Raw genomic sequence first — 72,089 nt, 5'->3', positions numbered from 1 at the left:
AAAGCTGGAAGCAACCAAGGTGTTCATCAACGGATGAATGGGTAAATAAACTGTGGTATATTCACACAATGGAATACTACGCATTGATAAAGAACGGTGACGAATCTGTGAAACATTTCATAACATGGAGGAATTTGGAAGGCATTATGCTGAGCGAAATCAGTCAGAGGCAAAAGGACAAATATTGTATAAGACCACTATTATAAGATCTTGAGAAATAGTATAAACTGAGGAGAACACATACTTTTGTGGTTATGAGGAGGGGAGGGAGGGAGGGTGGGAAAAGGTTTTTTACTGATTAATCAGTAGATAAGAACTGCTTTAGGTGAAGGGAAGGACAACACTCAATACATGGAAGGTCAGCCCAATTGGGCCGGACCTAAAGCAAAGAAGTTTCCAGGATAAAATGAATGCTTCAAAGGTCAGCGGAGCAAGGGCGGGGGTTTGGGAACCATGGTTTAAGGGGACTTCTAAGTCAATTGGCAAAATAATTCTGTTATGAAAACATTCTGCATCCCACTTTGAAATGTGGCGTCTGGGGTCTTAAATGCTAACAAGCGGCCATCTAAGATGCATCAATTGGTCTCAACCCACCTGGAGCAAAGGAAAATGAAGAACACCAAGGTCACATGACAACTAAGAGCCCAAGAGACAGAAAGGGCCACATGAACCAGAGATCTAAATTATCCTGAGACCAGAAGAACTAGTTGGTGGCCGGCCACAATCGATGACTGCCCTGACAGGGAGCACAATAGAGAACCCCTGAGGGAGCAGGAGATCAGTGGGATGCAGACCCCAAATTCTCATAAAAATACCATACTTAATGGTCTGACTCTGAGTAGAGGAATCCCGGCGGGCATGGTCCCCACACCTTCTGTTGGCACAGGACAGGAACCATTCCCGAAGACAACTCATCAGACATGAAAGGGACTGGACAGTGGGTAGGAGAGAGATGCTGAAGAAGAGTGAGCTAATTATATCAGGTGGACACTTGAGACTGTGTTGGCATCTCCTGTCTGGAGAGGGGATGGGAGGATAGAGAGAGTTGGAAGCTGGCAAAATTGTCACGAAAGGAGAGACTGGAAGGGCTGACTCATTAGGGGGAGAGCAAGTGGGAATAAGGAGTAAGATGTATATAAACTTATATGTGACAGACTGACTTGATTTGTAAACGTTCACTTGAAGCTCAATAAAAGTTAATAAAAAAAAAAAAAGAGGAAGTCACCAAATCAATATCATTTACAATAGCCCCCAAGCAGGCAAAATATTTAGGAATAAATCTAACCAGAGATGTAAAAGACCTGTACAAAGAAAACTGCAAGACAGTACTACAAGAAACTTAGAGACCTACATAAGTGGAAAAACATAACTTGCTCATGGATAAGTAGACTCAACATTGTAAAAATATTTATTCTACCCAAAGCGATCTATAGATACAGCACAATTCTGATCCAAATTCCAATGACATTTTTTTTATACTTTTTATTGTGCTTTAAGTGAAAGTTTACAAATCAGGTCAGTCTCTCACACAAAAACCCATACACACCTTTCTACACACTCCCAATTACTCTCTGCCTATTTTTTAATGAGACAGCCCGCTCTCTCCCTCCACTCTCTCTTTTTGTGTCCATTTCGCCAGCTTCTAACCACCTCCACCCTCTCATCTCCCCTCCAGCCAGGAGATGACAACATAGTCTCAAGAGTCCACCTGATCTAAGAAGCTAACTCCTCACCAGCATTCCTCTGCAACCCACTGTCCAGTCCGATTTATGTCTGAAGAGTTGGCTTCAGGAATGGTTCCTGTCCTGGGCCAACAGAAGGTCTGAGGGCCATGACCACCACGGTCCTTCTAGTCTCAGTCAGACCATTAAATCTGGTCTTTTTACAAGAATTTGAGGTCTGCATCCCACTGCTCTCCTGCTCCCTCAGGGGTTCTCAGTTGTGTTCCCTGTCAGGGCAGTCATCGGTTGCAGCCGGGCACCGTCTAGTTCTTCTGGTCTCAGGATGATGTAGTTGTTGGTTCATGTGGCCCTTTCTGACTCTTGGGCTCGTAATTGCCTTGTGTCCTTGTGTGTTCTTCATTCTCCTTTGATCCAGGTGGGTTGAGACCAATTGATGCATCTTAGATGGCTGCTTGCTAGCGTTTAAGACCCCAGGCACCACTCTTCTAAATGGGATGCAGAATATTTTCTTAATAGATTTTATTATGCCAATTGACTTAGATGTCCCCTGAAACCATGGTCCACAGGCTCCTGCCCCTGCTACGCTGGCCTTCGAAGCATTCGGTTTATTCAGGAAACTGCTTTGCTTTTGGTTTAGTCCAGTTGTGCTGACCTCCCCTGTATTGTGTGCTGTCTTTCCCTTTACCTAAGGTAGTTCTTATCTAATATCTAATTAGTGAATACTCCTCTCCCACCCTCCCTCCCTCCCCCCTCTTGTAACCACAAAAGAATGTTTTCTTCTCAGTTTAAACTATTTCTCAAGTTTTTATAATAGTGGTCTTATACAATATTTGTCCTTTTGCAACTGACTAATTTCATTCAGCATAATGCCTTCCAGGTTCCTCCATGTTATGAAATGTTTCACAGATTCCTCACTGCTCTTTATTGATGCGTAGTATTCCATTGTGTGACTATACCATAATTTATTTATCCATTCATGCATTGATGAGCACCTTGGTTGCTTCCATTTTTTTGCTATTGTAAACAGTGCTGCAATAAACATGGGTGTGCATATATCTGTTCCTGTAAAGGCTCTTACTTCTCTAGGATATATTCCAAGGAGTGGGATTGCTGGATCACATGGTAATTCTATCTCAAGCTTTTTAAGGAAGTGCCAAATCGATTTCCAAAGTGGTTGTACCATTTGATATTCCCACCAGCAGTGTAGAAGTGTTCCAATCTCTCCACAGCCTCTCCAACATTTATTATTTTGTGTTTTTTGGATTAATGCCAGCCTTGTTGGAGTGAGATGAAATCTCACTGTAGTTTTGATCTGCATTTCTCTAATTGCTAATGATCGTGAACATTTCCTCATGTATCTGTTAGCTTCCTGAATGTCTTCTTTACTGAAGTGTGTATTCATATTCTGCCCATTTTTTAATTGGGTTATTTGTCTTCATGCAGTTGAGTATTTGCAGTACCATGTAGATTTTAGAGGTCAGGTGCTGATCAGAAATGTCATAGCTAAAAACTTTTTCCCAGTCTGTAGTAGTCTTTTTAGTCTTTTGGTGAAGTCTTTCAATGACCATAGGTGTTTGCTTTTTAGGAGCTCCCAGTTATCTAGTTTTTCTTCTACATTCTTTATATGTTTTGTATACTGTTTATACCATGTATTAGGGCTCCTAACGTTGTCCCTATTTTTTCTTCCATGATCTCTATCGTTTTAGATTTGATATTTAGGTCTTTGATCCATTTTGAGTCAGTTTTTGTGCATGGGGTGAGGTATGGGTCTTGTTTCATTTTTTTGCACATGGATATCCAGTTATGCCAGCACCATTTGTTAAAAAGACTGTCTTTTCCCCATTTAACTATTTTGGGGCCTTTGTCAAATATCAACTGCTCATATGTGGATGGATTTATGTCTGGATTCTCAATTCTGTTCCATTGGCCCATGTATCTGTTGTTGGACCAGTACCAGGCTGTTTTGACTACTGTGGCAGTATAATAGCTTCTAAAATCAGGTAAAGTAAGGCCTCCCACTTTGTTCTTCTTTTTCAGTAATGTTTTATTTATCTGGGGCCTCTTTCCCTTCCATATGAAGTTGGTGATTTGTCTCTCCATCTCATTAAAGAATGTCGTTGGGATTTGGATCGGAATTGCATTAAATGTATAGACCGCTTTTGGTAGAATAGACATTTTTACTATGTTAAGTCGTCCTATCCACGAGCAAGGCATGTCTCTTTTGGTTTCCTGCAGAAGTGTACTGCAGTTTTCTTTGTATAAGTCTTTTACAACTCTGGTAAGATTTATTCCTAAGTATTTTATCTTCTTGGGAGCTACTGTAAATGGCATTGACTTGGTGATTTCCTCTCTGATGTTCTTTTTGTTGGTGTAGAGGAATCCAACTGATTTTTGTATGTTTATCTTGTATCCCGATACTCTGCTGAAATCTTCTATTAGTTTCAGTAGTTTTCTGGTGGATTCCTTAGGGTTTTCTGTGTATAAGATCATGTCATCTGCAAATAGAGATACTTTCAATTCTTCCTAGCCAATCTGGATGCCCTTTATTTCTTTAACTAGCCTAATTGCTCTGGCTAGGACTTCCAGCACAATGTCGAATAAGAGCGGTGAAAAAGGGCATCCTTGTCTGGTTCCCGATCTCAGTGGGAATGTTTTCAGGCTCTCTCCATTTAGGGTGATGTTGGATGTTGGCTTTGTATAAATGCCTTTTATTATGTTGAGAAATTTTCCTTCTATTCCTATTTTGCTGGGAGTTTTTATCATGAATGAGTGTTGAACTTTGTCAAATGCCTTTTCTGCATCAATTGATAAAATCATGTGGTTCTTGTCTTTTGTTTTATTTATGTGGTGGATTACATTAATCGTTTCTCTAATGTTGAACCATCCCTGCATACCTGGTATGAATCCCACTTGGTCATGGTGAATTATTTTTTTGATATGTTGTTGAATTCTATTGGCTAGAATTTTGTTGAGGATTTTTGCATCTACAGTCATGAGGGATACAGGTCTATAATTTTCTTTTCTTGTGGTGTCTTCACCTGGTTTTGGTTACAGGGATACGCTGGCTTCATAGAATGAGCTCTGAAATACCTTTAGTTGGAGTGGAGTTAACTCTTCTCTGAAAGTTTGGTAGAACTCTGCAGTGAAGCCATCGGGACCAGGGCTTTTTTTTTGTTGGGAGTTTTTTGATTACCTTTTCAATCTCTTCTTTTGTTATGGGTCTATTTAGTTGTTCTACCTCTGTTTGTGTTAGTTTAGGTAGGTAGTGTGTTTCTAGGAATTCATCCATTTCTTCTAGGTTTTCAAACTTATTTGAGTATAGTTTTTCATAGTAATCCAATATCATTCTTTTAATTTCAGTTGGGTCTTTTGTAATATTGCCCATCTCATTTCTTATTTGGGTTATTTGCATGCTCTCCTGTTTTTCTTTTGTCAGTTTGGCCAGTGGTTTATCAATTTTGTTGATTTTTTCAAAAAACCAGCTTTCAGTCTTGTTAATTCTTTCAATTGTTTTTCTATTTCATTCAGTTCAGCTCTAATTTTTATTATTTGTATTCTTCTGGTGCCTGTGGGTTTCTTTTGTTGCTCTCTTTCTATTTGTTCAAGTTGTAGGGATAATTCTTTGATTTTGGCCCTTTCTTCTTTTTGGATGTGTGCATTTATTGATATAAATTGGCCTCTGAGCACTGCTTTTGCTGTGTCCCAAAGGTTGTGATAGGAAGTGTTTTCATTCTCATTGGATTCTCTGAATTTCTTTATTCCATCCTTAATGTCTTCTATGATCCAGTCTTTTTCAGCAGGGTATTGTTCAGTTTCCAAGTGTTTGATTTCTTTTCCATGCTTTTCCTGTTATTGATTTCCACTTTTATGGCCTTATGGTCAGAGAAGATGCTTTGTAATATTTCGATATTTTGGATTCAGCTAAGGCTTGCTTTGTGACCTATTATGTGGTCTATTCTAGAGAATGTTGCATGTGCACTAGGAAGTACACTTGGTTGCTGTTGGGTAGAGTGTTCTGTATATGTCTACGAGGCCACGTTGGTTGATTGTGGCATTTAGATCTTCCGTGTCTATATTGGGCTTCTTTCTGAATGTCCTGTCCTTCACTGAAAGTGGTGTGTTGAAGTCTCCTGCTATTACTCTGGAGCTGTCTATCTCACTTTTCAATGCTGACAGAGTTTGTTTTATGTATCTTGCAGCCCTGTCATTGGGTGCAGAAATATTCAATATGGTAATATCTTCTTGGTGTATTCTCCCTTTAATCATTATATAGTGTCCTTCCTTATCCTTTCTGATGGATTTAACTTTAAAGTCTATTTTGTCAGAAATTACTATTGCCACTCCTGCTCTTTTTTGACTGTTGTTTGCTTGATATGTTTTTTTCTATCCTTTGAGTTTTAGTTTGTTTGTGTCTCTAAGTCTAAGGTGTGTCTCTTGTATGCTGCATATAGACGGATCTTCTTTTTTAATCCATTCTGCCACTCTCTGTCTCTTTATTGGTGCATTTAGTCCATTTACATTTGGGGTAATTATGGATAGGTATTTTTTTTTATGAGTTTATTTATTTATTTTTGATGAGTTTAGTGCTGTCGTTTTGATGTGTTTTTTGTGTGCGTTGTTGACAGTTTCTTTTTCCCACTTGATTTTATGTGCTGAGTAGATTTTCTTTATATATTGTCCTTTCCTCATATTTGTTGTTGTCGATTTTTTTTCTGCTGAGTCTGTATTTTTCCCTTGTATTTTATTTTGATGAGTAGGATAGTTTGTCTCCTTTGTGGTTACCTTATTATTTACCACTAGTTTTCTAAATTTAAAACTAACTTTTATTTCTTTGTATCACCGTACCTTCCTCTCCATATGGAAGGTGTATGATTACATTTTTTCTTCCCTCTTTATTATTTTAATGTTGCCTTCTTTTATATAATAACATTGCTGTTACCCTGTTTTGGGCTTTTTTTTTTTTTTTTTATAATCTTGCTTTGTTTTTTTTGGATTTCCCTGCCTGGTTTGACGTCTGGCTGTTTTGCACAGTGTTCTAGTCTTGGGATGATACATGATATTATTGATTTTCTAACCAAAGAACTCCTTTAGTATTTCTTGTAGTTTTGGTTTGTTTTTTACGAATTCTCTCAACTTGTGTTTATCTGGAAATGTCTTAATTTCACCTTCATATTTAAGAGAGAGTTTGATGCATATATGATTCTTGAAAGACATTTTTTTTTCCTTCAATTTTTTTAATTATGTCATCCCATTGCCTTCTTGCCTGCATGGTTTCTGCTCAGTAGTCCAATCTTATTCTTCTTGGCTCTCCTTTGTAGGTGACTTTTCATTTATCCCTTGCTGCTCTTATAATTCTGTCTTTGTCTTTGGTTTTGGCAAGCTTGATTATAATATATCTTGGTGACTTTCTTTTAAGATCTACCTTATGTGGAGTTCGATGAGCATCTTGGATAGATATCATCTCACGTTTCACAATATCACGGCAGTTTTCTGCCAACAAATCCTCAACAATTTTCTCTGTATTTTCTGTTATCCCTCCCTGCTCTGGTACTCCAATCACTCGTAGGTTATTTCTCTTGATAGAGTCCCACATGATTCTTAAGATTTCTTCATTTTTTTTTTTAATTCTTTTATCTGATTTTTCTTCAAATATATTAGTGCCAAGTGATTTATCTTCAATTCAGAAATTCTAGCTTGTACTTGCTCAGTTCTGCTCTTCTGAATTTCTATTGAGTTATCTAATTCTGTAATTTTATTGTTAATCTTCTGAATTTCTGATTGTTGTCTGTCTATGGATTTTTCCAGCTTATTAAACTTTTCATTATGCTCCTGAATAATCTTTCTAATTTCTTCAATTGCTTTATCTGTGTGTTCCTTGGCTTGTTCTATGTATTGCCTCATTTCCTCCCTGATGTCTTGAAGAGTTCTGTATATTAAACTTTTGTATTCCTCATCTGGTAATTCCAGGAATGCACTTTCACCTAAAAGATCCCTGGATTCTTTGTTTTGAGAGCCTGTTGAGGTGATCATGGTCTGTTTCTTTACGTGACCTGATATCGACTGTTGTCTCCAAGCCATCTATAAGTTATTGTATTAGTTTATGCTTGCTTACTGTGTTGTAGCTGCTTGCTTTGTTTTGTTTTTGGTATACCCCTATGGGTTGCTTGAGTGAGCTAGCTCAATTATTTTCACCTTTGGAGCTCTGCTGTCCTGTCCCCAGCTGGCTAGAGCTGTTATCAGGTATATCAATCTGGGTGTCCTTTTGGTTTTCTTGCATGAATTCAGCTCAGGTTTCCAGGTAGGTGACTGTCAAGTGTGTGGTACAGTCTCTGTCCTACAGACTTAGAGGGGCAGGGGTGACTGGCATATGTACCGGCATCTGACTATAGCAGGGGGTCACACTCTGAACAAGGCAGGAGCCTGAGAACCGACACCCAACTGTCTCTGAGGAAAATGCATCTCTGTTCCCTAGATCATGCTGGTGGGTGGGTTCTGCAGAGGGACCATGGGCACCCAAAGTTTTTGGTTATAAGGACTGGGAGGTACCAGTTACCTTTCGACCCCTGTTGTGGGTGGCTGGGTGACCTGAGTGGAGCTACCAGTCCTTAGGTCCCTATGTGGGTAAGTGAGGACCTTGTTTAATAGGCAAAGCAATGGCAAAGGTCAAACACCCACCTCTCCACCGCACATCTGAAATGGTGCGGCCCAACAAGGGCCTATGCTCCCGAAATAGGCCCACACAGGTCCACGCAGAAGGGAAAGGTGCTCAAGGTCCATGGATGGTTTATGCCTGGACAGGAGCCACTTCTGTCCTGAGCTCCCCCAGTTAATAGAGCTAGCAAATTATCTTTTCCCCCAGATGGCTCTAGGTGCTCACCAGAATCTATCTCAGGCCCAGGGATCCAGCCGCTGAAGCCTGCTTGGGGGTGGGGGGGCGCAGTAAAATATACGCAAGTACTTAGCTTTTGCCGAGAGCACCATTCCCTCAGGTTCCAGAGGTGTGTATAAGCTATTTGGCTGGCTGATTCTCCCTGAGGAAACTGTGGTGAACGTTAGTACCAGCCCACCAGTGCCACCACCACTGCTCCGGGAATGGTGCCTTAGGGCTCCCGACGATTTGGTCTGGTAACTCATCCCGGCTTCTGAAGAGTCTCTTCCTCCCCTTGACCCTCAGTTCATTGTCTAATCTTGCCTTTGATGCTCAGGGCTCCCAGCTTGTCACAAATGTACTAGTTTTACTTGTTTTTTTGGGTCTTTGTTGTAAAGAAGGCTCACCGGAAGCATCTGTCTATTCCACCATCTTTGCTCCACCTCCCCAATGACATTTTTTAATGAGTTGGAGAAGTAAATCACCAACTTCATATGGATGTGGAAGAGGCCCTAGATAAATGAAGCATTACTGAAAAGAATAACAAAGTGGGAGGTCTCACATTATCTGATTTTAAAGCCTGTTATACCATCATGGCAGTCAAAACAGCCTCATACACATAGACCAATGGAACAGAATTGAGAATCCAGATATAAATTCATCCACCTATGAGCAGTTGATATTTGACAAAGGCCCAAAGTCTGTTAACTGGGGAGAAAAACAGTCTCTTTAACAAATGGTGCTGGCATAACTGGATATCCATCTGCAAAAAAATGAAAAAAGACCCATACCTCACACTATGCACAAAAGCTAACTGAAAATGGATCAAAGACCTAAATATAAAATCTGAAAGGATAAAGAACATGGAAGAAAAATAGGGACAACACTAGGAGCTATAATACATAGCATGAACAGAATACAAAACAATCCTAACAATTCATAAACACCAGAAGAGAAACTAGATAACTAGACCAAACCAAAAACCAAACCCAGGGCTGTTGAGTTGATTCCGACTCATAGCAACCCTATAGGACAGAGTAGAACTGCCCCATAGAGTTTCCAAGGTGCACCTGGCGGATTTGAACTGCTGACCCTTTGGTTAGCAGCCGTAGCACTTAACCACTACACCACCAGGGTTTCTATATAACTATAAGCTCCTGAAAATCAGCTACACTCATCAAAAGACTTCACCAAAAGAGTAAAAAGACAAACCAAAGGCTGGGAAAAAATTTTGGCAACAACATATCTGCTCAAGGTATAAACTCTAAAATCTACAAGGTACTGCAAAACTTCAACAACAAGAAGACAAATAACCCAATTAAAAAATGAGCAAAGAATATGAACAGTCACTTCACCAAAGAAGACATTCAGGTGACTATCAGATACATGAGGAAATCCTCAAAGTCATTATCCATTAAAAAGAGAAATGCAAATCAAAACTACAAAACTACAATGAGATACCATCTTACACTAACAAGGCTAGCGTTAATCCAAAAACACAAAATAATAAATATTGGAGAGGTTGTGGAAAGACAGGAACAGTTATACACTGCTGATGGGAATGTAAAATGGTATAACCACTTTGGAAATCAATTTGGCTTTTCCTTAAAAAGCTAGAAATAATACTACCACAGGATCCAGCAGCCCCAGTCCTTGGTATACATCCTAGAGGAGTAAGAGATATATGCACATCCATGTTCATTGCAGCACTGTTCACAACAAAAAGATAGAAATAACCTAAATGCCCATCGGTGGATAAGTGGATAAACAAATTATGGTATATTCACCCAGTGGAATACTTAAACCCAAACACAACGATAAAAACACAGATGAATCTGTAAAACATCTCATAACATGGATGAATCTGGAAGGCATTATGCTGAGTGAAATTAGTCAGTGGCAAAATGACAAATATCACATGAGTCCACTATTATAAAAACTTAAGAAAAGGTTTAAACACAGAAGAAAACATTCTTTTGATGGTTATGGGGAGGGGAGAGGTACCCGGTAACTAGATAGTAGGCAAAAGTTACCTTAGGTGAAGAGAAGGACAACACACCATAGAGGCGAAGCCAGCACAACTGGACTAAATCAAAAACTTAGAAGTTTCCTGAATACAACCAAACACTTCAAGGGACAAAGTGCAGGGGCTGGGGTTTGGGGACCATGGTTTCAGGGGACATCTAGATCAACTGGCATAATAAAATCTATTAAGAAAATTTTCTGCATCCCACTTTGGTGAGTGGCATCTGGAGTCTTAAAAGCTAGCAAGGGGCCATCTAAGATGCACCAATAGATCCCAACCCACCTGGAACAAAGAAGAATGAAGAACACCAAAGACACAAGGAAATCTTAGCCCAAGAGATAGAAAGGGCCACATAAACCAAAGACTTCATCAGCCTGAGACCGGAAGAACTAGATGGTGTCTGGATACCACCAATGACCGCCCTGACAGAGGATAAAACAGAGAGACCCTGATGGAGCAGGAGAAAATTAGGGTGCAGAACTCAAATTCTAGTAAAAAGACCAGACTTAATGTTCTGACTGAGACTGGAGGAACCCCAGAAGACATGGCTCCTGGGCTCTCTGTTAACCAAGAACTAAAATCATCCCCAAAGGACAAAGATTAGACTGGACTGTAAGACATAAAATGATACTAGTGATGAGTGTGCCTCTCTGTCCAAGTAGATACAGGAGATTAAATGGGCAGCTCCTGTCTGGAGGTGAGATGAGAAGTAGGAAAGGTACAGGAGCTGGTTGAATGGACATGGGAAATCCAGGGTGGAAAGAGGGAGCGTGCTGTCACGTTACAGAGAGAGCAACTAGGGTTATATAACAATGTGTGCATAAATTTTTGTATGAGAATCTAACTTGAGCTAAAATCTTTCACTTAAAACACATATCCACACACAAAAATTATCGCAGTAAAATGTACATAACAACAACAACAAAAAAAGATTACAGTCTAGGAAACCCTATGGGGCAGTTTACTCCATCACATGGGGTTGCTATGAGTGGAAATCTACACAAAAGCACCTAACAGAAACCACAGCAAATTATACTGCAATAAAGTTGTTTGAAAATAAACCATTGTAACATCGACTTTTCTGTAATATTTTAATTTTGCTTCTCAGAACTTTTGCCCAAATTTCCATATAATCTATATATACAAAATTTTAAAAGCAATAGGCAATGGGTTTGGTTTTGGGTTTTATATAACATGTACATGTTTATAATTTGTTTAATACATTTCTATGATATTTAGTTAATTTTTTTCTGATATTTCACCATATTGAAGCATAATCTTGTGCAGATTTCCATTTATATATTTCAATAACTTGTATTACTTCTGCAGAATAGATCTCTAGAAGCGGATTTTCTACAATAATGAAGATGTACATGTTTTCAACTGTTTTTGTACCTAAGGCAGTAGGTTTAGAATGACTGTGTTCCTCAGTTCATGGCACATTTTCATTATTGGTCCAGGCAATGCCCCTTATCCTCCCCCGCCTTTTTTTTTAGTCCCACTTTATCATTATTCCTTTATCCAGTTATTTCTGTCACTGCTGGGTAAGCATTCCATTTAATTTAAATTGATTGTGTTTGTTTTCCTTACAAAATGAACATTACTGTTCTCTGCACATGAATTTATACTTTATATAAATGGCACCCTGCCAGATACCTCAACTTCCAATTTTCAATTTAAGGCCTGCAGTGTTTCAAGCGGACAATCTTCTGATTAAAAAAAAGGAAGTATTGCTGTAAAGGAGACTTAAGGCCCATAGAAGAGAAATTTCTCAGTAACAATTCTTTCTAGATAATTCTATTACTCCTTATATGGAAAAAAAAATACATTTAAAACCTTCAATATTAAAAACAATGAATCTCTATCTCTAGAAATTTCACATTCAAATATAAGAAAAGAGCATCACTTTTAAATACTGTATTTTACTCTTCTCCAGCAGCTATCTTCTAGATTAGCCACCTTTTTTTTTTTTCCTATTGTTTTCTCACCTACAAGAGTAAAGAAAAGAGTAAAGAATATTTTTATTAAATTCAGGTTGTTTTTTGGAGGTTACATCCTCCACTTTAACTCATTCCTTAAATTAATGACTATGCTAACTGTATTCTTTTAGGTAAAGAGGGGTAAAAAAACAGCAGATAGTGGCAAAACAAAAACATTGTTTACACCACACTCACAACTTAGCAATACACTGTGCTACCAGGGCTCAATAAAGATATAGTATGTTCTAATCTGACTGCTAGACCTTTGGTTCCTAGCCCTATCATGCTCCATATTTGCAATAATCAGTCTCTGAATGCAAATGAGCTACTTTGGGAGACAGACTTTAATCAGTGTCCCTTAGATGCCGTGGAGTTTAGCTCATTTCAAAAATATAGGCCCGGATTGCCTTTGGGGCTACTATGTCACGGATCTTGTTAAGTACAAATCCCTGGTGGCCTCTTCCCTAAGGAGATAAAAGACAATTTGTTGATCTGAGCATCGCCTGTGCTGCAGAGATAAGGTCTCAAAGTATTATAGAGCCCACCACCTCTGACTATCGAAGTCATGGAGTGATGCTCACTAAGAACTAGAAGCAGATTTTCCATTAGAGGTGGGTAGAAAATATTTATTTCATTAATATATTAAAAAAAAGTTTTGTCGAGTCCATTTTGACTCATAGTGACCCTATAGGAGAGAGTAGAACTGCCCCATAGGGTTTCCAAGGACTGCATGGTGAATTTCAACTGGTGACCTTTCGGTTAGAAGCCGTAGCTCTTAACCGCTATGCCACCAGCATTTCCCATTAATATATACTGGGCTTTAAAAATCCAAAACCTATATTTTCAAATGAGCCATTCAATCTAATTTTTGAAAAACACTGGGAGTTCCATATAATCAAATAATATAATGCTTAACTAAAGTTTTTTTTAACTAAAGTTTGTTTCCAGGTTTTATAGCTCTTTTGGGATCATACACTGTCAAATATGATACAGGAATGCTAGAATCTCAAAAATCAAGGGTTGATAGTCAGTGAAAAAGGCTTCAGATTGGTAAAGAACATACTAGGAATTTTTGGCTATATATATAGCAAAAATCAAAACTTGAGATAGATAGCCAAAAAACACTATATCCTCACCATTATGGGCTGAATTATGCCCCCCAACGATATGTGTTGTATATCCTAAACTCTATGCCTGTGATTGTAATCAAATTTGGGAATGAATTGCCTTTGTTAACAAAAAATGAAACAGGATTAGTGAAGGGTATGCCTTGAGTCAACCACCTACAAAATCACGAACAGGAGGTTAAGCAAGCTGAGATGGGGGAAGATAGATTCCAAGCTACTGGGAGATCTCCAAAGGACCAGGAAACAGAAGATGAAGAGAAAAGGTCCTTCCCCCAGAGCTGATAGAGAAAGAAAGTCTTCCCCTAGAGCCAACACCCTGAATTTGGACCTCTAGCCTTCTAAACTGTAAGAAAATAATAGATTTCTGTTTGTTACAGCCATCCACTTATAGTATTTCTGTTATGGCAGCACTAAATAACTTAGGCGATCACCTAGATTGAAGTTTCTCAAATGTCTATAGCCTAACCACACCCATGTTCTACAGACTTAAATATTAGCTTCCTTAAACAGTTGCTTAAATGTTTCCTAGGCATCCAAAACATGTTTATCATTTTGATCAACCCCACCTTCAACCAGTTTTTCTAATATTCAAAATATACCATGGCCATTCGTCCAATTACAAAAGCCAAAAACCCAAGTCTTTCTTATTCCACCCCCATCTCTCATTCCTTCATAGTCTTTCGTATAATTCACTGCATGAATTATGTTAAAAAGGGCATCTTGTTTTTATGCCCATCTGTCTGTCAAATTTACCTCCTCTGTCTTCAGCTCACCCACTTTGAACCAAGACAACACTTTTGTTCACCGACAATCTTATAGCAATGTCTTGCCCCATTTCTTTAATCTTACAATTCATTCTCTTCATAACAGCCAAAAGAATATAGTAAAGCCTGTGAAAGTCAGAACCTGTATAAGGCAGAAACCTCCCAGATAAGAAAAACTCAACAGTAAAGTGGGGTAGAATTCTTAAAAGAGAACGACACTAAGCACCCTGCCAAAGGCAGAACTTTTGAGTCCCCAAAAAATAAGGCAATTCCCTTTAGTTCTGGCTTTGGCAGGTTTCACTGTATTTTTAAAACTTAAAACTGATCACTTTACTCCTCTAAATTAAAACTTTACAAGGGCTTGTAATTCACATAGAGTAAAATCTTTTATTTATTTGTGAAATATCTGTTGTTATTGTTAGATGTCATTGGGGTAGCCCCATCTTGGAAGGAAATGGTACCTGATCAGTTGGCATTTCAACCACTGTGATCCCTCTGGTTTTTACTGACTGTTTTTTAGAAGTAGATCACTAGGCCTTTCTTCCTAGAAAATCTTAGTTTGGAAGATCCCTTGAAATTTGATCAGCATCACACCACACAAGCCTCCATTGACAGAAGGGTGGTGGCTGTGCATGAGATCATTGGCTAGGGATCATATGGAAGGGAAGAATTCTACCACTAAACCACCAATGCCTCGCTGCATCATCTGATCCTACTTTAGTTTTTTAGTTCAGTTACCTCAAATATGTAACCATCTCCACAATGTGAAAAAAAAAAAAAAATTCTACCACAGAAAATTCTTAAGAATGCACCCCTACTTTTTTTTTTCTAATTTCTTATATAGCTGGTTCCATCTCATTCTTGATTTCAGTTCAAAAGTCACCCTCTCAGAAACTCTTCGTATCACACATAAGTTGCCACAGATTCTCACAGTATATCTTCTTGTTTAATTAACTTATTGCACTATCATAGTCTTCCATTGTCCTGTTTATATATTTCCTTGCCAGCTTTATGTCTGTTGGTCAACATTGGAATGAAAGGTCTGTGAGGTGGGGAACAAGTGATTTATCCACATCTTGAACATTGCCTGTCACAGAGTAGACACTCAACAAATATTTGATAAATACTTGAAGGTGTTTCAAAGAAAGGAAGTGAAAGAATGGTGTCAGGTTTAAGAAACAAACAGTTATCAGGTACTTAAAGTATGAAGTTTTTTTTTTTTTTTTTTTTGGTCTTATTTCTTTGATCCCTTCACATGGCTTTTTCTGTCTTTCCCGCTTCAGAATTAATTTATGTCTAATTTTTTTTTTTTTTTTTAATCCTGTAGGTTGAGTCCTGCCTCACTACTACAGCTTCCATCCATCCTCCCTCATTAACATCACAGAGGCAGGATTTACAAGATACAGGAAAATCACACAATACTGGGAATCATGGCCTAGCCCAACTGATAACACATATTTTCTGGGGGACACAACTCAATCCATGACAAAGGTAATGAAATTAAAAAATGAGAAAAAAAATTAACACCTATGTATGACAGAATTAGCAAGATCAACATAAATCTAATAGAAGTTATAAAAGGATAGACTACAGAGAATGGGTCTGGGTAGTGGCTAGGATTGTCTATTCTTAACAAACAACAGGAAAACTTAGATTAAAAATCACAAAGAGCCATTAAATTACTTGGGACAAAAAATTTCTTCAACTTTTTTTATATGCAGTTGGGAGACTTAAGATATCGATCATGATTTCAAATGTTTGCAAGTGTCTTAGTCATCTAGTGCTGATATAACAGAAATACCACAAGTGGAGGGCTTTAACGAAGAGAAATTTATTCTCTCACTATCTAGTCTAGTACACTACAAGTCCAAATTCAGGGAATCAGCTCCAGGAGAAGGCTTTCTCTCTCTGTTGGCTCTGGAGGAAGGTCCTTGTTGTCAGTCTTTCCTTGGTCTGGGGGCATCTCAGCACAAGAACCTCAGGTCCAAAGGAAGCACTATACTCCCAGTGCTGCTTTCTTCATGATATGAGGTTCCCATTTTGTCTCTGTTCAATCTTCTTTTATATTTCAAAAGAGGCTGGCTTAAGACACTATCTAATGTTGTAGACCTCATCAGTATAACTGCCGCTAGTCCTTATTATTACATCATAGTGATAGGATTTAAAACACTTAGGGAAATCACACCAAATGATAAAATGGTAGACAACCACACAAAGGAATCACAACCTAGCCAAACTGACATATTTGGGGGGGGCACAATTCAACCCATGACAGCAAGTAAGTAAAATATTCAAGTTTTAATAATATTGTGAGGAAGTACACTTCTTCAAAAATGGTACATGATGTTGGATCATTTCTTTAATTTACCATACATATACTTTCTCTGTCCCAAATGATTGAGAAAAAGTATAGGCTAAAAATAAGATTATAGTTCATGGAAGAGTAAAGTCGAAAGAATACATACATTTTTTATCATAACTTGAGGCTTGGGTTCAATAACTGATTTAGAATAATACAGAATTCAAGAAAATCTCACCCAAGGAATTATCTTTGCCATCTAGAAAATAATTCCTTAAAGTTTTAACCCCTTTTGTGTTTATTCTCCAAACAGATGAATTTCAAACTCTTATATGGCTCCTGAAAATCTCACTGGGGTGATGGAGTTCATTCTCACGGGAGTCTCAGACCGTCCAGAGCTCCAGGTCCCCCTTTTCTTTGTCTTCCTGGTGATCTATGGGATGACCGTGGTAGGGAACCTGGGCATCATCACCCTCACCAGTGTGGACTCTCGACTTCAAACCCGCATGTATTTTTTCCTCCGACATTTGGCTATCATTAATTTCGGCAATTCTACCGTCATTGCCCCTAAAATGCTAATAAATTTCTTAGTAAAGAAGAAAAATACCTTTTATTATGAATGTGCCACCCAAATGGGTGGGTTCTTGTTTTTCATTGTAGCTGAGGTTTTCATGCTAGCTGTGATGGCCTATGACCGCTACGTCGCCATTTGTAACCCACTGCTCTATATGGTGGTGGTATCTCGACAGGTCTGCCTTTTGCTGGTATCCATTGCATACAGCTATGGCTTTTCCACAGCTATTGTGATTGCTTCTTCTGTATTCTCTATGTCTTATTGTTCTTCCAATATCATCAACCATTTCTACTGCGACACTGTTCCACTGTTAGCATTGTCCTGCTCTGATACTTACTTTCCAGACACAGTAGCCTTTATTTCTGCAGCTACAAATTTGATTTTCTCTGTAACTACAGTTACAGTATCCTATTTCAACATTATCTTGTCAATTCTCAGGATACATTCATCAGAAGGAAGGAAAAAAGCCTTCTGCACCTGTGCATCACATGTGATGGCGGTCACAATGTTCTATGGAACACTGCTATTCATGTATCTGCAGCCTAAAACTCACCATTCATTAGATTCTGATAAAATGGCTTCATTGTTCTATACCCTGGTGATCCCTATGCTGAATCCTATGATCTACAGCTTGAGGAATAAGGATGTGATAGCTGCCTTCAAGAGATTCCTGTCAAACCCATGTTATTCCTTTAAACCAATGTAATTTTAGTCTCTCTTAGTAAATGATAAGATGGTTAGTGTAGGCTGTATGTTATTAGTGTAATGGGAGTTTTCATATAAGTTGAATCATATAGCAGGTACTAGTTTGTGTCTGGTTTCTTTCAGTCATAATTTTGCATGTGTGTGTGTATGTGCATTTCATTAATGCTGTAACATGTATCAGAATTTTGCTCCTTTTTAATTGTAATGGGTATACTACAGGTCATCTATTTACTTACTATTTGGTCAGCAGTTGGATCACTTCCAATTTTTAGCAGTTACAAATATTGCTGCTCTGAACCTTTGAGTAGCACTCTCATGTGATTATATAATTTTTCATTTCTCTTGGATAGATACCCAGAAGCTGAATTGCTGGGACAATTGGTAAGTCTATACTAATCCTTTTATGAATATGCCTGAAAATTTTCCAAAATTTTTTCCCAGCTTATATGAGAGTTCCAGTGTCTTCACATACTTGCCATTCAGGCGCTGTCATTTGTTTTCATAAGATCCATTTGAGTGTGTGTGAACTAATACCTGTTCTGGTTTGAATTTGTATTTTCTCAGTGGCTAATGATTTTGTTCATCATTTTAGGTGTTTTGTTAGTTATTTGCATATCTCCTTTGGTAAAATATCTACTCAAATATTTTACTCTTTTTTAAATTGGGCTACTTGCCTTCTTGTTACCAAGTTATAAATCTTCTTTATATATTCTGGATACCATGCTTTTATCAGATACGTGACTTGCAAATTCTTTCTCCCACTCTGTGACTTCCCATTTTCTAAGTGGTATCTTTTAAAAACCAAAGTATTACTGATGATGTTCATTTTTTTTAATATGAGGCATTTCTGATATTATATCAATAGAACCTTTGCCTAAACTGAGTCAGAAAAATTTTCTCTTATGAGTGTTGATATGTCCTGGGGTTGGCAACCAATTTTACAAAACAATATGTATATTAATTGTTTAATGAGAAGCTAATTTACTCTGCAAACATTCATATAAAGCACAATTAAATTTTTTTTTCCTGTGTTTACTTCTAGAAGTTTTGTAGCTTAAATACTTAATGTTTATGTCTATGATATTTTTTATTGTATTTGTCTGTAAAGTGAAGGCCAGGGTCTAAGTCTTTTTTTTTCACATACAAATATACAGTTGTCACAGGGCCAGCTGATGCAAAAGACTAAAAATTCCCCATAGAATTTCCTTGGTGTCTTTGTCAAAAAGAAATTGCCCCTAAATATAAAGTTTTATTTCTTGTGTCTAAATTCAGTTCCACTGACCTGTATATCTATTTTTATGCCAATGACATGCTGACTCACTCATTCTAATTTTATAGTAAGTTGTAAAACAGGGAAAAGTAAATTCTCTCACTTTGGTGAGATTTGCCAAGTTCTTCACAGAATCATTGTGGAAGTACTGCCTTTCTCCCCTCTAGGATGTAATCAAATTTACCCTTGAAAGGGCTTTGATCCTGCAACCAGCATGGACTATTTTCCTTTCCAGCCTTGCCTCTTAACCATCCTCATGATTGTTTAGTGGGAAAAAATCCTCATAAATTGCTTTCACAAAAACTTTTGTCTTTGGGGTTCCTGGCTGGAAAGCCCAACTTAAACAGTGTTATAATTTCTACATGCTATATTTGTTTTCATATTTTTCCTGAATGTTGTGTCTTGTGATAAAAATTTATCTTAAAGCATTAAATATTTGATTTTACACCTATTAGAAAGGCTAAAATTAAAAAAAAAAAAAACTGACAATATCAATTACTGGCGAGGAAACAATCATTCACTGCTGGCAGGAATACACGTTGGTGCAGCATGTTTGGAAGACAAATTGGCAGATTAAAATCTGAACATAATCTTACCATACGGTCCAGCAATCACCCTCCTAGGTATTTACTCAACTAATTTGAAAGCTATGTCCACAAAAGAACCTGTATGCTAATATTTATAGTAGCTTTATTCATACTTGTGAAAACACTAGAAGCAATCTAGATGTCCTTCAACAGGTGAATGAATAATCAACTGTGGCACATCCATAAATGGAATACTGTTGAGTGATTAAAAAAAAAAAACAGAGCTATCAAACCATTCAAAGACATGGATAGGTCTTAAATGTATATTGATAAGTGAAAGAAACCACACTGAAAAGGGTACATACTCTGTGATTCCAATCACATGACATTCTGGAAATGCCAAAATTATGAAGATAATAAATTAATCAGTGTTGCCATGGGTAGTGAAAGGGAAAGGTCAAATATGTGAAGCCAAATGGATGTTTTAGGGCAGTGAATCTATCCTGCATGATACTTTCATGATGGATACATGATGCTATGCATTTGGCAAAACCCACAGAATTTTACAGCATAAAGAGTAAACTTCAACGAATGCAAACTTTAAAATAAGTCATTTAGGAGGTCAGAGGATCCCAAAATGGAATGCAGAATATGACAAGACAATCTCACTGGATTATAAATGTGTGGGCCAATCTTACTGAATTGGGTGGGTGAAAAGTTGCTGACCAATGTAATCTCAGAAATGAGAGGAGTGTGTTAAGACTAAATGCAAAAGTAATTGCATATAATCTTGTATTCTAGTTTATAAAGTTGTTTCTTATGAGGATCCAGGTTAACAATCCTGAAACCAGTATACCTATATGATGAAATTTAATGATTAAGTGGATGGCAGATGGTAAGGGCCAGGTTTCTCACTGTTAGAGTTCTACCTTCAGTGTTTTTGTTGTCAGGTGCCACTGAGTCAGCTCCAACTCATAGTAACCCTATGTATAACAGAATGAAACACTGCCCAGTCATGTTCCATCCTCATGATTGTTGTTATGCCACTATGTCAATCCATCTGGCTGAGGGTCTTCTTTTTTCCTGGCCCTCTACTTTACCAAGCATGACATCGTTCTCCAGGGACTGATCCCTCCTGATAACATGTCCAAAGTATGTGAGACGTAATCTTGCCATTCTTGCTTCTAAGGAGCATTTTTGTTGTACTTCTTCCATGACAGTTATGTTCATTCTTTTGGCAGTCCATGGTATTCTTTACCAACACCACAACTCAAAGGCATCAGTTCTTCTTCAGTCTTCTTTATTCATCGTCCAGCTTTCATAAGCATATGAGGTGATTGAAAAGACTATGACTTGGGTCAGGTGCACCTTATTCTTCAAGGTGACATCTTTGTTTTTCAACACTTTAAAGAGGTCTTTTGCAGCAGATTTGCTCAATGCAATGTGTCTTTTGATTTCTTGACTGCTGTTTCCATGGGTGTTGATTGTGGATCCAAGAAAAATGAAACGTTGACAAGTTCAATCTTTTCTCCATTTATCATGATGCTTATTGGTCCAGTTGTGAGGGTTTTTGTTCTCTTTATTTTAATGTGTAATTCATACTGAAGGCTGCAGTCTTTGATCTTCATCAGTAACTGCTTCAAGTCCTCTTCACATTCAGCAAGCAAGGTTGTGTCATCTGCATAATGAAGATTTTTAAAGAGTTTTCCTCCAATCCTGATATCCTGTTCTTCATATAGTCCAGCTTCTCATATTATTTTCTTACCATAGAGATTGAATACTTATGGTGAAAGACACAACACTGACACACACCTTTCCTTACTTTAAACCATGCAGTATCCCCTTGCTTTGTTGGAATGACTGCCCCTCAATCTATGTACAGTTTCCTCATGAGCACAGTTAAATGTTCTCGAGTTCACATTCTTTGCAATATTATCCATAATTTGTTATGATTCACACAGCCAAATGCCCTTGCATAGTCAATAAAACACAGGTAAACATCTTTCTGGTATTCTCTGCTTTCAGCCAGGATTCATCTGACATCTGCATTTATATCCCTGGTTCCATTCCCTCTTCTGAATCTGGCTTGAGTTTCTGGCAGTTCCCTGTATATATACTGCCACAGCCACTTTTGAATGATCTTCAGCAACATTTTACTTGTGTGTAATATTAATGATATTGTTCAGTAATTTCCACATTTGGTTGGATCAAATTTCTTGGGATTAGGCATAAATATGGATCGCTTCCAGTTGGATGGCCAGGTATCTGTCTTCTAAATTTCTTGGCATAAACGAGTGAACACTTTTAGGGCTGCTGCTTTTTGTTAAAACATCCCAGTTGATATTCCATCAATTCCGAGAGTCTTGTTTTTTGCCAATGCCTTTAGTGCAGCTTGAACTTCTTCCTTCAGGACCATTGGTTCCTGACCATATGCTGCCTTCTGAAATGGTTGAATGTTGACCAATTATTTTTGGTATAGTGACTCTGTTTATTCCTTACATTTTCTTTTGATGCTTTCCGTGTTGTTTAATATTTTCCCACTAGAATCCTTCCATATTAAAATTCTAGGTTTGAATTTTCTTCAGTTTTTTTCAACTTGAGAAATGCCGAGTGTATGCTCCCCTTTCGGTTTTCTATTTCCAGGTCCTTGCACATGTCATAATACTTTACTTTGTCTTGTCTAGCTGCACTTTGAAATCTTCTGTTCAACTCTTTTACTTCATCATTTTTTCCTTTCCTTTTATCTACTTGACATTCAAGAGCAAGTTTCAGAGTCTCTTCTGATATCCATTTTGGTCTTTTCTGCCTTTCCTAGCTTTTTAATTACCTCTTGCTTTCTTCATGTGTGATGCACTTGATCTCATTCCACAACTCATCCGGTCTTTGGTCATTAGTGTTCAACAGGTACTGTGGGGTCTTCTGAGTTGCTCTGATGCTGGAAGCTATGCCACCAGTATTCAAAAACCAGGAAGGTCATCTATGGCGGACAGGTTTCAGCTCAGCTTCCATACTAACAGAGACTAGCAAGAAGGATCTGGCAGTCTACTTCTGAAAAGAATTAGCCAGTGAAAACTTTATGAATAGCAGCAGATCATTATTTGATATATTGCCAGAAGATGAGCCCCTCAGGTTGGAAGGTATTCAAAAGACAACTGGGGAAGAGTTGACTCCTCAAAGTAGAGTCAACTTTAATGACAAGGATGGAGTCAAGCTTTAAGGACCTTCACTTGTTGATGTGACAGGACTCAAAATGAGAAGAAACAGCAGCAAATGCCCGTTAACATTCAGAACATGGAATGTAGGAAGTATGAATCTAGAAAATTGGGAAATCATCAAGATGAAATGGAACACATAAACATCAATATCCTAGGCATTACTGAGCTAAAATGGACTGATATTGGCCATTTTGAGTTGAAAAAACATATGGTCTACTATGCTGGGAACAAAAACTTGAAGAGGAATGGCATTGCATTCATCAACAAAAAGGACATTTCAAGATCTATCCTGAAATATGACACTGTCAAAAGCAAAAGCAAGCATGAAGGATAGGATAATATCCATATGCCTGCAAGGCAGTCAAGTTAATATGGCTATTATTCAAATTTGTGCACCAACCATTAAGGCCGAAGATGAAGAAAATGAAGATTTTTACCAGCTTCTGGAGTCTGAAATTGATCAAACATGCAATCAGGAGGAATTGATAATTACTGGTTATTGGAATGTGAAAGGTGGAGACAATACATAAGGATTGGTATTTTAAAAATATGGCCTTGGTGATAGAAATGATGTTGGAGATCAAATGATAGAATTTTTCAAGACCAAGGACTTTTTCATTGCAAATACTTTTTGTCAACAACATAAACAGCAACTATACGCATGGACCTCTCCAGATAGAATATACAGAAATCGAATCATCTACATCTGGGGAAAGAGATGATGGAAAAGCTCAATGTCATCAGTCAGAACAAGGCCAGGGACCAAATGTGGAACAGACCATGAATGGCTCATATGCAAGTTCAAGTTAAAACTGAAGAAAATTTGAACAAGTCCTTAGAGAGCCAAAGTATGACCTTGAGCATATCCCTGTCTGCAAGATACCAATTAATTTGAATCATGGTTGCTTTGACTCTCTTGTAGACATAGCTTTCCTTGTATCAGGGTGGCAAGCTGTCTTTAATATGCTTATTCTAGCTTAATATTTACATGTTATGTGATGTGTATAAATAATATTCTTTTACTCCTCACAACAACCCTTTACCGTATGTACTCGCTCATTTTATAGATGGAGAGACTGAGAAACTGAATATATAACTCATCAAGGTCTAGGATTAAAATAGCTAGAAAGTGCTAGAAACAAATTTGATTCCGCTATTAATCAAGGTCTTTCCACTATATTCTTCTTTCTTTAATTCACAATAAAGATTTGAAATGTGAGTTTTTTTAAATACATATTGCTCATTCCAAATGAGATTTTTTCACACCAATGCATCTTGTCCTACTTATGCTATTTCCTCAAGTTTCTCTTTGATCTGTGAAGCAAAATGAAAAGTTTACAGAAGAGAGTATAGGACATTAGTATAACATTTCACAATTTGCAAATTAAGTGTAGTTTACAGTCTGTAATTCTCACCCTAACTGTGCATGAAGGGCTTCTTTTAATTTTCTATTCCAGCAAACAAGGTAAGGAAGATTGAATAATATGACAAAGGTTACTTAATTACTAACACATGACACTATCAGAACTCAAACTTTAAACCCCTAAACCAAACTCGTTGCCATCGAGTCTATCCCAAATGCTGGCAACCCCATGTGTTACAGAGTAGAACTTCTCCATTGGCTTTTCTTGGCTGTAATCTCTACAAAAGCAGATTGTCAGAGCTTTTTTTCCATGGCATCAATAGGTGTGTTTAACCTGCCAACCTTTAGGTTAGTAGCTGAACGCAAACAATTTGCGCCACTCTGGGATCTGAACTTAGACTTCATTTTTCTATTTCTTACACTATACCATTCTACCTCCTTTAACAAAAGATCTCCATTATTGTAATAACATAATATACGTTAATATACTTGTATGTGCAGTTAATCACAATGTATGGACAGAATGTGCCATAAGATTATAACACAGCATGAAAGAAAAGCATATCTACTAAATGCATGCCTTCATACTAGAAGTTCTGTTGGGAAAAAAGGCAAGCATCATATAACTTTACCCAAAGGATAATAAATTCCTTGTAAATATAAACATATTTAATGATTTTAACAGAAATTTCATTATCTATCTGTAGGGAGAATAAACAGAGTTTTACGTTTTCTCTTAATAGATAAAATAAAATAAAATAAAAACCTTGGTATTGATCCTAAGTGTAAAAAAAGATAACTACACTTTGTGTCAGAAAAACAGTGAAGAAGATTTCATGGAGGATGGGAGAACTTGCTAGGAGATGGTTATAGGAAGTGGTAATTGAGTTTGTGTTCATGAAGATTTGGCTAGTTTAGAGTGGGGTTTCTTAAAATGTGCCTGTAAGTCATAAAAAAAAAAAAAAAACAGTGCCATGGAGTGAGTTATTACTAGATCGCAAATTAAATTTAGCAATTTTTAATCAGCATTTTTTAGCACCTTGGTATTTCTGGTCTTAAATGTTCAAGTTTCCTTCAGTTACATGTTGGACACGAAACACACAAAAAAAAAATTCATCTTTTTCAGGGTTCCATGAGGAAATTTGACACATTTACTTGGGATAAAATAAAATTAAATTTATATTCTTTGAAAATTGTTACTTACCATGTAGTAATTGTTCAATAGACATGTTAATTAAAATAAGAAATCATAATCTACAACCTTTTTTGAGACAAGTTGTAGTACAGACGAGAGTTTAGTGAATTTTTAACTCATATTTAATGTATACACTTTTTATTCGTGGTTACTTTCAAGAGTTATAAAGAAATGTCTAAGTTTTCTTCAGAAAGATTTTCTAAATTTTTATACATAAATAAATGATAGAAGAGTCTGTCCATATGTGTTTCGATAGTAAGAATCCTTAATTCTATATCTGCTATATCATACTAAATAAAATGGTTGTGATTTTTAAATAAATACTAGAGAAGTAACCGAAGCAACAATAACTGAAACAAATCTATTGGAAACAGTTCTATTTCAAACTAGAAATATATTTATAAAAACATGAATATACATATTGCTTTCAATCCCATAATTTACACCTTGGAAAATGTGCATTTCATCATTATATCAAGCAAAATGTAGAAAAAATATAACTATACAACAGCAGATTAAAGAGGATATATTGAGAGCAAAATGGTAAGAAATGCTGTACTCCTGAGTCAAAAAACCATGAATGTGTATATCAGTTTTACTGAAGACTAGATGTCTGACCTTGCTTCATCTTCTTACCCTGTTTGAGATTTTGCTTCTTCAACATAGTAATAATTTTATCTTAATGATGAGGTATTAGTGAGTATGAAATAAGGTAAATAAATGTCTAAAAAGCATTTGTCATTGTATCTTCCATGCAGTTATCCATTTTTAGAATTTATATTAACCTAATTTTGAAGAAAAATGTGACATCAGTACTGGAGGAAGACTCATTAACAACCTGTGTTATGCAGATGGCACAATCTTGCTTGTGAAAACCAAGAGAATGTGAAGCACTTGCTGATGAAGATCAAAGATCACAGTCTTCAGTATAGATTACACCTCAACATAAAGAAAACAAAAATTTTCACAACTAGACCAATAAGCAACATCATGATAAATGGAGAAAAGATTAAACTTGTCAAGGTTTTCATTTCTCTTGAATCCACAATCAAAATCCACGGAAGGAGCAGCCAAGAAATCAAAAGCATTGCAATGGGAAAATCTGCTGCAAAAGACATCTTTAAAATACTAAAAAGCAGATGTCACCTTGAAGACTAAGGTGTGCTTGACCCAAGCCACGGTGTTCTCAATGGCCTCATATGCATGTGAAAGCTGGGAACTGAATAAGGAAGGCCAAGGAAGAGCAGACACCTTTGAACTTTGGTGTTGGCGAAGAATATTGAATATACCATGGACTACCAAAGGAACAAACAAATCTGTCTCAGAAGAAGTACAATAAGAATGCTCCACAGAAACAAGGATGGGGAGACCAAGTCTCACATACTCTGGACATTTTATCAGGAGGGATCAGTTCTTGGAGATGGACATCATGCTTGGTAAAGTAGAGGGCCAGTGAAAAAGAGAGAGCCCCTCAATAAGATGGATTGACACAGTGGCTGTTACAATGGGCTCAAGTATAACAACAATTGTGAGAATGACACAGGACCAGGCAGTGTTTCTTTCTTTTGTATATAGGGATGCTATGAGTTGGAACTGACTCAAGAGGACCTAACAACAACAACAGCTTCACATTCCTTCCTTTCCTTCTCATTGTATTTGTTTCCTACATGTTCATTATTTCTGCCACCCTGAGGAGGTGCTCTATTGAGGACAAATGCAAGGCCTTCTCCAAGTATGGTTCTCATATGCTGGCAGTCACCATTTTCTATGGAACACTGATCTTTATCTACACACAGCCCAGCTCAAATCATTCCCTTGACATAAACAATATGGTCTCTGTCTTCTACACAGTAATCATTACCATGTTGAACCCCTTGATCTACAGCCTCTGGAACAAAGAGATGAAAGAAGTCCTGAAGAAATTCATAATGAATAGAAAATAAGTCTTCATGAAAATGAGAAAATGTCCTGCATAAGCCAAAAACAAAGGGCAACAAAAACAACAAAAATATTCCTTCATTATCTATCTATCTATATTTACAATTAATGCAACTAGTAGATCATTAAATAACTGTTTATGATATAATAAAATGTATTTCTGGATTTTTTGTGATTTTAACTTATAATGAAATTTCACACATTGAAAGAAGGGACTTAAGAATTACAGTAATTCTCTCAATAACCTCTGAGTAATTGGAGTACCACAACTGGGAGGGGTAACAGAGAGAATTGTTGAAGATTTGTTGGCAGAAAACATCCTTGATATTGTGAAAGATGAGAAAATATCTACCCAATATGCTCATCAAATTCCACATAATGTAGATCTTAAAAGAAAGTCACTAAAACATATTATAATCAAACGTGCCAAAACCAAAGATCAAGAGAGAATTTTAAAAGCAGCTAGAGATAAATGAAAAGTCACCTACAAAGGAGAATCAATAAGCTTGGACTACTCAGCAGAAACCATGCAAACAAGAAGGCAGTGGGATGACTTATATAAAGCATTGAAGGAAAAAAAAATTGCTGGCAAAGAATCATATACCCAGTAAAATTGTCTCTTAAAAATGAAGGTGAAATTAGGATATTTTCAGATAAACAGAAGTTTAGGGAATTTGTAGAAAACACACCAAAACTAGAAGAAATACTAAAAAGAGTTCTCTGGTTAGAAAATCAGAGTATTGGACATCAACCCAGGACTAGAACACTGGACAGAGGAATCAGAAGTCAACCTTGATATGGAAATCACAAAAGTAAATCAAGATAACAAAACACTCAAAACAAGGAACCAGCAATGATATGTAAAAGAATACAACCTTAAAACAAAAAAGAGGGCCTAAGAAATGTAGTCATAGGTCTTCATATGTAGAGGAAGACAAGGCCATATAAGGAAATAAAAGTTAGTTTTAAACTTAGAAAAATAGGGATAAATATTAAGTTAACCACAAAGGAGACTAACAATCCTACTCATGAAAATAAAATTACAAGAAAAAAATAGAGACTCAGCAGAAACAAAATGAACTGCAATGCATAAGAGGAAAGGACAATATATAAACTAATGGCACAAAAAATTAAGTGGGAAAAAGAAACTGTCAACAATACACACAAAAAGACATCAAAATGACAGCACTAAACTCATAAAAAAAATTTTTTTTTAAACTCATAATTACCCCAAATGTAAATGGACTAAATGCACCAATAAAGAGACAGAGAGTGGCTGAATGGATTAAAAAAAACATGATCCGTCTATATGCTGCCTACAAGAGATACCCCTTAGAGACACAAACAAAAACTCAAAGGATGGAAAAACAAAAACATACATCAAGCAGACAACAATCAAAAAAGAGCAGGAGTGGCAATATTAATTTCTGAAAAACAGACTTTAAAGTTAAATCCACCACAAAGCAAAAGGAAGGACACTATATAATCATTAAAGGGACAATATACTAGGAGGATGTAACCATATTAAATATTTATGCACCCAACAATGGGGCTGCAAGGTACTTACGACAAACTCTAACAGCATTGAAAAGTGAAATAGACAGCTCCACAATAATAGTAGGACACTTCAACACATCACTTTCAGGGAAGGAGAGAACATCCAGCAAGAAGCTCAATAAAGACACGGAAGATCTAAATGCCACAGTAAACCAACTTGACCTCACAGACATACACAGAACACTATACCCAATAGCAGGCAAGTATACTTTCTTTTCTAGTGAACATGGAACATTCTCTAGAATAGACCACATATGAGGTCATAAATCAAGCCTTAGCAGAATCCAAAATATCAAAATATTACAAAGCATCTTCCCTGACCATAAGGCCATAAATATAGAAATCAATAACAGAAAAAGCAGGGAAAAGAAATCAAACTCTTGGAAACTGAACAACTCCCTGCTCAAAAAAGACCGGGTTATAGATGACATAAAGGATGGAATAAAGAAATTCATAGAATCCAATGAGAATGAAAACACTTACTATCAGAACCTTTGGGACACAGCAAAAGCAGTGCTCATGGGTCAATTTATACCAATAAATGGACACAGACAAAAAGAAGAAAGGGTCAAAATCAAAGAATTACCCCTACAACTTGAACAAATAGAAAGGGAGCAACAAAAGAAACTCTCAGGCAACCGGAGAAAACACTAAAAATTAGAGCAGAATTAAATGAAATAATCAGAAAAAAAAAAATTGAAAGAGTTAATGAGACCAAAAGCTGGTTCTTTGAAAAAATTAACAAAATTGATAAACCATTATTCAAAATAACAAAAGGAAAACAGGAAAGGAAGCAAATAACGTGAATAAGAAATGATATGGGTGATATTACGACAGACCCAAATGAAATTAAAAGAATCATATTAGATTACTATGAAAATTGTACTCTAACAAATTTGAAAATCTAGAAGAAATGGATGAAATTCTAAAAACACGCTACTTACCAAAACTAACGCAAGCAGAGTTAGAACAACTAAATAAGCCCAAAACAAAAGAAGAGATTGAAAAGGTGATCAAAAAACTCCCAACAAAAAAGAACCCTGGTCTGGACAGCTTTACTGCAGAGTTCTACCAAACTTTCTAACACCACTACTACTAAAGGTATTTCAGAGCATAGAAAAGGACGGAATACTCCCAAACTCATTCTATGAAGCCACCATAACCCTGATACGAAAACCAGGCAAAGACACCACAAAAAAAGAAAATCACAGACCAATATCACTCGTGAATTTAGACACAAAAATCCTCAACAAAATTCTAGCCAATAGAATTCAACAACATATCAAAAAAAATAATTCACCATGACTGAGTTTTATACCAGGTATGCAGGGATGGCTCAACATTACAAGAACGATTAATGTAATCCATCATATAAATCAAACAAAGGACAAGAACCACATCAATTGATGCAGAAAAGGCATTTGAAAAAGCCCAACACCCATTCATGATGAAAACTCTCAGCAAAATAGGAATAGAAGGAAAATTCCTCAACATAATAAAGGACATTTATACAAAGCCAACAGCCAACATCATCCTAAATGGAGAGAGCCCGAAAGCATTCCCCTTGAGATTGGAAACCAGACAAGGATGCCCTTTATCACCACTCTTATTCAACATTGTGCTGGAGGTCCTAGTCAGAGTAATTAGGCTAGATAAAGAAATAAAGGGCATCCAGATTGGCAAGGAAGAAGTGAAAGTATCTCTATTTGCAGATGACATGATCTTATAGAGAGAAAGCCCTAAAGAAACCTGAAGATAACTACTGAAACTAATAGAAGAGTTCAGCAGAGTATCAGGATACAAGATAAACATACAAAAATCAGTTGGGTTCCTCTACACCAACAAAAAGAACATCAAAGAGGAAATGAGCAAGTCAATACCATTTACAATAGCCCCCAAGAAGATAAAATACTTAGGAATAAATCCTATTAGAGACATAAAAGACTTATACAAAGAAAATTACGTGACGCTACTGAAAGAAATGAAAAGAGACCTACGTAAGTGGAAAAACATACCTTGCTCATGGATAGGAAGACTTAACATTATAAAAATGTCTATTCTACCAAAAGCGATCTATACATTTAATGCAATTCCAATCCGAATTCCAACGACATTCTTTAATGAGATGGAGAAACAAATCACCAGCTTCATATGGAAGTGAAAGAGGCTCCGGATAAAGAAAGCATTACTGAAAAAGAACAAAGTGGGAGGCCTCACTCTACCTGACTTTAGAACCTATTATACAGCCACAGTAGTCAAAACAACCTGGTACTGGTACAACAATGAAAACACAGACCAACAGAACAGAAGTGAGAATCCAGACATAAATGTATCCACGTATGAGTAGCTGATATTTGACAAAGGCCCAAATTCAATTAAATAGGGAAAAGACAATCTCTTTACAAATGGTGCTGGCAGAACTGGATATCCACCTGCAAAAAAATGAAACAAGAGCCATACCTCACACCATGCACAAAAACTAACTCAAAATGGATCAAAGACCTAAATATAAAATCTAAAACAATAAAGATCACAGAAGCAAAAATAGGGACAATACTAGAAGCCCTAAAACACGGCATAAGCATTATACGAAACATTACTAACATTGCAGAAGAGAAACTAGATAACTGGGAGCTTCTAAAAATCAAACACCTATGCTCATCCAAAGACTTTGCCAAAATAACCCAAATAAAAAATGGGGAAAGGATATGAACAGACACTTCACTAAAGAAGACATTCAGGTAACTAACAGATACATGAGGAAATGCTCACGATCTTTAGCCATTAGAGAAATGCAAATCAAAACTACAATGAGATTCCATCTCACTCCAACAAGGCTAGCATTAATCCAAAAAACACAAAATAATAAATGTTGGAGAAGTTGTGGAGAGACTGGAACACTTATACACTGCTGGTGGAAATACAAAATGGTACACAACCACTTTGGAAATTGATTTGGCCCTTCCTTAAAAAGCTAGAAATAGAAGTACCATATGACCCAGCAATCCCTCTCCTTGGAATACATCCTAGAGAAATAAGAGCCTTTACACAAATAGATATATGCACGCTTATGTTCATTGCAGCATTGTTTACAATAGCAAAAGGATGGAAGCAACCAAGGTGCCCATCAATGGATGAATGGATAAATAAATTACGGTACATTCACACAATGGAATACTGTGCATCGATAAAGAACAATGATGAATTCGTGAAACATTTCATAACATGGAAGAATCTGGAAGGCATTATGCAGAGTGAAATTAGTCAGTTGCAAAGGACAAATATTGTATGAGACCACTATTATAAGAAGTCAAAAAATAGTTTAAACAGAGAAGAAAATATTCTTTGAGGGTTACTACAGTGGGGAGGGAGGAAGGGAGAGGAGTTTTCACTAGACAGTAGATAAGAACTATTTTAGGTGAAGGGAAAGATAACACACAATATAGGAGAGGTCAGCACACCTGGACTAAACCAAAAGTAAAGAAGTTTCCTGAATAAAGTGAATGCTTCAGAGGCCAGCTTAGCAGGGGAGGGAGGGGGTTTGGGGACCATGGTTTCAGGGTACATCTAAGTCAACTGGCATAATAAAATCTATTAAGAAAACATTCTGCAACCCACTTTGGAGGGTGGTGTCTGAGTTCTTAAACACTAGCAAGTGGCCATCTTAGATGCATCAACTAGTCTCAACCCATCTGGAGCAAAGGAGAATGAATAACAGCAACGGCACAAAGTAATTGTGAGCCCAAGAGACAGAAAGTGCCACATAAACCAGAGAACTACATCAGCCTGAGACCAGAACTAGGTGGTTCACGGCTATAACCGATGACTGCCCTGACTGGGAACATGATAGAGAAGCCCTCGGGGAGCAGGAGAGCAGTGGGATGCAGACCCCAAATTCTTGTAAAAAGACCAGACTTAATGGTCTGACTGAGACTAGTGGGGCCCCAGAGGTCATGGTCCCCAGACCTTCAGTTAGTCCAAGACAGGAACCATTCCCAAAGCCAAAACTTCAGATAGGAATTAGACTGTACTAAAAAAGATTTTTTTTTATGGGATAGAAAATGATACTGGTGAAGAGTGAGCATCTGATACTGGTGAAGAGTGAGCATCTTGGATCAAGTAGATGCATGAGACCATGTGGGCAGCTCCTGTCTGGAGAAGAGATGAGAGGGCAGAGGGGGTGAGAAGCTGGCCAAATGGACACAAAAACAGAGAGTGGAGGGAAGGAGTGTGCTGTCTCTTTAGAGGGAGAGCAACTGGGAGTATATCGCAAGGTGTATGTAAATTTTTATATGAGAGACTGACTTGGTTTGCAAACTTTCAGGTAAAGCACACTAAAAAAGAAAAAAAAAAAAGAATTACGGCAATTCCCTCATCTCTCAAATGGCCTGATAATTACATAACTAGGAACTCGCAGACCTCGGCATAAAAAAAAAAAAGTTCAGAAGTTTAGAGCCCTTACACCCCTGGTTTTGGATTTTAAAAAGGTGGTGACACTATATCCCACAAAAAGGATATATATTTCCTGATTTATGTTAGATGTATAGTACCTTCTGTTTGTAGTCGTTAGGCGCTGTCTGGTCAGTTCCGACTCATAGTGACCCCATGCACAACAGAAGGAAACACTGCCTGGTCCTGCTCCATTTTAGTGGTTCTCTGTTTTCTCCTGTAGCATGTAGGTTCTATTCATCAAAAACTTAATATTAATGTTATTGAATTCATAATTGCTTGTCTTGTCAGCCTGACACATTCATTGTGCTGCAGCTATTCTTTTCAAGAGAATAGATTCCTTTCGGATCTCAAATCCAGAATGCAAATGCGGGGTCAAACTCTTGCTCAATGGAAATACCTCAGGAAGTGTATTCCATCTATGGGTACTCAACAGTATAAAGGAGAAAACAATATCAGCACAAAGTCTGATGTCACAACAACCAAGACAGAAAGTGAGTATAAAAGCATTTGTTTAACAGGAAAAAATCTTTAAAAGCATGTTATTAAAAATATATATACAAAAAGTGAAAATGCGGAACATGTAGAAAGCTATCTAATCAAACTAATAATTTGTGAATTTCAAACAAATATTAAAATAGAAAAAATATATATTGGTAGGATTTATGCTCAAACTTCATTAACGGTTCTTCTGCAAATGGGTTGTGTCCTTCCTGAGTATAAATTCATTCATGAGAAAAACTTTTCCGACTCATTGACCAAATGAGTCTGACTTTGAATATCTCAATGAAATGTCTCCAAAAAGTAGAATGGGAGGGCACAAAGTTACTCTTCTTTTTTTTTTTTTAGATGCAAATACTGGAGAATTCAGGCAGTTCTCATGATATACCACAGCGTGAGGCCAGGTAGATGACCCTGCAAATCTTTTCGGGTTGGTTCCTCTGCCATGCCCACGTGTTGTTGGTGTTAGTTTCCAAGTCAGCCCTGACTCATGTCTACCCCTCGTGTGTGGAGTAGAGCTGCTGTCACAGGGTTTTGAAGCCTGTGCCCTTTCAGAAGCAGAGCTCCAGGACTATCTTCCAGGGCACCTCTGGGTGGGTCTGAACCACCAGCCTTTCAGCTAGTAGTTGAGTGCTTCACCACTTAATTCTTCAAAAAGCCTTGGCTCCTTTTATTGAAAAATAGTATTTAGAAACTAAGATCTGGATGTTAGATGTGTTTATTGGTATTGAAATGCCAACATTTCTAACCCTTTTCAGCCAACATAACCAAGAATTATTGTATGTATACTAAGATATGTAAATACACAATTCTGTATTTCTGTGTCTATTTTTCTATGTCATGAATTTGAGTGCACATCGTTATCTCCAACTTTAACCCAGCATCACAGTGTTTAGTTTTCTCCATTGCTTATCTTCAACATCTTTTTCTGACAGTGAAAAGCCCAGCTCTCTTTCCAACAATCTAATTACTGATCTGGTTAACCTGAGGGTAAATAGTTTGAGAATTGCCAGTCTATAGTAACCTCCACGTAATTCAAATACAGCTCAAAATACCATCTTGGGACTGTGAAACCCAAAATATTCTATAATACCACCTAGTTTAGTAATTCTCTGACTTTAACTTCCTAAGGAGCATCCAGAAATTCTGCTTTGCCAATGTACTCTTTCTTACCAATACTGTCATTGACATATGACTGAGCCTCCCCCATCCTTAAAAAAGAAAAAATAAGACCTACTAACATTTCAAACGGGGGCAATTTTACCGACTACAGTGTCACGCATGAGAACGCAAGGTGCGTCAGGGCATGAGCAGCATTGCCAGTCAATCCTAAATCCGACACTCACAAAGGAAATGCTGACATATGGCAAAATTTGAGACCTAGACAGCTTATGTTTGTTGGATAAATGATTATTCTAATAATTTTAAGAGAGTACATTTTATCTTTAATAATTTTCCTAGGGGAAAATTAGATTGTGACAGTTATTATGTGTGCGAGATTTCTTAAGTTATTGAGATGACATTGAATTCACTGGCAGAGTTGGGATATCAGGGATTCCATATCTATTACCATTATTATAAATTAGTTTTTCAGTATGAAGAAATCTCTAAACTGAATAATGTATTTACCTTGTTCGGATAGGCTTAGTCCCAAAGTTCTCACCTAACAATCCCATGTCAAATTCAGGAGGGACTGTGATATTATTAATAGCGTCCCTGTGGAATCTTCTCAGAGGAGATGGCATGCAAAGAATACCTTGCCACAAATATAACAATAAGTATCTCTGTTTGATTGCTTACTTTTTGTTTGCTTGTTACAGAAGTTAAATCTATTTTTTAAAAAACCCAAATCTATATTACTTTCACTCATATACCATACTGTTACAAGACTTTTGACAATTTTAGCATTTTGATGAAAAGAATACTTCATATTTTGAAGACTTTACCTATAAAACAGAGGTAATAATGATAACTACTTAAAAGTTAAAAAGACGTGGTGGTGCAATGGTTAGGTGCTAGGCTGCTAACTGAAAAGTTGGCAATTCAACTCACCCAGAGTCTCTGCAGGAGAAAGACCTGGCAATCTTATTCCATAAAGATTACAGCCTAGAAAACCTTATGGGGCGGTTTTACTCAGTGTCTCGAGGTTGCTATGAGTTGGAATCAACTCAACAATATCTAACAACACACAAACATTATTAATAGAAAATAAAGATTGATAATTTATGTAAAACGATTAGCATACTGCTTGTATATTTTGATAAACTTATTAAATGATTGTCATTACTACTGCAATAAAAATCTTAATAATGATAATAATGTGGTATGGTTTCGGATGGTAAAATTAAACATCGAGCTTCATCTATACAAAGTAATTCTTAAAATCACAAAGAATGATATTTGCAATATCAATATAAAATATCAAATCTACTAGACAACACTGACCGTTGATTAAGCTTTATTATTTCTTAATCCAACAAAATTGCAAAACACAGGAGAGTATCCAGTTCAACAAAATGACCAGAGTCTACAGATAAATTTATATATCACATCTTTTCAAAAAATTGTAATATGTATTTAATTTGTGCAAGATAGTGTTCTAGGTCCTAAGAATACAATGATGAATCCAACAAATTTTTCTCCTCTTATAGAATTTCTATTCTAGTGGAAAGATTCGTAATAAATAAACAAGCATATAACAATACTATTAGATGGTGAGAAGCCCTTGTGACTATGGTGGAGAAGTGTTCCAGGAAGAGGAAATAGTAGATGCACAGACATTGAGGTTACAACACAATTGCCATGTTCTAGAAAATGCCAGAATGCCAATGTGGCTAGAGGGTAATAGTCCAGGCAGAGAATTGCAGTGGGAAAAGAGGACACTTTTAAATGATAAAACAACTATCATTCTAGAGTCGTAATCCACAATAGGGTCACTATGAGTTGGAATCAACTTGATAGCACACAACAACCAGTTGAATAAGCCTAGGCAAGTCATCAGAACTTTATGTTAGTTCCCCTGGCCATCGATTACCATCAATATGTTGACATATTTCTAACGGGGAACAACATATTGATCAGCAATGTTGTTTTCTGCACCAAGTAAGAGGAGTGTGAAATCAGTAAAATCCTTCCTTAATACTTTTCCACTGAAATGTCTTCAACTAGTAGACCGATATCAGTAAGAACAGAAGAAACTAACAAAAGAAGCCCTTGACTAGTCAAACGGCTTTCCACAAATTGACTAGGCATCCAAAGGACTATCTTCTAAACCCCTCAATTTAGGGAAAAGAAATATGAGGCATCCTAGAGAAAAGCTTTCTTTGACTAGTTAAGTTAGCATTGTGACAAAGCTTTTAGTTGATACTTGGCATCATAACTTGTTTCCTTTATTTTAGGATAAAATTCCAGATGAATAGCCCTACTTACAGAATGGGCAACTATAGTAGATGCTTTAGGAAACAGAGAGGTCACATAGACCTTTGGAATCTTATTTCTCAGAAATTCAGAAAAGCATAATTAAGTATGGAAACCCATGTTGTTGTTGTTTTTTGCATGTCATTGAGTCAATTCCAACTCCTAGCAGTGGTGTATGGCAGAGTAGAACTGTTCCATGAGGTTTCTTCAACAGTAATCTTTACAGAAGGAGATTTCCAGGTCTTTTCTCTCAGGGGGTGGCTGGTGGATTTGAACTGCAGACCTTTCAGTTAGCAGTCAAGTGCTTAACCATTGAGCCACCAGAGCTTCTTATGTGGAAACTCATAGACCCACTAAAAACAAGAAAGAATATAATTATATAGTATATTTTAGTATGAATCCACTTGTTGACAAATGTTAAAACATTGATATATTAATCTAATCTGATATTCCAAGGGGAAAACTCCTTAATTTACTACATTAAATTTGTTTATATGAGCAGCCAAGCTCTGTTCATTGGGCATGATCTTTATTGCATGATTGTTCATGCCATTATGCACTATAACTCTTGTGTGTGAGGAGATATGAGAGCTAGGAAACTGGTATAGCAGGACAGCCGTAGTCATAAATTGCATATAGACACTTACAGTGGTTGTTACAAATCTGAACGAGAAGCCCGTGAACTTACATTAAACAAAGTTACAGGTGAAATATATGCAAGATTCACTGTATGAAGTTTCTGAAGTCCTGTCTAAAAGACGGTGGTGTTGGCTTTCTGTGCCTTCCTACAGAAAGTCTTCTATCACTATTATATCTTTATTTAATTGCTTAACCTGCTACTATATTTTAAGAAACAAGAATTGCTAAATCAAATATAATTTCTAAAATACTTAAATTTAAATTCTTTGGTTCTTAATTGCACATAGAGTCAAACGACCAGTTCAGGAACAGTACCCATGCCCCTAAGTTGGCTTTCTTGCTTGTTTTTTTTCCCTCTCTTAAGTATCCTACTGGAGTTATTGATTTAGTATATCAGTTCTAGACTACAAGTCATGGCATTTTACAACACAGCATAAGTAGAGAGAGGGCATTTGACCAAATGGACCAAATGCATTTGCCAGTCCAAAAAAAAAAAAAAGTCACTGTATATGCATAGAATAATTATATAATATCAGAAACTTATAGTTCACATATATGTAATTCCCATCCTGATTACCATTCACAAAATAGAACCAGCCTGTGACCTCTAGGCATTGGCTACTTTTTCCTGTTTCAGTGAAAGTGTCACATTTATACACCAAGAAAGCAGAAATGTAAGATTCTGTATTCCTCAGAATTATATTCCAGGTTAGTGTTATGGTTAGAAATTATTTAACAGAAATATAAAGGGGAGATTTTAAATTCATAGCCAGTATATAAAAAAGTTAAGTGCACCTTTGTTTCTCCACACACTCAATTGACAATCTATTCCACAAGATAGTTCCTACCTGCCTTTCAAAGCCAAATTCAAAACCTAACACTGATATTCAACAACAACAAATGTATTTTTGAAGCAAACTAATAATAACATCTGAAGAGTTAGGGGAACCTTAGGGCAATAGCATCATACTAAAGGCAGAAAAAAAATAAAATTTGGATAAAACTGTCCATCAGAAGTTCTTCAAAAACAGAATCACGTCATCAAATCTACAGCCTTCCTTGGAATCTCAGTGGAGTTTGACTGTAATTTTTCTGATAATTTTACTTGCGTCATGCTCTCAGGATAAACCTTTTGGGACTGAAACACTGACAAAACCATGCAGTCTGTTGCCACCCAGACCCATTCTAAGGAGAAATAGAAGCGTTCTCTACCCAGGTAGGTTAAAAGGCTATATTTCAAAATGGCAGACTTTGAGTCATTGGTGGGTTGAAAAAGAAAAAAAAAAAAAAAAAAAGCTATATAAAAATGAAGTAGTGCAATATCATAGAGTGAAATTAAAACGTTAGAGTATATTTTCTTAAATAAAGATAAGCAATGATATTTCCTCTAATTTCAGTTCTGTGTATATTTATGTGTTATGATATAGAAATAGTTCTTATTAGATTGAAGGAAATAAAAATCCCAGTTTATAATCTATGAGGAGGTTTGGAAAAATTAGCTCTTGATTGACCAGATTACTATCTAGGTCAAAACTCTCCATTCTACCTTTACAATTGCTAGAGATTTTACCCATTACTAGTTTTTTAGTAGAGGGTGTATTACACTGTGGTCACAAATATATTACTAGTGATATTTCTCAAACAAAGGATATGTTTTAAGAATAAGGGGAATAAATATTAAAGCATTATTACAAAAATTCATCTTTAATTCCCCATTAACTACCATCTGAAGAGAATACATTAAGAAATGAATTTAAAAAAGCATGGCTCTGAACCATAAAATGTCCGCAGTCTACTAGCAGAAGAGGTATGGAAACGTATATCGCTATAAATGTGAGAAGAAGTATAAACTAAGTATGTCTAAAGTGGTTCTAGAACACAAACATGAAAGATGTCTCTACATGGGAAAAAACAAACAGTTCTTTATAGAAGAGGTGATTTTTCAATAGGGTAAATTGGAGTTTTCTCTTCAATTGTCCAATTTTGTTGAGGAGAACACAACTAGGACTGACATAGGCAAAAACTGATAAACATCAAAGGAAGTATTGCAATTAATGGATGGAGTCCAATCATATTGACTGAACCAGTAGATGTCCATTGAGGTTTGGAGAGACTGGACTGGAATTGAGATTATAAAATATATTCAGGCACTAGATTGTCAAAAGTCACATATGCTTTTAAATGTAATTCATACTTTCAATATACCATAAAGTAGTTTGTGTGTACAAAATTTTAAAGACATTTGTGTTTTAGAAGTGGAGAAAAATAATTAAAAGGAAGAGATAAGAAAAATAGATAAAGTTGGAAAAACTTTCTTCCATTGCAGTCTGGTCTATTGTTTGTTCTTTCACTGCTCTATCTTCAGCTTCTGAGTAGTGCTTGGAAATTACTAGGTCTCGAAATACACTATTAACTGAATAAACTACAAGAACAGCCTAAGGAGGTAGCAGTTAAGTATACCAAGAGAAATTGTAAGGGTAGAACATGCACAGTCTTGGTCATAAATCAGAGTGGGTGATGATCCTAGAAGCTATTTATAGGTAAGTGTCTTATGCATTTATGCTAGTAAAAATGGTGATGTCTTATGGCGGTCTAGACTGGAGTGTTTAAACTGTTCTGTAACTATGAGTAGATCATAAATTCAATGTATATGGTCCTGACCAGCATTATTTGGATTAAATAGGATAAAACAGATTACAGTAGAACACTACAGAACATGCAAGATGAGTACATGCCAGGTATTGACAGTATTGTTTTGGATATGTTTATTAGTTTCATATCATAACAAGTAGTATTTTTTTTTTTTCCTGTGGTTTTTGGCCAAATAATTTTGAGTCTGAAAGCAAGTAGTCTAAAGAAGAGTGTTGGTCTGAGTAGCCCTATAAACAATTTTTTTTTTAATCTTCATTTTTCTATTTCCTTATTCTTCTCTTTTTCCTGAAAGTTGATTTTCATTTGTTTCACATGCAAATTAGGTGGTTGCGAGTCATGGGCTTCTCTGTCCTTATTTTCCTCAATTTGCATGTTGTTATCGTTACACATTGGATACCCATCTGTATCAGGGTTTCAGGAGGGAATATAACAATGTATTTAGGATACAATTAAGGTGAATTAGTATTATTTGAAAGTTATAATTTACCACATAGTAGTTGAATGAAAAAAAAAAAAAATCCCTGGCAGGTAATTTCCTTGTTAAATTGAACAAGAATTGTAAGTACATAAGAGCTAATAGTAAATACTGACTAAAACCAAAAACCAAACCCTTTGCTATCAAGTCAATTCTGACTCATAACGACACTACAGGACAGAGTTGAACTGCCCCATAGGGCTTCTAAGGCCGTAATCTTTATATAAGCAGACCGCCACATCTTTCTCCCACAGAGTAGCTGCAGGGTTCGAACTGCTGACCTTTTGGTTAGCAGCTAAGTGCTTAACTATTGTGCGACCAAACCAAAAACTCGTCGCCATCGAGTCACCACTCATAGCGACCCTATAGACAGAGTAGAACTGCTCCATAGGGTTTCCAAGGAGCGGCTTGTGGATTCGGACTTCCCACCTTTTGGTTAGGAACCAAGTTCTTAACCACTGTTCCACCAGGGTTCCACTGTGTCTCCAGGGCTCCTTAAAATCTGAATAAATGTGAGGAAATACATAATCTTATTTCATTTGCAGAATAGGTATCGTTAGTGTAATTTCCAAATTATATAAAGAAATTTATTGAAGTTTTACTAACCAATATTTGTTCTCATTTTTCATGTGTAATGTTGAGAGAGATGTAGAGAGAAAGAAGACAAAAACAGAACCAGAGAAGGAGGAAGGAGAGGTAAAGATACAGCATTTGACATTTGTGTGTTAATAGCAAAAACTTTAGTTCTATATTAGTTACACTTTCCTAAAATAAATTTTACCTGGATAATCAATAATTAAATTATAAAAATCAATTAAAAAGAATTAGAAAACAAAGAAAGAGATCCAATTTAAAATACAGTAAGAAAATGAAAATCAGTACACCAAATATAATTCAAATATATGTTTCTTTAGTAAATGGAAAAAAGTTAAAAGTGACAGGTTGATTCAAAGCTCTGAGAAAGCAGATACAAATTTTATGTTAAATTGTAATATACTTAAAAATTATTTTAGGATTTATTTTCCGCATCGTATCAAGCAAAACCTGGAAATAATCTGTGTGTCCAACAACAAAATAAATAGGGTATACTGAGAGCATAATGGTGGTATATTTGGACCCTTAGTCAGAAAGACATATATTTGAAACCCGCCTGTATTTTAGACCAGACTCCTAATATGATATTCCGTACATAAGCAGCAAACTCTGTAAAAAATATTAAGGTACAAAAACACCATTTATAGAAATGGTAAAATAGATTTTTTTTTTCTCTTATTCCTCATCTAGATGCCCTGAAGAAACACATGGCTCAGATAAATTGCACCCAGGTGACAGAGTTTATTCTTGTGGGCCTCACAGATCACCAGGAGTTGAAGATGCCCCTCTTTATGGTATTCTTATCCATCTACCTTTTCACAGTAGTAGGCAACCTGGGATTGATCCTAGTCATTAGAGCAGATGCAAGACTCAACACACCAATGTACTTCTTTCTTAGCCATCTGGCTTTTGTCGATTTCTGTTACTCTTCTGTCATCACACCCAAAATGCTTGCAAATTTCTTGTACCAACAAAATGTCATCTCCTTCAATGCATGTGCTGCTCAATTAGGCTGCTTCCTTACACTCATGGTATCAGAATGCTTGCTACTGGCCTCCATGGCCTATGATCGATACGTGGCTATTTGTAACCCTCTCCTGTATATGATCACAATGTCCCCAGGAACCTGCCTTCAGCTTGTAGCTGTCCCCTATAGCTATAGCTTCCTGTTGGCCCTGTGTCATACCATCCTCACCTTTCGTCTCTCCTATTGCCATTCCAATATCATCAATCATTTCTACTGTGATGACATGCCTCTCCTCAGGCTGACTTGCTCAGACACTCACACCAAACAACTATGGATTTTGGTCTGTGCTGGTATCACATTAATTTTCTCTGTATTGATCATTTGTGTCTCCTACATGTTCATCATTTCTGCCATCCTGAAGATGCACTCAGCTGAGGGCAGGCACAAAGCCTTCTCCACATGCAGTTCCCACATGTTGGCAGTAACCATATTCTATGGGACTCTGATCTTTATGTACCTACAACCAAGCTCAAAACATTCTCTTGATACAGACAAGATGGCCTCTGTCTTCTATACAGTAATCATTCCAATGTTGAACCCCTTGATCTATAGCCTCCGAAACAAGGGTGTGAAAGATGCCCTAAAGAATGTCATCATTAATAGAAACCAGGCACTTGTATTCACGAGATTAAGAAAATAACTTAATAAAAGTGGGCTTTCCTTCATTACTTGCTTTTTTTTTTTTTTCCACCATTAAGAAAACTAGTAGATTGCTTTGGTCTTGTTGATCAATAAAGATCTGTTCACTGCATAATGATATCATTCTCTACTTTCCTTGTGAGTTTGACTTAGAGTTATATTTCCTATGTAGAAGGTATAAGAATTAACATCAAATCTATCATTTCTCAAAAGTAAAAATATGTAAAAAAAATAATTTACTGGTCTTCTCTGATGGCCACACAAGGAGGTGCTGGCCCAGATAAACATGCAGACAACTTCAACATCCAGTTCAGGATTCTAAGAGTGCTGCAATAATATATTCAACATTAAAATCCAAGACACAAGTATAAACCAATGATTTCAATTCAGAGTGACATTTCCCCCAGGGAATATTTGGCAATGTCTTGAAACAAGCTTGATTGTACAATAGTTTGATGCTATTGTTATCTAGAGGGTTGAGGCATGGGATGTTACTACATATCCTACAATGTACAGGAAAGCCCTCACACAAATAATGACCTAGTCCAAAACGACAATAGAGCAAAGGTTGGGAACTTCTGCCCTAAATAATTATTTCCTTAACAATTGCTGTTGGGGGGAGAGTTCTATATATTTTTTTAGGGTGAACCCAGTGATAGTGTCATTCAAGCAAGTCTTCTATATCCTCACTGATTTTGTTTACTAGTTCTATCTCTTATTAAGAGTGCTATATTAAAATACCCAGTTAACAATGTTGAATTACATCTTTCACTGTTCTTATATGTCACTTTTTATTTCATATATTTCGAGATGTTTTTGTCAGTTGTGCATGAATTCATAATCACTATATCTTACTTGGAAACCCTGATTTATATTTTGTCCTTAACATGTTGTCCATCCTCAGTTAAATACTTGTCTTCCTAAATTATTGGAAAAACAAGAACAAACACCACAGTTGGAAGCAGAAGAATTGCCGTCCTGATTGCTCTCCCCTCCCCCCCGCAAAGCTTTTTGCAGTATAGAGGATTATTTCCAGTTTCCTCTGAGACATTACTATTTCTTATTAAGGATTGAAGCCTTGTTCTTCCTGTATACACTTGCTATGGCCAAAGGTAAGAAAACACCCGGGAGGGGTGCTCTTCCAATGAGTTCATCAAGGAACTTAAATAATAACAGACAGTAACAACCTAAATGAGGAAACCAATGCTTCATGACCCTTTCAAAGGGTAAGCCAAAGATGGAGTGTTATGCCTTACAATATCAGGAATAGATCCTTGGGGATATGGATATTCAGTCCTTTGAAAAGTAAGGGGTAAATATTTTTCGGAAGGTAATTCTTCTTATCATTCTTTCAAAGACACATTCAAACCCCATCATTAAACAACAACAGCAACAATAATATGATAAATTAAAACAATAAAGAAATAATTAGCATTTCAAAAATGAGGGATCATTAAGGCAATAATGTCATACTAAAGGCAGAGCTACAGATCTATGCTTCTTCAAAACCAGAGGAAGACATGAATTAATCTCCAACCTACCTTGGGCTCCCAGTGGAGTGTGGGATGTAATTTTTCTGATGATCTTACTTGCATCATGTTCTTAAAACCCTTTGGGACAAAGCTGCTGACAAAACTGAGGTGTGTTGCCATGCAAACTCACTCGGAGAAGAAATAGGAGCACCCTCCAGCTAGGCATGTCAGAAGACTATGCCAAAATTGGGGTGAAGATAAGCATTTGTAATAATGAGGTAAGATACAATCAGTGTTTTTAATAAGGTAAAAACATAAAACGTCAGTGTACCCTACTAATAATTCTGGGTATGTATATGATGGTGTCACTCTGAATATGTATATGTGTTTTATGTCATCTTATAAGATACATTTCTTACAGTGGGTCGTGGCCAAGAAATTCTGAAAACCACTAATCTAGAGAAGGTTGCTGTTTTGAGGGGTCCTACCGAGAAGTGCTTAATTTTCTCTCTCTCTTTTTTTTCTTCTTATTCTCTTTTTTCCTTAAAAGGACATTCATTTCTTCAAATGCAAATTAAAGCGCATGAGAGTTAAGATTTCCTAGATCTATATTTTCCTCCATGCCAAATGTAGCAATCATTAGACATTAAAAATCCATCAGTGTATCGGAATTCCAGGATGAAGTTTAACACATGTATTTAGGATAAATTTAAAGTGAGTAGCAAGCTTTGAAAGTAACTGCTTACCACAAAGTAGCTTCTCAAGAAACATGTTAAATTCAAGCAAAGCAAATAATCCATAACCTGAGACCTTTCTGAGATTACTTGAGCCAGAGTTGTAATATGCAAAAGCCATAAAAAAAACCCAGTGCTGTCGAGTCGATTCTGACTCATAGTGACCTATAGGACAGAGTAGAACTGCCCGATAGAGTTTCCAAGGAGCGCCTGGTGGATTCCAACTGCCAACCTCAAAAGCCATTAGTTAATTTTAAAAAGAAAGTCAGAAAATATGAGTTCACATTTTATTTTTATAAAATGTATTCCAAGTTTAATTTCCAGAATGTACAAAATAATATATATGTTTTTCTCAAAATTGTTTTTCATTTTTCGTATGTAAAATAAAAGATAGAGAGAGAAGTATGACATTTTGTGTTTCAGCAGCAAAAATCTCTATTTTTGTATGTTATCTTGTCCTAAACCAACCTTTATATTGACATTCATATTTCAATTATGAACAACAGTTTAAAAGAGTAGGTAAAATATATGAAGATACACCACTTAAAATAATACAGTAGGAAAACAAAAAATAATTTAAAATAATTCAAATTTCTATGCTTTTAAACAAATAATGAAAAAGTTGCTGGAGCCATACAAATTGATATAAATCTGTCAGAAAGCACATACCACTTTTATTTTAGTTAAGCAAAATATTTGAAAAACCTGCTTGTATTTATTTCATTTGATCATGTCAATCCATGCTTTAGATACAAAGATGGCTGAGAAGCACTGTATCAAGAATCACTTGGAAACACTTGAACCATACTACTACAATAGAATTAATTGGATATATTGCGAATGTATCAGTGAACACGAACTTCTGGGTCAGAAAACACATGGGTTTGAATTCCAGGTGTACTACATACTAGCTGTCTGACGTTGTTTTAGGTACTTAAACTGTCTGAGGCTTCTTATCTTATCTGTAAAATGGACATAATGAGACTATATTTATCATAAGGGGAAAAATGAAGAAAATAAACACCTATGAGCATGATACTGTGTAGTATTTGCATTATTAGGATAACTATGAAGATCGTGTGGCAAGCTATGGTGAGTTTTCTGTGGTAAATGAGGGAACTAGAATAGAAGAACAGGATTCTATCACTGTCTGTATTGTGTGTGGAGTTTGTATTTGCACAGGGCTGAAGACAGGTCTGTCAGGGCAAGGCCACCACAGAGACTGATCATCCTTTATGTTATTAATATTAACATTTCTACAACAAAAACAGTAGTTTAAATTTTAGAAAAATTAAGTTTCAATTTTAAATAATATAACGTACAAGATCATTGAATAGAGACGGAGCCAGTATGGACTGACTCCTCTTCCATAGTTTTGTGTATTTTTTTAATTGTTGTAAAAATACAAATAACACACGTTTGCCACTTCAACATTTTTCGTGTGTGCAATCCAGCGGTGCCAAGTACATTAATCACATTGTGCAGCCCTCATCAACATCTGTTAGCAGAGATCCCATCGTCATAAACCGAAACTCAATGCTTCCCAAATAATGATTTCCCCTCTGCCCGTCCCTTCAGTCCTTGGTAACCACAATTAAGCTCTGTTCTCCACACATTTACCTATCCTGGGTATTTCATATAAGTGGGATCATGCTGAACTTGTCCTTTTGTGATTGTCTCACTTCACTCGGCATAGCGTTTTCAAGGTTGATCCATGTTTTAGCATGCATCAGGGCTTCATTTTCCTTTATGGCTGAGTAGTGTTCTGTCGGATGTATATGACACATTTTGTTTACATTCATGAGCCAAGTTCATGTTACAGAGTTTTTAACTTTGCATATACAATGAATTTGTGTGGAGAGAAATATACCTTTCCTACGAATATCTCTTTTTACTTTCTGTGTCATCCCAGACTATTGCTAATATTTTTAATATTGCCACTTTCATATTGACAATAAAAACTCCATTCAAGATATTACATGAAAAGATCATTTATACAAATGGCAACTTGGACTAATCTCTCCTCTCTTCTTCCTCATCCAGATGCCCTGAAGAGACACATGGCTCAGATAAATTGCACCCAGGTGACAGAGTTTATTCTTGCAGGCCTCACAGATCACCAGGAGTTGAAGATGCTCCTCTTTGTGGTATTTTTATCCATCTACCTTTTCACAGTAGTAGGCAACCTGGGTTTAATTCTTGTCCTTAGAACAGATGCAAGATTCAACACACCAACGTACTTCTTTCTTAGCCACCTGGCTTTTGTTGATTTCTGTTACTCTTCTGTCATCACACCCAAAATGCTTGCAAATTTCTTGTACCAACAAAATGTCATCTCCTTCAATGCATGTGCTGCTCAATTAGGTTGCTTTCTGGCTTTCATGACAGCTGAGTGCTTGCTACTGGCCTCCATGGCCTATGATCGATACGTGGCCATTTGTAGCCCACTACTGTATATGGTTGTAATGTCCCCAAGAATCTGCCTTCAGCTTGTAGCTGCCCCCTATAGCTATAGCTTCTTGGTTGCACTGTTTCATACCATCCTCACCTTCCGTCTCTCCTATTGCCATTCTAACATTATCAATCATTTCTATTGTGATGACATGCCTCTCCTCAGGCTGACTTGCTCAGACACTCACTCCAAACAGCTGTGGATCTTTGCCTGTGCGGGTATCATGTTCATTTCCTCTCTTCTGACTGTCTTTGTCTCCTACATGTACATCATTACTGCCATTCTGAAGATGCGTTCCTCCGAAGGAAGGCACAAGGCCTTCTCTACATGTGGCTCCCATATGCTGGCCGTCACTATTTTCTACGGAACCCTGATCTTTATGTATTTACAGCCCAGCTCAAACCATTCTCTTGACATAGACAAGATGGCCTCCGTCTTCTACACAGTGATCATTCCCATGTTGAACCCCTTGATCTATAGCCTCCGGAACAAAGAGGTGAAGGATGCTCTGAAGAAAGTTGTCATCAATAAAAACCAGGCCTTTCTGTTCATGAAATTAAAAAAGTGACTTGAATAAATAAAAATAGACTTTTCTTCATGACCTGATTTTTTTTTTCTTTCCTATTAGAAAACTAGTAGAATGCTTGTTTTTTAGTAAGTGATCAATACATATTAATTACCTCCACATGAAATTATTTTCTAGAGACTTCCACTTAGAATGAGATTTTAAATGTACAAGTAACCATAAGAATTTACAGCCATTCTTCCATTCCTCAAATGGAAAATATATTGAAAGGTAATTAATTATCTGGTTCACAAGAATTAACAATTTTATCATTTCTGAAATGCACAATGTATAAAAAATCATCAATTATCCAGGTGCACAACTAAGCACAGACAGAGCATGGATAATAGTTCAGGTCCCTTAAAGCCCAGTTAAGGATTGTAAGGCTGATCTGAAAATATACTCCAAGTGAGAAGCAAAGACATAGAGCCCAAGTAATGTTTTCCTGTTTTACAAAGTTCTTGGAAAACATACAACCATATCATACTGGCTCATATTTATACTTTTAACAAATTGCCTTTATTAAAGAGTTATTATTCAGTTAACCGTACTACATTTTGATTCTATCTCTGACACAGATTTAACTTCTACTGATGTAGAAGTCTTGTTTGGTCTCTACCAACTAACTTCTTAAGTGAACTACTTTTCTTATGCCTATGGTATCTCATTATATATATATATTTCCAAATTATCTAAAAACAAAATATAAATCAGGGAAAGGAACCCAGGGGCACAATAAATTCCAAGTAAATACACACAGTAATTAAAACGTCATAGGCCATTTTCTCAATGGCAAGGATTGTATGCAGTTATTTTGGACAAAGCTTGGTTAAGTCAATCACTATTTATTAAAGGATAGTATATGATACAATGAACCCAGTAGGCAATGTAGGCTAGTGAGAAGGGCATATATATATCTTGTTGCCACAAGAATATAGTTTAATTCCAGACTTTTCAGTTTACTACGAGTGTGCTCTCACTGAATACCAATTTATGAGTTAAATGGGCTAACATTACTAGGTTTAAAGTCTTATTTGAGGACTGAAAAAACATAAAAATATGTAACTGTTCATGGTAAATCCCTCCCCAAAAATCCAAAACCATTGCCCTAGAGTCGATTCAGACTCATGGTGACCCTAAAGGACAGAGAAGAACTGCCCCATAGGGTTTCCAAGGAGTTTTCCAAGTAGCAGCTGGTGGATTTGAATGGCTGGCCTTTCAGTTAGCAGCCAAGCTCTTTAACCGTTGCTCCAACAGGTCCATATACATATATAAACACAGGTATGTATATGTATATGCATACATATGTATATGAATGTGTGTGTGTGCCCTGAGAGAGAGAATGGAATGATAATTTTATGATTTTTAATTAGACAGAAAGAGGTTTTGAGTTTGTGACTCGTGCATGTCTTTATATAATTTGTTTTCCTTCCCTGTTATATCTAGTGGCCATTGGAGGCGATTATGTACAAATAAAAATATTTTTAAAAATCCTCTCTTGTGTTATTCTTCAGGTGTCTTATGCACAGTGTCCATTTTTTATGATTATACTAATACCTTTTGTGGTATTTTAGGGGTATGGGGCTTGTATGATCCAAAATTCTCAAAAAATGTTAATTCCTGTTGGTTCAGGTACAATATTATATACTTATAATGATTCTGTGACTTCTTTCATTGCATTGGCTAACACACTGAGAGAAATGTTTAGTCAGAGTCGTGATTGCCTTGACTCTGAGTTGAGTCGAGATGTCTTTATTTTGCCATGACTTATTTTACCGTAACATATTGCCCTGAAGTATGTCAATTCTTTTCCCTCTAATCCTATATGTCAATTCTTTTTTCATTGCAGTACTTATCCCGATAACCCTTTTTAATTCAGCTATCACCTGTCTCCTTTAACAATAGACTACTAAGCATCTGGAATTTCTACCTGGAGCAAATCCCTTCAGGCCAAAAGCAGGTAGAACTGAAAGCTGAGAATAACCCTAGGATCAGTAAGGAAAATCTCTCCAGTTCGGTCATCACAACATAAGGCTGAGTCAGCTCCATAATCCAAGAAGCTAAGATTACTTAATAAGGATGTGCTGGAGAAAATGTTATACTTTAACGCATTCCATGGCCAAAGGCAATCATTCAGCGGTGACTGAGCTCACCCTCTTGGGACTCCCAGGCCATCCAGAGCTTTGGGCCTTTCTTTTCTGGATCTTTCCAGTGATCTACTTAATCAGTATCATGGGTATTCTTGGGGTCGTTACGCTAATTCAGATCATTCCTAAGCTTCACACACCTATGGGTTCATTCCTCAGCCATCTAGCTTTTGTTGATATTTGCTATATCGCCTCTGTTACCCCAAACACTCTGGTGAAATTCTTCTAAGAAATTAAAAGAATATCCTTAGCTGCTTGTGCCACTCAGTTGTGTTGTTTTATCATGTTTGGATTTGTGAGATGTATATGCTCTCAGTCATGGCAAGTGAATGGTATATAGCTGTTGTAGGGTAAAAACATCATGAAGTTTAGTAAAGCAAAAATAAAGTTTTATTCAGCATATATTCAAAAAGACAAAGTGGGAAGGAGACAAGAATGCTGCCAAAGCCATGTCTGCCTGAGTCCAAAGACTATTACAGAATAAGCAAAAGTGAGAAAATGGACGAGCATGCTGCTAGAGCCATGCCTGCCAGAGTCCGTAGAACCTTACAGAATTATCAGTATATATTAACATCACAAATAGGCAAAGCCATTGAAAACTTCACCTTTTCACAGGTTGGTTAGAAACCACTATACCTCTGTGAGTCTACATTTTGAATTGTCTTTCTTAATAAGCATTGGTACAGTTTTCACTAAAGACAGGAAGATCCTCAAATGGTCCAGCAAATCTTATTATTCACTAAATGCTAATAAAAAAGATAAGAGTGAAAAGTGTGTGAGTCTTTTGACAGTTTTATGATTTGTTTATATGAACATCTTCCCTAAAAGATGTTTTCCAAGATTGTCCTAGCTATTGTCTTTATACCTCAGGGCCCATGTGTCCTTGTGAGGCCAGCTTCAGGTAGGTCACATTCTAGGAAAGGAATAATGGCTCCAATATTACCTCCTAAATCATAAAACCAAATAACCAAACCCAGTGCCTTCGAGTCGATTCCAACTCATAGTGACCTTACAGGACAGAGTAGAACTGCCCCAAAGGGTTTCCATGGAGCGCCTGGAGGATTTGAACTGCTGACCCTTTGGTTAGCAGCCATAGCACTTAACCACTACGCCACCAGGGTCTCCAAAAACAATCCCACTGCCACCGAGTTGATTGCAGCTCATAGCGATCCTATAGGCCAGAGTAAAACTTCCCCATAGGGTCCTAAATCATAGCTATTTGCAACCCTTTATACCATTGTCAAGAATAAAAGCATCTGTATCCCAATGGTGGTTAGTACATATTTGTATGGCTTTTCTGTGGGACTCCTACAGGCAATTCTTTCATTCCATTTGTCTCTTTGTGAGTCAAATATAATAAATCACTTTTATTTTGATGACATTCTCCTGATTGTTCTGGACTGTCACTTAACTCGTCATAAATTTCTCAAAGAAATGCTATTGTTCACACTTGCTGGTTTCCATACTCTTTTCTCTCCCGTCATTGTCCTCAGCTCCTATAGATTCATTCTATTTGTGATTCTGAGGATTAATTCCGCTGAAGGCAAATGAAAAACATTTTCTGCTTGCGTCTCCCACTTGACTTCCACCACCATATTTTACTGGACAATTGTCTTCATATGCATTGCTGTTGTCATTATGTGCTGTAGAGTCGATTCCAACTTATAGTGACTCTATAGGACTGAGTAGAACTGCCCCACATGGTTTCCCAGGAGTGGCTGATGGATTTGAACTGCTGACCTTTTGGTTAGCAGCCAAGCTCTTAACCACTATGCCACCAGGTCTCCACCTCTTTCTCTGCGTACTGACAAAATAGCTTCTGTTTCTATATTGGGTAATTTCCATGCTAAATCCTTTAATCTACAGCTTAAGAAAACAGGAAGTCAAAAATGCTCTGAACAGAATTATGGAAAAGCTGTGTTCTGTGATAAAATCAATAACCTATGGGCTAACTGGAAGCTCTGGTGGTGTAGTGGATAAGTACTATGGGTGCTAACCAAAAGGTTGGCAGTTCAAGTCTAACCGAAAGCCCTCTGAGTGAGGAAGCAAAAACAAATTTTCCACACTAAAAAAATGGCTGTAGTAGAATCAATTTTGTATCATAATGATGCATTAGGATACCATTAATAACTTTTTTTAATTTTATAATATTAAAAACATTAATGTGGACACAGAGAATACTTTAATTTTCTGATTTTATTTTCTGTGATTGTGAAAAGTATTACTACTAATGATACTGAAAAACATGAGAATGAAATAAATTCAGCTGCAAAGAGTAGGTTAAATTTTGTTTCATAGACCATTCAAAATCCATAATTTTCTAATTTTTATGGAGGACTATTGACATGAGTACTTTTACTTCCTTGACCTTACACTGGTAGAAGGAATGTTCATCTTGATTACTAAAGCAGCTGTAGCTTTAAGTCTTGGAAGGTATTTACAGAATATCCACCATCTTCCCATCAGATGAACCTGAATATAATTGTAGGTGCTGAGGAGCCAAGAGGGACAGTGGCATCAACCCTGGTGGACAACCAAACTCAAACAAACTAAATAGGCGACTCAAATTTTGACAAATGATACAAATATGTCCTTTGGATTAGAATAAGGTCTGTATGTTATATAACAACACCATTATCATAAAAACAAAACTAAACCTGTTGCCATCAAGTCACGCCCAACTCATAGAGACCCTACAGGACAGAAGAGAACTGCCCCACAGGATTTCCCAGGAGTGACTGGTTGATTCAAACTGCTGACCTTTTGGTTAGCAGCCGAGCTCTTAACCACTGTGTCACCAGGGATTTAATAATACCAAATCAATGTTAATTTGCTGAATTTGATAAAACGTCTCTGCTCAGCTGCTAACCAAAAAGTTGGTGGTTCAAACCCACCTAGCAACTCCCCGGGAGAAAGATCTGGCAATCTGTTTCCATAAAGATTGCAGGCAAGGTATTGAAATACATCTGTGGTTCTTAATTCATTTCTTCAATTAAATATCAGTCACGAGAGAATGAATCTGGCTCTTTCAGATTCAATTTAGTTGGTTCACATTTGGAAGTCAAGTACTTTACAGGCATATGAGAGAAAATGAGCCTCTGTATCTGTTGTAGTCATTTTTCACCAAGGCTAAGGTCAGCAGGGAACTCTGGTGGCATAGTGGTTAAGAGCTCAGCTGCTGACCAAAAAGTCAGCAGTTCACATTCACCAACTGCTCTTTGGAAACCCTATTGGGTAGTTCTACTCTGTTCTACAGGATCACTATGAGTCGGAATCCACTTGAAGGTACCAAAAGACAAGGTGAGCTCTGCCCTTATCAGAGATGCTTTGAATCACAGCACTACCAGTTTCTAAAGAGCACCTGGTAGATTTGAACTGCCAACCTTTTGGTTAGCAGCTGTAGCTCTTAACCACTATGCCACCAGGGTTTCCTTAAAGTCTATACATGCTTCATAATCTTCTGTTTGCATAAGTTTAGATGTCGAAAAATTCAGGCATATGTGAAAAAGGAAAGGGGAATAGCATATAGCTGAAAACCTCTTTGAGCTTAAAATTAAAACACTAAGAGATACCATTTCTCTCTTATGCAGATTTTAAAACATAAAACTTTGAGTTGTCTGATGGAAAATAGGCACCCATATACACTGTTGATATAAATGTAAAATAATGTCAAGCCTACAGAGTTCTTCAAGAGATTGAAAAGGAAAATTAAGATTCTTTTAAATTAATCATTGCTATGGAGTAGAAATTTCAATCATGACAACACTGTGAGACATTAATTTCAGAGGAAAGCTTCAATATTATTTCATTACAGCTTTTTTTAAAAAACTGAATTTCATTTCTAGAGCCAGTATGTTTCTAGCCCAACATTCTCACTTTAAGTATTGGGAAATTCATTTTTATCAAATGGTTTCCACAAACTGCTGCAAAAATAAAAGACCTGAAACCAAACATTTATTTTACATAAATTCATAATTATAATATGACATAAATATGGAAGCACAAAAACAAAAGCAATTATCAATGGAAATACAGCAATTTTGCAAATTGCATCCCCAGAAGTATCATTAAAAACGTTCTTCTACTCGTGATTCTTTCATTGACTAATAGCCATAAAAGTGATCTACCATTTCAAATGCTTTTCCCTCATCTATGGGTATAAGGCAAGAGCAATGAATTTGGTCCCTAGACACTAAAAGTTAAATAATTACCTGTTCTTGAATATATCATTATATTGTTTTTCAAGTTTTTTTTTTTTCCAGATGTTCCAGAGGGACTGAGAAATACATACAAAATGGTATTGGTTTCACAAAGATTGCTTTCAGATGTGTTGGGATATTTCGGGGTTTGCTGTTGAACTAAAGACAGCATATTGAATATTGAAAGACTTTGGGTCGCTGAAAAGAATACGCTCAAGGTACCTTGGTGAGAAAGTCTTCAGAGATACACAAATATAACTTTTATGCACTCAGCATTTAATATGTAAGTATTGATCACCCCTTTTGTACTGGATATACCAGAGGTAGGTGATAAAACTGAATATAAGATAGAAACACTACTGCTTAAAAAAAAGATGTTCAAGTTTAAGATGTGTTAGTGACCTATTTACAGTTGGTTGCAAATATACTACCGCAAGTGTTATGATAAGGGGATTAAACCCAGTGCCATCGAGTCGATTCTGACTCATAGCGACCCCATAGGACAGAGTAGAACTGCCCCATAGAGTTTCCAAGGAGTGCTGGCAGATTTGAACTGCCAACCCTTTGGTTAGCAGCCGTAGCACTTAGCCAGTGGATGCAAAAAAGCACATATGAGAAACATCTCATTTTTATCTAGAAGGTCATAAAAAACCTAAAAGAGAAAGTGATTCAACAGAGTATAGAAAAATAAGTAGAGGAAAGTGAGGCAAAGGAAGTGATGATAGAGGAAAACTATTCTGGGGAGAGGGTGAAGTATACATAAAATTCTGGTTTACATCAGAATGACTGTCCTGGATTGAATTGTGTCCAAAAATACCTGTCAACTTGGCTAGGTCATGATTCCCTTATATGATTGTATGCTTGTCTACCATTTTATCTTCTGGTGTGATTTCCCACTATATTGTAAATCCTATCACTATGATGTAATGAGATGGATTATCGGCAGTTATATTGATGAGGTCTACAAGACTAGGTAGTGCCTTAAGCCAATGTCTTTTGAGACATAAAAGAGAGAAGCAAGCAGAGACACTTGGGAACATCATACCACAAAGCAAGCAGTGCTGGGAGCAGAGCAAATCCTTTGAACCTGAGGTTCCTGCACTGAGATGCTCCCAGATCAAGGGAAGACTGATGACAAGCCCTTCCTCCAGAGCTGACAGAGAAAGAAAGCTTTCCCCTGGAGCTGACACCCTGAATTTGGACTTGTCACCTACTAGACAGTAGTGAATAAATTTCTCTTTGTTGAAGCCATCCACTTGTGGGATTTCTGTCAAAGCATCACTAGATGACTAAAGATAATGACCATGGTAGTTCAGAACATCTGGAACATGAAGGCTATATAAAGAATTTTGCAAGAGATGAGGTACAGGAAGCAGATTTCTAAGAGGTGTATGCCAGTCACATTAAAGAACTTGTTTATCCTAAGGGCACAGATAAGGCATTGAAGGACTTTGTCAGGAGAATAACAGAATGGAGTTTGCGTCTATAAAATTAAGATACGCTATAGTGTTTTTTTTTTTATATAGTGTTTTTTTTATAGTGTAGGGAATAGAGAAAAGTAGGAAAGACTGAAAGCAAGAATACAAGTTAGGTGTCAGTCCCAATAAACCGGAAAAAAATGTCCTTGTGCTTGGATCAAGCAAATGATATAAGTGACTAGATTTGAATATTACATAAAATATAAAATTGTAAGGAACTGGGGATAAATTGGGTATGGCACAAAAAACAGGAATACATCAAAAGATAACTAGACTCTGATTTGAAAAACAAAATGGATAATGGTATCATTCACTGAAATAAAAAAATCCACGCTCCAGGTCTTGAATATTAGGGCTAATGTACAGAGATGTAAAGTCCTTTGTTTATGTGACACTTTTAATGAACATCTAGAACATCTAAGTGGTAATTTTCAGGAAGGGGGCCCTGGTGGCAAAATGGTTAAGGGATTGGTTGCTAACCAAAGTTTGGTGGTTTGAACCCACATAGTCACCCCATAAGAGAAAGACCTGGTGATCTACTTCCTTAAAGATTACAGCCTAGAAAACCCCTTGAGGCAGTTCTACTCTGTCACATGGGGTTGCTATGAGTCAAAATCAACTTGTTGTCACCTAAAAACAATTTTCAGGAGGAATTTTTATGTATGAGGCTGGAGAAGAGAAAACAAATTTTTCAGTAGTAATAGAAATTATGCCCCTGTGTGGCACAATCAATTTACAATCAGTTACTAACCTCAACTTTAGAGGTTCAAACCCAACCAATTGTGCCATGGAGGAAAGGTATGGTGATCAGCTTCTATAAAGATGAGAGCTAAGAAAAGCCTATGGAGCAGTTCTACTCTGTAACACATGGGGTAGCCATGAATAAAAATCAACTCAAAGGAAAACAGGTTTGGTTTGGTTTAACAGATGCATGATAGATAGATAGGCAGACAGAGAGACAGAGAGATAAATAAACAGGCATACATCTTCAGCATATAGGTGCCTATTGAGGACAGTGGGTTGAATAAAATCAAGAAAGTATGAAAAGGTAAGGGCAGAGGAGATTTGGATAAAAACTGAAAAGCTTATCCTCAAAAGCACAGGCAATAGAAATACAACTTCTAAGTTACAGAAACAAGGAAATGGTAAATAAACTCAGAGACTGCTTTGCTCTGAAAACAAAAGATATACTCAACAGAGGCTAATAATGCTACCGAGCTGCCAAAGCGAGGGGGGAAAAAAAAACCTTCATTGAATTTGGGAATAGGGAAGTTGATAGTGAACTTGTTGAGAAAATTTCAGTGGAATGATGGAAAAGGAAGGTGAATTACACTGGATTGAGTTATAAGTGTAATTCACATGCTCCAAGACTTTTAATTGAGAAGTGGTAAACGGGCGACAAAAGATAAAAGAGTAACTTAGATAAAGGTTCTGGGTAGATGGTAGTCAAAGGGTAAGGGGAGAGGGTGTTTTTGTTTTTCTTTTATCTGTCTTACAGATCTGGAGCCCTGGTGTCACAGTGGTTAAGAGCTCGGCTTCAAACCAAAAGAACAGTGGTTCGAATTCACCAACTGCTCCTTGGAAACCCTATGGAGCAGTTCTAATCTGTTCTATAGGGCCACTGTGAATTGGAATTGACTCAGCCCCAAAGGTTTGCGAAGTAACTGAGACAATGTGGTAACAAAGAAAAGCCAAGTGAACTTATCCTCTGCTCTCAATGGGAGTGATTTCAATTCTGCAAGTTTTCAAAATTCAGAACCCAGTTTAGGTTTGTGGACATGGTCTGTGGAATTTAGTTTTTTAAACTCTTTCCAAATGCTGTACACTTTGGATCATATACATGCTTAAAGATACCAAAACCAAACCCACTGCAGTCGAGTCAATTCCAATGCATTGCAACCCTATAGGAGAGAGTAGAACTGCCCCATAGAGTTTCCAAGTAGTGCCCGAAAGACTCAAACTGACTACCTTTTGGTTGGCAGCTGGAGCTTTTAACCAGCACATCACCAGTGTTTCCTGCTTAAATTTACAGGGTAAAATAATTTGTCTTCATGGTCTAAAGCTGTTTATAATCTGGAAAATAGTTTACTACTGTGTATTTTGTAAAAGAGAAAAATACAGAAAATTAACAATCCTATTTTTCCTTAATATTAGTATCATAAGTTTATTAAAGGAAAAAGAAATGGAAGTAAGCAAAAAAAAAAAAAGTTTAAAAATTATACCAAACTGGATACCTAAAGATAAATAGTTTTAATATTTTGGTTTTGACTTGTCAAATTACATTTTCCACACTCATTCCTGATAATTCATAATTTATTTATTAATTGATGTATTCAATCCATAACTTTATGAAATCAACTCAAAATATAAGAAATCATTTTGATATGTTCTGATAACCACTAACATTTTTAATGCTGCAACTTTTATTTTCCCTATATTTAAAGAAAATACAACATAGATTTTGCTATTTTATTGATCGTAAATTTTAATTGAAATTATCTTTCCTATTTTGCAATTTCCCAGTGGATTGGAATTTCTGCCTGGACCAATCTATTCACACTGACAGCAGGAGTAATAGCCAAATATAACAGAATTCTCCTTCAACCGAATTTAACGTAATGTCCTGGTGAGCCATGACCATCTTCCCATATGTAGATTGATCACTTCCTACAGAACCAAGTTTATTCAGACCCTGTGCTCTGAGGGGTTTCCTTTAGAAGAAATTGTATATCTATTTCATGGCCAAAGGCAATTATTCAGCAGTAACTGAGTTCATCCTCTTGGGACTCACAGACAATCCAGAGCTTCAAGTCATTCTCTTTAGTGTCTTCCTAGGGATTTACTTAGTTACTGCTGTGGGTAATCTTGGTTTGATTGTGATAATTCAAATCAGTCCTCAGCTTCAGACACCCATGTATTTTTTTCTCTGTCATCTGGCTTTTGTTGATTTTTATGGTACCTCCTCTATCACCCCAAACACCCTGGTGAACTTTGTGCGTGAAATTAAAAGTATGTCATTTTATGCATGTGCAACTCAGGTGTGTTGTTTTATCACGTTCTCAGTTTGGGAATTATTACTGCTGTCTATCATGGCATATGATCGGTATGTGGCCATCTGCAACCCTTTACTCTATGTAGTTCTCATGCCAAGGAAACTCTGCATTCAAATGGCCACTAGCACATATATTTATGGATTCACTGTGGGAGTTGTACAGGCAGTGGCTACATTCCACATGTCTTTCTGTGACTCTAATGTGATCAACCAGTTCTACTGTGATGATGTTCCATTGATTGCTCTAGCTTGTTCTGATACACGTGTCAAAGAGCTGATGCTGTTAATTATTGCTGGATTCAATGTGTTTTGCTCCCTTATCATTGTTCTCATCTCGTATGTCTTCATTCTCTTTGCCATCCTGAGGATCCACTCTGCTGAAGGAAGACAGAAAGCCTTCTCTACCTGTGCTTCTCATCTATTTTCTATTACTATGTACTATGGAACCTTAATGTTCATGTACCTACAGCCCAAGTCAAGCCATTCACTGGATAAAGACAAATTTGCCTCAGTGTTCTATGTAGTGGTGATTCCCATGTTAAACCCACTGATCTATAGTTTGAGGAATCAGGAGGTAAAAAATGCCCTGAAGAGAATTATTGAAAAAATGTATTTTAATGATCAATAGTGAGATAAAAGTTGTCACTAAAAAAAAAAAAAAATGGCAGATACAGAATTAGGAGATTCTTGAGTCAAGGCTTGCACAATGGTATAGCGCTAATAAGTACAGGGACCCTTGTCCTCTGGGACTCAGCTTCCTAAAGTCTAGTTCCTTGCAAATAAGTATTTTTCTCGTCCTTTATTTTACCTTTTTTGGTTTACACATAGTAGGCATTTCATAAATGTTTGTTTAGTTGTTGGAGTCTAAAATGGAGAAAAAAATGTCAGCGCTCTTTGACCATCAGATGTTTCAACAATACAGATAAGCATTGAGTGTCTTGAAATAATGAATTTATCTTATTTCACTACGATTAGCCAACCACTTTACATTAAGATCAATTTATGTGTGGTCATCTTAAACTTTTATTACTGTAAAATGTATTTCTTTTGAAGCAATATTGTGTGGATTACTATAACAATGAATGTGGCAGTCTTTAGGCCAATGGAAGGTTTTATTCTCTCGAACACTGTAGTTAGGGAAGGCAAATCCATATACAAATATGTATTGATTTGGTACACTGGTGGCTTCCTAGTGATTTACAGACAGTGGAAATTAGCCCTGGAGAATTGGTTAAAGTACTAGGAGTAACAGAACATGGCATTCTAGGAAAAAGAAGAGAAGGTGATTTCAATCTAAAAGGTAGATCCTCTAATCTTCCTCGCTGTTGCAAAACTCTCTACTGTAGCTACTCTTTAGTAGTTAAAAATTTAAATCAGCTTGCCTTGTGCCCATTTCTCTTTCCCAAATTCCATCTCTTGCAGTCTTGTTACTCCAAGAACCCTAACCAACTGTCCAGGCCTATTTACCATTGTTTTGAGTCAGTGTGTATCCATGCCTCAGGCCACAAGTTCTCCAGCTGAAGTGGGCAGTTAAATGCTCAACCACTGGGACTTTACATCTAAGTGGAGATGGGATGAGACATCAGTTTATGTCTAACTAGTTCTTACATAATGTAACAACCAACTGTGGATTAGATCCAAATATTAACCCCATCAGTTGGTTGTAGGGAATCTCTAACCCATGCAACCATGGAGTAGATCGACAGAAAGAACTTTATACAACAAACAACACTTGAGAGATAGATGATATAAAAATATCTTTCTAAAACAATTAATGAGCAGATTCTCAGGTCCATAGAGCTGTGTATATGCTGACAAGCACCTTTCAGTCTTCCTTGGAATTCTCACATCTCTGTGGAAAATTACAATTAGTGCAACCATTACACACTAATTAGAAATAAAAGACTTCTGTAGAATTTCTGTGCAAGGTATTCTTGTTGTGGCTGTTAAACCCATGATATCAAAAAAGAAAAACCAAACCTGTTGCCATTGAGTCAATTCCAACTCATAGTGACCCTTGCAGGACAGAGCAGAGCTGTCCCACAGGGTTTCCAAGGCTGTCATCCTTGAAGAAGCAAAGTGCCACACCTTTCTCCCATGGAGAGGATGGTGGGTTTGAATCAAAGACCTTAAGGTAGCAGCAGCGCACTAAGCAGCTGTGTCACACAGAATGATATTATTAAGAAACAGAAGAATAATGTTTCTTGGACAAAATATTCACATTAAATAAGATTGATTGATTGTGTGTGTGTTTGTATAAAAATAACGGGCTGATTATGATTTTTCAATCAATTCATCTTCCTGTTTATTCTACACAGACAGGTATGTGTGAAATGGGAATGAACAGACTTCACTAGAGGGTTTGATGTGTATATTTTTAAATGTTTTCCAGCACAGTGCTAGACATAAAATGAGTTATTTCTCAGTTATTATCCTTTGTGAAAGAATTTTCAGGCATAATTCTCTGTGACTGAACTATATACACCAGTAGGCCAATAAGAAATTCATGCCAATTGATAATTGTCAACATAATTGAGTTTCTCACCTAGAGTTGAATCTTTGGTACAATTCAAATCATTACTTAGCAGTAGATTAATCTCCTTTGATCTAATGAATATTATGGCCACTTATTGAAATTCAAAAGTTTAAGAAGACCAATATTAAAGCATAAAAATATAAATCAAGTATAATTAAACATCTTCCATGTTGTTTTCCAAAACATTAGAATGATCTTTGTTAAGTAATTATTCTTCATTAGCAAGGTGATCTATTTCAAGTTGTTGTTCCTTGTCTGTGAGGCAAAATGGATCCCAAAAGACCAGCCATAACATAATTTGTTATGCTCGTGATTCATCATTACACTGTTTCATAAATTTTAAAGAATGATGTAATACAAGGAAAAGGCTCTAGAGGGACTACAAATGATCAAAATGTACTGACAATACTTAAGTAATCACAAGTGTTGTTGGCATCCCCAGAGCTGGCTTCAAGATTGATTGAATTCTTTTTGGTTTTGTCATAGATTACTCAAAGACGGCCATGAAGTAGAGAAAAATATTCAAGGTAATTAAGGTAATAAAAAAGGGTTTGGAGTAACCCAAACTTTGGATTTGTTTGTTCTGTTGCTCTACAGATACATTTGGAGTATCTACCAGTTGCTAAGTCCTGCTGGGAACTGGAGATAAAACTGAGTGAAATACAGAACTGTTTTGGCTTGCCAAGAATATGAAATTTTAAATAGGTTCCAGACAAATTAACAGGTGGGTGACTAGTTCAGAGCAGCACTTGAGAGATAATAAAAAGGTTACAGAAGAAAGTGAAATTTCATCTGGAATTGGAAGGAGAAGTTGAAAGAAAATAGCCAGCCAGAGAGGTGAAGGTAAAGAAAGGAGTATTCCGGCAAAACTATGTACAAAATGTGTGGTCACATCTGAGAAACTGAGGCAACATGGCTGAGGCATGGAGATTACATGAGGGATGCCACAAGAGATAAGACTAGTCTGCAAAGCAAGGGTTTGTTTATCAAAGGTTGATTTAGCCACCTTAACGGCTTTGAACTTTATCTAAGGTCAGCTGGAGAACAAGCTAAGATTTGCAAGTTAGGAAGAACTCTTGGGCTACTATATGCACAGAGAGGGTTGGAAACTAGACGCCTGGATAAGTTAGAGAGTAATATTTAGGCTTTTCCTGCAGGAAAGGTATGATAGAAGTCTAAATAAAGAAAAGAATATATAATATAGAGAATACGAGAGAGATTGGATTTGAAAAAAATGGATTAAACAGAAGTGTTCAATAATTATTTGTTGGGTGGGAAAGAGTTATATGGAATGCTTTCTTGGTTTCTCACAGATTGAATGGCTGGAAGATACACCATTAATGGAGTTAGAAAATATATGCTCTAAAGCATATAGTGGGGTGGGGTGATTTTTGAATCTCTGGTTTTACTTTTGAACATGTTTAATTTAGGCACCTCAGATATATCTAAACAGCATTATCTGGAAAGCTGTTGGATACATGTACCTGGAGCTTAGAGAAAAATATGTCCTAGATATTTAGATTTGTGCATCATCAGTACATAAATGACAATTATCTTCATATCGTTAAATGAGATCTCTCAACAAGAATGCTCAAAAAGGAAATGAGTTGGCCTAAGGTAAAATTGTAAGAGGGTCATTTAAAGGATAGACAAAGGATACATAGTCATCGGGGGAGAGTAAAAATGGACAAAAAGATGGAAAAATCCAGAGATTCTGGTGACTTAGAAGTCAAAAAAGAATGTTTTTCAGGATAAAAGGAAATGCCAATGGTGTTCAATGCTACAGAGAAGTCAAATATGAAGGTTTCGCTGGATTGGGAATGAGGAGAGTGTTGGTGTACTTGATGAAAGTAGTTTCAATGCAATGCTGAGAAAAGACATGACAATAATACAATAGGTCGAGATACGAATGTGAGAAAGGATGTAAGCGTTGGTGACTTTTCTATGGTGTTTGGTAATGAAGGAATAGAGAGAGTCGAAGACTTGGAGGGGTTTCTTAGGTAAAGGGAGAAGAATAGTGATAAAGGATCCCCGGTGGGGTTTTAACTATATACTTCATTTATAGTTCAATGTGAATGACTGAATAAATTAACAGAAGGAGAAGATATGGAATGCAAAGAAATATGTGATCAAAATATAAGTTTAGGTATTAGAAATAGTGGTGTGCCTGACCCCAAACCATGGTATTTTCAGTTGCCTCATATGCACGTGAAAGTTGGGCAATAACTGAGGAAGACAGAAGAAGAATTGATGCTTTTCAATTATGGTGTTGGCTAAGAATATTGAATATGTCATGGACTGCCAGAAGCATGAACACACCTGTTTTGAATGAAGTACAGCCAGGATGCTCCTTAGAAGCAAGGTTAGAGAGACTTTGTCTTATACATTTTCAACATGTTATTATGAAGGACCTGTCACTCAAGAAAGGCATCATGTTTGGTAAAGTAGAGGGTCAGTGAAAAAGAGGAAGACTCTCAACAGGATGAACTGACACAGTGGCTGCAACACTGGGTCCAAATACAGCAATGATTGTGAAGATGGCACAGGGTCAGGCAGTGTTTCTTTCGGTTGTTTTTAGAGTCACTGTGACTGACTGGACAGAATCTAACAACAACATTAGAAATAGAACTAACCCCTCTAAAAAAAAAAAAAAGAAAAGTGCAGAAAGGATAGATTGGAAGCAGGTAGGTTTGTGCAACTCTTCAAAAGAAATTGAAATTAGTTTTATTTTATTAGTTTAAATTCCTTTCTTTGTTGTCATGGATTGAATTGTGTCCCCCCAAAATATGTGTCATATAGGTTAGGGCACGATTCTCACTATTGTGTGGTAATCTTTTATTTTGTGGTTTTCCTATGTGTTATAAATCATAATCTCTGCCTGTGGTTAAAGAAGATTATGGTGGGGAAACACACCCTTGCTCAGGTCACGATGTAAAGGGAGTTTCCCTGGGGTGGGCCTGCACCACCTTTTATCTTACAAGAGATAAAAGGCAATGGAAATAAGCAGGGGAACGACTTCCTACCATCAAGAAAGCAGTGCCTGGAGCAGAGCGCATCATTTGGACCTAGGGTCCCTGCTCAGAGAAGCTCCTACCTAGTCTTGGGGAAGGTTGATAAGAAGGCTGATAGAGAGAGAGAAAGCCTTCCCCTGGAGCTGAAGCCCTAATTTGGACTTTTAGCCTACTTTATTGTGAGGAAATAAACTTTTCTTTGTTACATCCATCCATTTGTGGTATTTCTGTTACTGCAGCACTAGAGGACTAAGACTTCTGTTAGAATTGTTGGTATGTACTGAGAGTAAGGGGGGTGGTATAGAAAAGTATGAAGAAATTCAAAGGGTATGAGATAATAGGTACGTGTAGACTAATACACAGAAAGTCAATTTAAGAAAAAATCCAATCTCCTGGACAAAAGTAAGTGGCTGTTTTCAATATGATAAGTTTGTAATTGCTTACTTTTGCCTGGTTGCTGTTCTTGTCACCTCAGACACAATTGTGAAGAGAACATTTCAAAATACCCAGATTTTGATGTATCTGGAGAGAAATAAGACCAGGATGTTTGGGATGTTGACAAGAATAATTGTAGTAATAATCATGAAGTCTAAGGTGGGCAGGGGAAGAATTAAATAAAGGAGGTAACAAAATAAAAGAAAAATAATTAGTGGAAAATAGTGATGTCAGTGGCATCTTGGTATGAGAAGTTGTTTTGTCATTTCTGAGATGTTAAAGGGAAGGGCAAATGTTTGTGATCTTAAGGTAATGTTTTAATTTTGGATTTGTAGCAGTCAATCAATTTCCAGATAAAACAAGATCCAAGATGGAGCCATGAAAGTTGGAAGTTCAAGCGTATTGGTGTTGGAGCCATTGACATCAAGATTTTGAGAACTGTAGAAGCATTGTATTAAATGTGTGGTCTGTGCAGGCACTGATGTCAGCTTTATGGAAAAGAGACAGAATGATCTTGGTGCCAAAATCTTCAATAAATAAGGAGTGACCTGGGCATAAGTAAGTGACAACAATGAAGACAGGTATAAACTTCAAAGCATCAGAAGAGTTTACTCAATGCAAGATGATGAATCATATCTTATCTCAAGCAAATGTGAAATCTGTGGAGAGTTACAAATTGAGCAGCCTGCAGAGAGGTGGCCTGAAGAGAAGCAGGTCTTCAAGTGGGAGCCAAGTTTTAGTTTAAGCAAGGGTGGGTAAAATGATTAAAGATGTTGGAGAGAACAAAATAAAAATGATATTAAATTTATGGTCCAGAGATCAAGAGTATTCAAAATTTTCGTATTGACTCTTTGGGAATCAATTTTTGGATTTTATTTCCCTTTAATTACATTTTTTCAATTTATTACACTTTTATTTAAGGTATTCTCATAACTTTAAAACATATTTTGACATCTGTGTTCAAAAAACTCTATTTCCTTCTATTAAAATTAGATTACTTTAACAATTCTTCACATAATTTAATATTTTGAAATTTCTGCCTAGAATACATGCCTTTATTCTGAATGCAGAACTAGCCTGAAGTTTCTCCTGGTGGGTCAGAGCCATCTTCTAACATCTGTTTGATGATTGCCTGCAGACCCAAATTATTTGCAACTGTGATCTGGAGGGATTTATTGTGATTTTTCCATGGCCAAAGGCAACCATTCAGAGGTGACTCAATTCATCCTCTTGGGACTCACAGATAACCCAGACCTTCAGGCCATTCTCTTTAGTGTCTTCCTAGTGATCTACTTAATTAGTGTCCTGGGTAATCTTGGTTTGATTGTGCTAATCCAAATCAGTCCTCAGCTTCACACACCCATGTATTTTTTTCTCATACACCTAGCTTTTGTTGATTTTTCTTTTACTTCATCTGTCACCCCAAACATCTTAGTGAACTTTTTGTGTGAAGTTAAAAGTATAACATTTTATGCATGTGCCACTCAGGTGTGTTGCTTTATCACGTTTGTAGTTTGTGAAGTCTACTTGCTCTCAATCATGGCATATGATTGGTATGTTGCCACCTGCAACCCTTTACTCTATGTCGTTCTCATGCCTAGGAAACTTTGTATTCAGCTGGTTCCTAGCACATATGTTTATGGTTTTACTGTGGGTCTTGTACAGACAGTGATGACATTCTGTTTGTCTTTTTGTGACTCCAATATGGTCAACCACTTCTACTGTGACGATGTCCCTTTGGTTGCTTTGGCCTGCTCTGACACTCAAGTCAAAGAGCTGATGTTATTAATCCTTGCTGGGTTCAATACACTTTTCTCTCTACTGATTGTGTTAATTTCCTATGGCTTCATTGTCTTAGCCATCCTTAGGATCCACTCTGTTGAAGGAAGACAGAAAGCCTTTTCCACCTGTGTGTCCCACCTGACCTCCATGACAATATTTTATGGTACCCTTATTTTTATGTACCTCCAGCCCAAGTCAAGCCATTCTCTGAACACGGATAAATTTGCTTCCATGTTTTATGTAGTGGTGATTCCCATGCTAAACCCACTGATCTATAGCTTGAGAAACCAGGAGGTAAAAAATGAGCTGAAGAGAAATATGGAAAAGTTGTGTTTGGCTATCAGATAAATGAAGAACCACAGGGCAGGGCTCAGGAAACTTTGAGTTATGGCTTTTCTAGTGTCACAGTGTTGGTAAATGACAAAGCCAAACCCATCACTTCAAATGTTCAGACTCACATTTCTGAGGTATACCTCTGAAGACTCTAGGGGAGTGAGACCCACTGTTTATTCCCAGTGACTTTTCACATGAAATACATTTTATAAATTTTATTTGGATTGTTGAAAGAAGAGAGAAAGAGAGGGAGGGAAGGGGGCAAAGAGAGAGAAATCCGTCTTGGCCGTGAAATCCTTCATCAATAGAGAATTGGGAAATATTTATTTTACCTGAAATCCATGTGAAATTGAGAAATTCAAGTTACAGTAAAGTAGGTGAATATCTGGTATCTTATATTGAAAATCTGCTGCGTAGATCATCTAGAAAACATGCCAAAGTTTAATAGCAGGAATTTCGAGTTTGAGCGCTCCGCATAGTTTTCCTAACCCTGCACTGTCTGGGCACCCGGCTGGGAAGGGCAGCACCAGCAGAGCTAACCTGTCATTGAGCATTTCGTTGCATTGACCCTGTACCCGTCTAGATCGCTGAGCAACTTCAAACCGCTGTAACTCAGCCGCCTGTTATATGTGAGTGTGTGGTTAGGCTTATTGTACACAAGCGTGTGGTTAGAACTTGGATTCTTCATTCAAACATTTTGGCTAACAATTTTCGCTTTACCAATTAATGTGATGAGAGAGTTAGTTCACATTTCTGTGTCTCAACTGCCTCATCTGCAAAAGGTAGTAAGAGCTCCTTTCTCTTAGGCTGATTGTGAGTAGAACTGCACCACAGAGTTTCGAAGAAGCCCTTCCAGGATTCGAATTGCTGGCCTTTTGGTTAGCAGCTGAGCTCTTAACTACTGTGCCACTAGTTCTCTGATTGTGAGAAGTAGATCAGGCTATAAATTTGAAGGACATTGCACAGTTCCTAACACATAGAAGCAATTCATAAATGTTGAGTATTTCATTTAATTATTAACATTATAATTGCATAGATGTTTCCTTTGATTTGGTCTTAGAAAATGCAGTAGACATTTTGAAAATGGTTGTCCACATGATAAATTTCATTTTGTTGTTGTTGTTGTTGTTAGGTGCTGTCAAATCGATTTCGACTCACAGCAATCCCATGCACAACAGAAGGAAACACTGCACCGGTTTTGCTCCATCCTCACAATTGTTTCTATATTTGAGTCCATTGCTGCAGCCACTGTGTCAATCCATCTCCTCAGGATCTTCCTCTTTTTCATTGACCCTCTAATTTACCATGCATGATTTCCTTCTGGAGAGACTGATCCCCTCCTGGTAACATGTCCAAAGTATGTGAGACGTTATCTTGCCATTCTTGCTTCTAAGGAGCATTCTGTCTGTACTTCTTCCAAGACAGATTTGTTTGCTCTTTGGAAGTCCGTGGTATGTTACATATCCTTCGCCAGCACTAACGTTCAAAGGCATCAGTTTTTCTTTGGTCTTCCTTCCTCGTGCATATGAGGCAATCGAAAACGCCATGGCTTGGGTCAGATGCACCTTAGTCCTCATGGCTACGTCTTTGCTTGAAAAGCAAAGAGGTCTTTTGCAGTTGATTTTCCCAATGTTGAGCGTCTTTTGATTTCTTGATTGCTGCTTCCTTGGGTGTTGATTGTAGATACAAGTTAAATGAAATATTTGACACGGTCAATCTTTTCTACATTTTTCATGATGTTGCTTATTGGTCCAGTTGTGAGGATTTATGTTTTCTTTATGTTGAGGTGTAATCCATATTGAAGGCTGTGGTCTTTGATCTTCAACGGTAAGTGCTTCAAGTCCTCTTCCCTTTCAGCAAGCAAGGTTGTGTCATCTGCATAGAGCAGGTCGTTAATGAGTCTTCCTCCAGTCCTGATGCTGTGTTCTTCTTCATATAGTCCAGCTTCTTGGATTATTTGCTCAGCATACAGATTGAACAGGTATGGTGAAAGGATACAACCCTGATGCATACCTTTCCTGACTTTAAACCACTCAGTATCCCCTTGTTCTGTTTGAATGAATGTCTCTTAATTTCATATAGATTCCTCACTCCACATTAAGTGTTCCAGAATTCTCGTTCTTTTGAAATATTATCCATAATTTGTTATGATCCATACAATTGAATGCTTCATCATAGTCAATAAAACACAGGTAAAATCTTTCTGGTATTCTCTGCTTTACTAACATACACATTTACTAACATACACGTAGCTGATATCTAGATGAATCAGGTATTACTAATCCAGTTTTCTCAAACCACAAAGTTCAATTTTTAGATATTTTCTATACTTCCAAGTAAGTTGTACAATGTTGGATATATATTTTAAATTGAACAATGATTCACAAAAAGTCACTCAGAAAATATATGTGAATTAAAAATTTTACGTAAGTTCAAAAATACTCAGAAAGATAGATAAGCCTGAGTCTGGCACAGAATCTGGACCCTCCCCAGGTGTTGGTCATATACTCAGAAAAATAAAGTAAAGGGGAAGGTTATCACGCATACGGGGCCAGCTCTTCTGCCTTCATCATCCTGTCATCTGCTAGCGAAATTAACTTCAAGTATGTCTGGGAACCTCCCGATTGCCCCCATAGCAAGATTCTTAGCTCTTCCTATAAAATATAACTGAAATTCCACTTTGAAACTTTCATGTCACTGGGCCCCATCTACTCAATTGTCTTGGTTTAGAACATGAGAAAAGGACACTGAAAAACTCTGATGCACAATTTTCTTATCTGTATGTATGGCCTGTAGGAGAAATGATCTGTAATGGATCTGAAGCTGTGTGATTACTAAGCTAGTAAAATGCCAACATCCTATGCTTGGCTACAGACCAAATTATGTTCCAAGAGGAAGGCATGAAAAAAAGTAAATATGTAGTATATAAATATAAACTAGTAGTTTGAAACCACCCACCAGCTCCGCAGGAGAAAGACCTGGAAATCTGCTCCCTTAAAGATTACAGTCAAGAAAACCCTGTGTTTTTGTTGTTGTTGCTCCATGCCATTGAGTCAGTTCAGACTCATAGTGACCCTACGTACAACAGAATGAAGCACTGCCTGGTCCTGCACCATCCTCACAATACTTCCTATCCTTTAGCCCATTGTTGTAGCCACTGTGTCAATCCATCTTATCAAGGGTCTTCCTCTTTTTTGCTGACCCTCTACTTTACTAAGCATGATGTCCTTCTCCAAGGACTGATTTCTCCTGATAACATGTCCAAAGTATGTGAGACATAGTCTCACCATCCTTGCTTCTAAGGAACATTCTGGTTGCACTTCTTCCCAGACAGATTTGTTCATTCTCTTGGCAATCCATGGTATTTTTAATATTCTTTGCTAAAACCACAATTCAGTTTGTCAATTCTTCTTCGGTCTTCTTGATTTATTGTCCAGCTTTTGCATGCATATGAGGTGATTGAAAACACCATGGCTTGGGTTAGGTGCACTTTAGTCCTCAAGGGGACATCTTTGCTTTTTAACATCTTGAAGAGGTCTTTTGCTGCAGATTTGCTCAGTGCAACGTGTTGTTTGATTTCTTGACTGCTGCTTCCATGGGTGTTGATAGTGAATCCGAGTAAAATGATACCCTTAACCATTTCAAGCTTTTCTCTGTTTATCATGATTTTGCTAACTGGTTCAACTGTGGGGATTTTGTTTTCTTTACATTGATGTGTAATCCATACTGAAGGTTGTGGACTTTGATATTCTTTAGTAAGTACTTTCAAGTCCTCTTCACCTTCAGCAAGCAAGGTTGTGTCATGTGCATATGGCAGATTGTTAAAATCTTCCTCTGATCCTGATCCCAGGTTTTTCTTCATATAGTCCAGCTTCTTGGTTTATTTACTCAGCATGTAAATTGAATAACATGGTGAAAGAGTACAACTCTGAGGCATACCTTTCCTGATTTTAAACCATGAAGTATCCCCTTCTTCTGTTCAAAGGATTGCCTCATGATCTATGTATACATTCCTTATGAGCACAGTTAAGTGTTCTGGAATTCCCATTCTTCACAATGTTATCTGTGATTTGTTATATTCCACATAGTCAAATCTCTGCATAGTAAATAAAATTCAGGTAAACATCTTTCTCAAATTCTCTGCTTTCAGCCAGAATCCATCTGACATCAGCAATGATATCCCTGGTTCCACGTCCTGTTCTGAATCTGGTTTAAATTTCTGGCAGCTCCCTGTATATGTGCTGCTGCAGTCACTTTTGAATGGTCTTCAGCAAAATTTTAGTTGTGTGTGATATTAATGATATTCTATGGTTTTCACATCCGGTAGGATCACCCTTTCTTGGGAATATGCATAAATATGGATCTCTTAGAGTAGGTTTGCTACGTAGCTGTCTTCCAAATTTCTTGGCAT

The 72,089-nt window shown here is 36.9% G+C and overlaps 5 protein-coding genes across 5 annotated transcripts; all 5 read left to right on the top strand.

The window, feature by feature from the left end:
* The first annotated feature begins 17,077 nt into the window (after window positions 1–17,077).
* Window positions 17,078–18,746, top strand: LOC100665096 (olfactory receptor 8J3-like). The gene has a single exon (XM_064289062.1). The coding sequence runs from the start codon at window positions 17,078–17,080 to the stop codon at window positions 18,023–18,025; it is 948 nt and encodes a 315-aa protein (XP_064145132.1). The 3' UTR covers window positions 18,026–18,746.
* Window positions 18,747–41,819: 23,073 nt separating this feature from the next.
* On the top strand, window positions 41,820–43,483 carry LOC135231863 (olfactory receptor 8U1-like). Its single transcript, XM_064289061.1, has one exon. The coding sequence runs from the start codon at window positions 42,524–42,526 to the stop codon at window positions 43,481–43,483; it is 960 nt and encodes a 319-aa protein (XP_064145131.1). The 5' UTR covers window positions 41,820–42,523.
* A 3,968-nt stretch (window positions 43,484–47,451) lies between these two features.
* On the top strand, window positions 47,452–48,798 carry LOC135231862 (olfactory receptor 8U9-like). Its single transcript, XM_064289060.1, has one exon. The coding sequence runs from the start codon at window positions 47,668–47,670 to the stop codon at window positions 48,706–48,708; it is 1,041 nt and encodes a 346-aa protein (XP_064145130.1). The 5' UTR covers window positions 47,452–47,667; the 3' UTR covers window positions 48,709–48,798.
* Window positions 48,799–59,166: 10,368 nt separating this feature from the next.
* LOC135231861 (olfactory receptor 5AL1-like) lies at window positions 59,167–60,351 on the top strand. Its single transcript, XM_064289059.1, has one exon. It carries the CDS (start codon window positions 59,268–59,270, stop codon window positions 60,207–60,209), a length of 942 nt encoding a protein of 313 aa, XP_064145129.1. The 5' UTR covers window positions 59,167–59,267; the 3' UTR covers window positions 60,210–60,351.
* Window positions 60,352–66,725: 6,374 nt separating this feature from the next.
* On the top strand, window positions 66,726–67,693 carry LOC135231860 (olfactory receptor 5AL1-like). The gene has a single exon (XM_064289058.1). It carries the CDS (start codon window positions 66,752–66,754, stop codon window positions 67,691–67,693), a length of 942 nt encoding a protein of 313 aa, XP_064145128.1. The 5' UTR covers window positions 66,726–66,751.
* The last annotated feature ends 4,396 nt before the right edge of the window (window positions 67,694–72,089 follow it).

The sequence above is a fragment of the Loxodonta africana genome, chromosome 7 (assembly GCF_030014295.1).
Source record: "Loxodonta africana isolate mLoxAfr1 chromosome 7, mLoxAfr1.hap2, whole genome shotgun sequence".
Lineage (NCBI taxonomy): Eukaryota > Metazoa > Chordata > Mammalia > Proboscidea > Elephantidae > Loxodonta > Loxodonta africana.
The sequence above is the reverse complement of the archived record's forward strand: the minus strand, read 5'-3'. Positions and strand labels throughout refer to the sequence as shown.

Coding starts and splice junctions, on each gene's coding strand:
- LOC135231861 (XM_064289059.1), top strand. CDS start 59,268: ATGGCCAAAGGCAATTATTCAGCAGTAACTGAGTTCATCCTCTTGGGA.
- LOC135231863 (XM_064289061.1), top strand. CDS start 42,524: ATGGCTCAGATAAATTGCACCCAGGTGACAGAGTTTATTCTTGTGGGC.
- LOC135231862 (XM_064289060.1), top strand. CDS start 47,668: ATGAAAAGATCATTTATACAAATGGCAACTTGGACTAATCTCTCCTCT.
- LOC135231860 (XM_064289058.1), top strand. CDS start 66,752: ATGGCCAAAGGCAACCATTCAGAGGTGACTCAATTCATCCTCTTGGGA.
- LOC100665096 (XM_064289062.1), top strand. CDS start 17,078: ATGGCTCCTGAAAATCTCACTGGGGTGATGGAGTTCATTCTCACGGGA.